At 47.5% G+C, this 71,111-nt stretch overlaps 2 protein-coding genes across 2 annotated transcripts; one reads left to right on the plus strand and one right to left on the minus strand.

Annotated features, from left to right (window-relative positions):
• The first annotated feature begins 3,491 nt into the window (after positions 1 to 3,491).
• On the plus strand, positions 3,492 to 17,495 carry Oxtr (oxytocin receptor). The gene is made up of 4 exons (XM_057776759.1): positions 3,492 to 3,613; positions 4,156 to 4,316; positions 4,412 to 5,459; positions 16,854 to 17,495. Exons 3-4 carry the CDS (start codon positions 4,541 to 4,543, stop codon positions 17,099 to 17,101), a joined length of 1,167 nt encoding a protein of 388 aa, XP_057632742.1. The 5' UTR covers positions 3,492 to 3,613; positions 4,156 to 4,316; positions 4,412 to 4,540; the 3' UTR covers positions 17,102 to 17,495.
• A 3,374-nt stretch (positions 17,496 to 20,869) lies between these two features.
• Positions 20,870 to 35,251, minus strand: Cav3 (caveolin 3). The gene is made up of 2 exons (XM_057780160.1): positions 34,958 to 35,251; positions 20,870 to 22,012 (listed from the first exon to the last, which is right to left on the minus strand). Exons 1-2 carry the CDS (start codon positions 35,069 to 35,071, stop codon positions 21,671 to 21,673), a joined length of 456 nt encoding a protein of 151 aa, XP_057636143.1. The 5' UTR covers positions 35,072 to 35,251; the 3' UTR covers positions 20,870 to 21,670.
• Positions 35,252 to 71,111: the final 35,860 nt, after the last annotated feature.

The following is a 71,111-nucleotide window of genomic DNA, read 5'->3' on the forward strand; positions in this document are numbered from 1 at the left end:
AGGAGTGCACAGCAGCCACTGTGGGATTTCCTAGGTGATGTTTTACTTTGGAGGTCAGCTGGGCAGGGCTATGCTTCGTAGTCAGACATTCTTCTGAAAGGTTTTGTGGGAGTGTTTTTTTTGGGGGGGTGGAGGGATAACTGAATTGTTTTGAGTGGAGTGGATTGCTGATTGCCCCATAGTGACAATGAATGGGCCTGGTCTAACCACTGGAAAGTCCTATATTATCTCAAGAATGGCTTCCCCCAGGCAAGAAGAATTGGTGTAGCAAATACCTTCTGACTTGAAATGCAGCATCACCATCTCTGTACCAGGGCTGCAGATGGCCAGCCTCAATAACACACAAGCCATTATTTAGCTAAATACATTTTTTTGCACATATGGAACTTACTGATTTTGTCTTTTTTTTTTTTTTTTTGACAGGGTTTCACTATATTGCTCTGGCTGTCTTGGAACTCATTATGTTGACTAGGCTGACCTTGGACTCACAAAGAGCTACCTGCTTATGCCTCCCAAGTGCTGGAATTAAAGGCGTGGGCCACAAAGCTCTGCTGATTTTACTTCATCTTTTAAAGAAATTTTGTGTGTGTGTGTGTGTGTGTGTACATGCACTTGTGCTTGCATGGGCACATGCATGCAGGTGCCCTTCTAGGCCAAAAGAGGGTGTTGCCTCTCCTGGACCTGTAGTTATATACTGTAACTGACCCAGCATGGATGCAGGGAGCTGAACCTGCAAGAGGAATAAGTGCTCTTAGCCACTGAGCCACCTCTCCAGCCCTGGTTCTGTTTCTTTGGCAGACTTGGGTTGATGCACTTTCTAGTCTCCCCATACTATCCATACACGCCTGTGGCATCTGTCTGGGGCCACCAGAGTCTCAAGGCTACTCTCTGCCGTTCATCTTCTCTGTGGCTGTTCCCCAGCCCCCATTCCTCTTGCACCATTACTTTGGGCTTTTCTCATATAATCACTGTGCACTAACCAGCTTTGGCCCTGGAGCTCCTGGCTCTCACTCTGTCAGACTTTATCCTCGGTGAATCAAAGAGAGTAAGGCAGAACGGAGAAAGAAGCGCACATTCTGTCACTTTCAGTGGCACTCAAGGCCAAATTTACAAATTGTGCACAGAAAGCCTTTCCTCCCAGGCTAGGGGAACACAGTTATATATATAATAACACAGTTATTATATAAATAAACCCATCCTTCAAGAGGCCTTTGAGACCCTTTGGCATCGTGTGTATCTGGTGCTAGAGGTGGACCAGGCTTCAGTCCATCCATACAGGATTACCATTGTGCACCGCCACCCCAGTGGCATTTCAGGGAAGGGCACCTGTCTTCTTTGGTCCCAGGAGAATGATTTCTTTTGTCCAACTGCTTCCTGAGAGCTCTTTAGGACTCCAAGAACTTTGTCCCCTTTCTGCTAGAACTTATCCTCACCACACTGAAAATAGATAAGTGCTTTTCTGTCTGGCTAGGGTTCAAGGATGCGGTTGCATGCCTGTGCTTCAGGGATCTTCAGGCAAGCAGAGCCTCTCTTCTCTGCCTTGTTTCTGCACAATATCTGCACAGTAAACAAGGAGGCTGCGAGCCTCTCACTGATGCTTTTGTTCAGATGAAGGCCAAGTTGGAGAACTTGGCTTAGGTCGTTCTTAGTAAATTCACAATGTGATGGAACCATGTGCAACACAGGACTACACAGGATGGGGCCTGTGGGAAAGAAGAGCCAGTGCTGGGAAAGTGACTGGCTGGCTTGCCCTGAAAGCCTCTCCCCTACAGGGAGAGAGCAGGCTGACCTCTGCAAGCCCAACACTTTCCTTCCCAGGTCTCCCAGTCAGGGGGTTGTCCAACAAATCCTTCCTCATCTAGCCATGGGGTAGAGCAGGCTTATTTGACCTGCTGGGATAGCACTACCCTCCCATTGTGTTTTAGAAAGGATAGGGGCTGAGGAGATGGCTTAGTGAGTAAAACACCCACTGCACAAGTGTGAGGATCTGAGTGCAAATCCCCAGAACCCATGGCATGTTAAAATGTTCCTGTCATCCCAGTTCTGTGTCTCTGGCGGCAGAGACAGCTTAGTTTCTGGAAGCTTGCAGGGCAGCTGGGCTGGCATATGTAGCAGCAAACATCAAACAAATTGAACATTAACACCTGAGGTTGTGGTCTGAGCCTCCCCTCCCGTGTGTGAGCATGAACTTGCACACCCACACCCACACCACATATACATAGATAGAAAACCAAAGTGATGACATTGACCCCTCATTTTACATATGGGAAAACTGGGGTCTCAGGTCAGGTCACTTATCACTTGAGTGTTCTGTAACCTTAGTCTGTCATTTGTGTGTGGCAGGTGCTGGGGCTGATACTGTCCCAAATCCAGTCTCAAAGCAAGAAGAGAACAGCTTTTGCCTCCTCCCATTGCTAAAGCTCAGGGAATCCCCATGCCACCTTGGCACGCTGTCATGTAGAACCTGGAGCAGGCCCTGGAAGACTCTGCCCCCAGGGAATCTTGGCACAGTGCTGTAATTGTGGCTTCAGGAAACACTGCCCTTGGCTCATTTAATTCTCTCCACATAATTAGAAGAGGGAGAAATGAAATGTCAGGAGGAAATACGCATTTAATTCATGTTAAAGAGCCTCGTTCATTTTTTAATCCTGGCCCTTTCTGTTCCTGCCTTGGTCCTTTGTCACCATAAATCAGTTGAAAAAATGATTTCAAAACAGAAAAGGACAGGGGAGTGGAGGAGCAGCCCTTCACATTTCGTCTTCCTCTGGCTCCAGCTAGGATTTTTAATTTTGAAGCCTGGCGAGGAGACAGAGGTAGCCTTTGGCCCACTGAGAAGCAGAATAATCTTAAATGGTGATAGACTTGGGGCGATGGGGCGGGTGTGTAAGATTTCCATCATTAACTACCTAAAAAATGAAGATTTCTCTCAGGGTTGGGGGGTGGGGAGAGCAGGCAATTTCAATTCCTCCTTAATGGAAATATGAGCAAAGTCATTCCAGAGCAAGGGCTTACATGAGCTCTCCTAAAAGAATGTGAAGTAAAAGGAAGAAATAAATAAAGAGAAGAGAAGAGGAGAGAGAGAGAGAGAGAACAGAAATGTGACTTCATTGAAATTTACTCTGAGAAAAAAAGGTCACTCTCCAAGGCTCGTACATCTCTGGGAGCATCAAGAGCTAAACCTAGACAGGAATAAGCTAGGTAGGTTATTCGCAAGCATCTATGAAATAAATCTGAGGGACCAACAGTGGGTAAGCTGACCTGGCTCTCTGGGATCGCCGCGGCCGGGTTGATCTGCCCCCTAGCGGACATATGTGGTGCTGCAGTTCTGGACTGTGGGAAAGCCGGCCACCTTCAGACAGCGCCGCGTGCTGACGCTGTCCGCGCACAGCCTGGCCACTGCTCGTTGCTTGCCTTTGGTCCGCATCCAGCCACCAGCAAAGCCACAGACTAGAGGACTGCAAAGACGCCGGGATCTGCTCGTGGTGGCACCGAGCGTGGCGCCGGCAGCTCTCCCATCCTGGGAGTAGAGCCCGCGCATCTCTGAGGCCATCCGCTGCGGTGCAACTTCCCCAGTGGCGAGGCAACTTTGGGCTAACCTGAAGGCTCTTTCCAGGTGGCTGGGTCCTGCGCACCGCACCTTGGGGACAGGATGGGCTAGTACCAGTGCGACCATCAGTTTCTGAGGGAAGGCTCGGGTGCCTTTCACACTTCTGGTTCCCCAAGGCGCTCAGGGTACTCCAAGGGACTAAAAAGTGACAGTTCGGACGACGACGCAGCAGAGCTTTGAGGCTGCTGGGTTAGGGGTTTCCTGTGAGAGGCGGCTACCCCAGGAGTTCCTCTCATAGCAGCCTTGCGTCCTGGGGTGCTAGGCTCGCAGGCAGGAGTCCCTCCCTCCGGGAGCCGGGGCTAAGTGTCTTGGATGTGAAGAAGATGAAGAAGGGTGTGCTTGAGCTGAGCTTTTGGGGAACCCCAGGAAGATGTACATGGAGTAAAGCTTACCAAGATAGGGGTTACCATGGGTGCCCATTAGGAGGTGGCTGTGTTACTGTCCTGAGGGGAGAGGTGTAGGTTTGGGGGCCTCCTGGGGGTATTGGGGCTAGGAGAGGGGTCCCTACTCTCGGAAAGCTGTTAATCGCGAGTCTCCTATCTCCGCAGGTAGAGCGCCTGACCCTTTCCCGGGACCCACGCTCAAGCGCATCTTCGGAGGCTCAAAGGAGGTCTGCATCTTGCAGAGACTCAAAGGAGATCCGACAAACCGGGATTTCCGCGGTGGTGGCTGAGCAGCCCAGTGGCTGGGCTTGCGTCCTGAGACCCAGGTAACTTCAGATTGCCAGGAAGGGGCCAGGCACGCCCCACACGCGTCCTAAGAGAAGAGCAAAGGTCTTCTCATTGCCCTCTCGGTTTGTTTCAGGGCGGAAGGAGGCAGATCAGTGCCCGGGTGCTCCCGAAGATACCTGGACGGCGCATTGGGCCCCGCCCCACGAGCCACGCTTTAAAGAGCAGCAAGGCCGGGCGCTCCCTCGCGGTCGCTGTCACGGTCATGGAGGGCACGCCCGCATCCAACTGGAGCGTCGAGTTGGACCTCGGGAGTGGAGTGCCGCCGGGGGTGGAGGGGAACCTCACAGCCGGGCCACCGCAGCGCAACGAGGCCCTGGCACGCGTGGAAGTGGCGGTGCTGTGCCTCATTCTGTTCCTGGCGCTGAGCGGCAACGCGTGCGTGCTGCTGGCGCTGCGCACCACACGCCACAAGCACTCGCGCCTCTTCTTTTTCATGAAGCACCTGAGCATCGCCGACTTGGTGGTGGCTGTGTTCCAGGTGCTCCCGCAGCTGCTGTGGGACATCACTTTCCGCTTCTACGGGCCCGACCTGCTCTGTCGTCTGGTCAAGTACTTGCAGGTGGTGGGCATGTTCGCTTCCACCTACCTGCTGCTGCTTATGTCGCTGGACCGCTGCCTGGCCATCTGCCAGCCGCTGCGCTCTCTGCGACGCCGAACCGACCGCCTGGCGGTGCTAGCGACATGGCTGGGCTGCCTGGTGGCCAGCGTGCCGCAGGTGCACATTTTCTCCCTGCGCGAAGTGGCGGACGGTGTTTTTGACTGCTGGGCTGTCTTCATCCAGCCTTGGGGACCCAAGGCCTACGTCACGTGGATCACGCTTGCCGTCTACATTGTGCCCGTCATAGTGTTGGCTGCCTGCTATGGCCTCATTAGCTTCAAGATCTGGCAGAACCTGCGACTCAAGACGGCAGCGGCGGCGGCCGAGGGGACTGAAGGATCTGCAGCCGGTGGAGCTGGGCGCGCGGCGCTGGCTCGGGTCAGTAGCGTCAAGCTCATCTCCAAGGCCAAGATCCGCACAGTGAAGATGACCTTCATCATTGTACTGGCCTTCATCGTGTGCTGGACGCCTTTCTTCTTCGTGCAGATGTGGAGCGTCTGGGATGTCAATGCACCCAAGGAAGGTAGTGCGGGTGGAGAGAGGAGGGTGGCAGGGGTAGGCCCTAGTTTTGCTCTCTGTATTTTCAAAGTTCTGGGGTCCTCCTGGGGTATGACCTGGTTTGACACCACCATCCCCTGGTCCATAAACTTTGAGGAGATAATTTCTCTGAGTCTCTCCAGGACTTAAAGGTTCTGCAGCATGGAAATACCCATGAAAGTACGAACTCTTGCCAGAATGCAGGCAAAATCCCCAGCACAGGCCTTGGACAACTTTCAGGGTGAAAATCCTTATTATGGAGGTGGAAACTGAGGCAGGGGATTGTCTTTCCCACAGAGAGACAGAATGGAGGTGGGTTTCCAACCCTGAGCACAGGCTGAGGTTCCTAATTTGAGTTCACTTTAAACGGAACTACTTTAAGTTTGGATATGGTCAACCCCAGGAAGGGACCGTTGGTCCTGTGAAAGCTGAAGATCGATCCAATGAAAGCTGAATGAGTCTCCCGAGACAAGCTCTAGAGCTTATCACCAGGCTGAGGCCATGGAGAGGCAAATACCTCAGAGGCTTGGGCAGGAACAGAGTTGGAAGTGCCCAGGACTGACTTGATTTTGGGAGAGAGGAAGGAAGCCAAGAGGACAATGCTCAGCCTTGACAGGCAGGCAGTGTGGTTGCCACACAGGAGGGAAGAGCCTTCCACCCCAGAGACCACTGGGGTTATAGGATAGTGCTCTGAATTTGTTAGCCACCTGGAGGAGGATCTGGGAAACAGCAGTCCCGGCTGTGGGCCTGTGGTTTGTGCTGGGCACCAGGTGCAACACCCAGACAGCTCCCCCCCCCCAACATCTCACAAGCCCCCGTGACTTATTTGGAAAGAGCAGAAGCCGTCATCATGTGTGGCCCTGCCTTACTCTCTTTTGAAGATTAGCACAGCCCACTTCTGTGCGGGTCTGGTCTTCACAGACCTGGCAGAAAGGACTTAGCTGCGCTAACCCTGGATAGTGCAAAATGATATTATGGATATAAACACCGCTGCTCCCAACACCAAATCCCTCTGCTCGGGAAGCTAGGCTCTCAGGGCAGGTGACCTGGAAAGCACAGACCCCTGTGTTCACAGGGCCCTCTGCTTTGCTCAGTAGTGGCCAGGACACTTGTCACTCAGCATTTACTGAGGGCCTGTGGTAGACGGGGTGAAGATGCTATGTGGACTCTGTCCATTGTGTGGCCTCTGTTCACATATTCCAAAAGCTCAGAAAAGGGAAGGCATGTCTACTGGGTCATACAGAAAGTTGGGGGGCAGGGCAGGAGCTCGGGAGGAGTTTCCTGAACCAGGGTTCTAAGGAAGTACCACAGCCAGGGAGCTGAGGGATGTGTGAGACTGAAGTGGTAGTTCCCAAATCAGGCCCCGGCCTAGCTGCTTCCTCAGCAGAACTGGAGGATTTTTAGCCTGTGTGGTACAGAGGGAACTCCAATGCCAATGGCTGCAGATGCTACATGGCACCCCTAAGGGCAAGCCTGGGGGATACCTGTTTTATTGGTAATTTTTCTTGTCTCTGGAACAAAAGCAGTTGAGACAATAAGGGTTGATTTTGGCTCACAATATGAGGAGGCTGGTCACATTGCATCCTCTGCGGAAGGCAGATGGAGAGGAATGCTGCTGCCCAGCTTGGAGTCTCCTCATCTGGTCCAGGTTCCACCCTATGGATGGTACCTCCCATGTTCAGGGTGGGTTGGCCCTCCCCATGTAAACCTGGAAACGTTACCCTCACAGACATGTCCACAGGTGTATCTCCTAAGTGACTAAATCTTGTCAAGTTGAAATTGAGAGTTGACATCCGGCTCTGTCTTAACTGGCTCTGAGATGCTGGGTCAGGGGTCCTTTTGTCCCTTGACCCACCGTGTCTACCTCTGAGGATGAGGCCATGTCAGTGCCTGTGGTGACCTTGGAGGGCCTGACTTTTCAGTAACCTAGCCCTAGGAAAAGCCGTGGGGAAGGTGGGCACAGGGACACCAGACAGCTTTTTCCCTTCTTGGCCCTGGAACACCTTCCAGCTTGATCTGCAGGTTATACATTGTGATCTGGTGGACAGTTCTCAGCTGTCTTGGCTTCTGGAGTAGGGTGATTGTGCACACTTCTGTGCTTTGGGTTTGTGTCGAGCTGTTTCCCTGGGTTCTGCTGCAAGTGACTTTAGTCCTCCAGGTCTCAAAGGTTTGATTAATGATATAAAAAAGATTTGCGGCACAGCCTTTCCAGTTTGACAGATGTCTGAGTGGGCTGGGGGCAGTGAGGAGGTAAAGGCAGTGTGGAGTTTCTGGATGCTTAGCCTGCAGCTTGGGAGGCCTTAGATTTGGGGAGCTAAGCCTACAGCCTGGACCACAGCATACTCTCTGCAGAGCCTGGGTTGGGGCTGGATCTGAAACCTGTTTGCTTTGACCCCACCCCCTGTTCTGGCAAGTTAGAAGCCAAGAGTACCCAAAGGCTCCTCCTGGTGCTGTTAAGGGGATTGTCCCCTAGGCTTCTTTAGGCCCTGCTGGCAGAAGTCCTTATGCACAGGAAGGAGCGAGTCCCTATCAGAGACCTGTTGCCACCCGTAGGACTGGGGCTTCTCCCAGCATCAGGACCATTTCTGTCTAAGCAACGGGGATGACAGCCATGATGGAACAAGACTCCCTTTCTGGGTATCAGTTTGGGTTAAGTGAGTTGTTAGACAAATGCTCACCTGTGTGTCCCCTGTGTGTACGGAACTCTCTAATTCTCACCAAACTCAGCATGTATGTGTGTCCAGCCTGAACACGAAGAGACTGATGCTCAGAGAGGCAACTCTTCAAGATCTGTGCTGAGTCAATAGTCGGGCCAGGATCTGACCCCATGTCATCTCCCACTGGACATGAACAGACTGAGTTGCTCCCCTGCACCCCACTGCACCCACTGAGGACAACCTCAGCATAAGGATTTCCTGGGCCCTTGACAAAATACTGGCTTGTGGGCCCCATGGAAGACCCACAGAGACAGAGGAGACACTGCCTTACTGGTTCCACCATGAGCATGACACGGTGCTCTCAGTACTTCAGGTCCCCCACCCCACCCCATTGCTTGGACTCCTAAAGCCTTGCACGGCCTCTGCGGCCTTAGCCCCAGCCCTCATTATCTGTATACCCCTTTTTCTTCTTGGCTAGAAGCGTGACTTTTCACCTCACCACTCTTGGTAGTTTGGGACAGATCATCTTGTGTGTATGTGATTATGTGTACAAATGTATACACTTGAGTATCTGCGTGTGTGTGTTGGTACATGTTTGTGTGTATGCACATGTGTTCATGTGGGTATGGGTGCATAAATGAAGGTGTGTTTGTGTGTGTGTTCATGTTGATATGTGTGTGTTTATTTGTGTGTTTATGTGGGTGTGGGCTTGTGGGTGAATGTCTGTACACGTGTATTCATGTGTTTGTATGTGTAAGTGTTGTGTGTTCATATGGGTGTTGTGTGATTTTGTTTGTCTTTGTGTATGTATGTGTGTTCATGTTGGTGTGGTGCATGCCTGTGTATGCCTTGTGTGTTTGCTTCTGTAGGTGTTGATTTGGGCATATATCTGTGTTTGTATGTTCATGTGTATGTGCATGCATTGTGTGTTTGCTTGTGTGGGTGTTGGTTCACTTGCGTGTGTGTATGCATGTGTATGTGTGTGTACATGCTATGTTCACGTGAGAGTGGTTATGCACATGTGTGTTCAGGTTCTCATACGCTTGTAAACATGTGTGTTTGGAAGTCAGAAGTCAACCTTATGCAGTGGCTCTGGTGCCTTCTCTTTGTTTTTTGAGACATTGTCTCTCACTGCCCTGAAACCCACTGATTCAACAAGGCTGCCTGGCCAGTGAGATCCCCCGTCTTTATCTCCATCTCCTCAGCAGTAGGGTTGCATGCATGTACCACAGTGCTGGCTTTTCAACATGGGTGCTAGAGATCTAACTCAGGTCCTCAGCTTCTAAGGCAAGCACTCTAACAGCTGAGCCATCTCTTCAGCCTAATATAGTGTCTACTTCTGAAAAATAAGAAGCAAATTTTAACAAGTACCGGGGCCTTAGGGAGCAGGTGAGAGGTGGGACTAGTTTTGAGAACAGGGGTAGCATGGTGGGCTGTGGCAGTGGGTGGCAGCTGGCTGGCCTGGGAAGCTGAGAAGCAGGGTAAAGGTGAAGGAGCGAGTGTCTTGCTTACCCATAGTGAGAAGGCTGGTGGGAGCGGGGAGGACCTAGCCCTGGTCTTGGAAGTATCGCAGCTGAACACTTGGTGAGGGACAGAGGAAGAGAGCAGAGCAGGTGTCTTCAGTGTCCTCTTCCTGGGCTGCTCCTGGGTCCTAGCCACTAGGATCAGCGACTTTCCTTTCAAGCCACGCATAGCCAGGAGGTGGCGCTTCTGGGACAGGCTTCTGTCCTCTTGGCCACACCTCACACCTGAACAATCCCTCTGGCGTGTTCTCTCTCTCCACTCACCTCACTATCCGAATGTGAACTTAATTTTCTCAGAGGGAACTGCATCTGGGTCACCCTGCGAGCAGGCCATGTCCTGTCATCTAACAGGGAGACTGTCTTTTTGCCTTTCCGATGTGCTAGAGGAGGCGGCCGGTTTATCAAGACTTCCTGTCTGCTAATTTCATGCTTCAATTCAGGTCAGTCTCTTATCGACCTCTTCCTATTTTCCAGTCTCTGCTTGCAACCAGGGACACAGACACAGACGGGACAGAGTCTCCAGCCAAGAAGTATAAAAAATACTGAGAACACGGTGGGATGATTCCACACTAGACGTATTCATTTGCCATGTAACGTGAATGTCTGTACGGGCGGTAGCTGATTCTGTTGCCCTGGGGGAGAACTCTGCAGGGTTTCTGAGAGGAAGCAGTGTTTGAGGTTTCTGAGGCCTGAATAGGAGCTTATTGTACGAAGAGGCAGGTTCACATTTCATAGTTGAAAGCATAGACAGTTGCTTTATTATTTCTCTGCATTCTTTCTCCATATGAGTTGGGGAAAGAATTTTAGCTGCACAAGATTCCCCGAGGCTCTGGTTAAAAGGCTGGTGTGACTGGGCATACCGGGGGCGGAGCCTCAGAGCCTGCATCTCTGGTATATAGACAGGTGATGCTAGGCAGTGCCCATGAAGCAGGCCGCCAGCTACGCTTTGAGTAGCAGAACTGTAAGACATAGTCTGTGCCCTAAGCCCGCCACGTGCCTCCCACATGCTTCCGTGATGAACTGTTCCTTGAGAATGGGTGATGTAGAATAGGCAGGAAGGCTGGCTTTTCTTCTTCAGCCCAGCACATCAGTTTCACATGTTGGCCAGATGTGACCAGAGCCTGAACAAAAGCCATTTTAACCTTGGTAACCTAGATGCTCTTCACAGCCCTGAAATGCATGGAGAGTTCTAGAAGGATCATAATGGTAAAAGCTCTGTCTTTGCAAAGATGCGTCCTGTGGCATATCCCGGGACTTCATCTTTATGTAACCATTTATGTATATATTTAGAAGGAACATTTTGAAAGGGCTTTTACAGCCTCCTGCCACACCCCACAAGTCTGTGTAGTAATAGGGGCTTCCCCCAGGTTCTCCATATTCTGGGGGAGGCCTTGCCCAGGAGTCTGGCTTCCTGGGTGGGAATTTTAGGAAGTGACTGGTGGATGTGAGTCAGAGGAGAGGAGCCATAAGCCTTCGTTTGCACTGTATGGGAATGCCTGGGTTGTCTCAGGAACAATACAGCCTGTAGGGGCTGTGGCCAGCTGCCTGCCAGCTGTCCCAGGCTAATTTGGGCCCTCAGCGCAGGGCATAGTGAGTGCCCGGAAGTCCAAAAGGGGAGGTTATAGGGGTGTGAGTAAAACTGGCCTGGTGGAGGTGGAACACCTGCTGTTGTGCCTCCACAGCCTTCTGCCTCCTGCCCTCCATGAATCACAACCCTGAGGCAAACGCGCAGGCAATTCTCCAGTCGGGCGCACGGTGCCCAGGACCAGACTCTGGCTAGGGATGTGTGGTTGCTTTGGCCCATGCCTCTACCTCGTTGGGAGCCCACACTTGCAGGTGTCCCCAGATCCTAGCCCATCCAGCCCCTCCCCAAATGCTGCCTCTCTCCTTTAGTTCAGAGCTGGTCATTTCACCCAGTCTGTGAATCCCTGTGCCCAGGAACCGGATGAGCTTACATGGGTTCCCAGTGCCAGCTTGGCTCTGGTAAGGATAAATGAACTGGATTCAGAGGATAAAGAGATGTTTGGCCACTTTCTCCCCAGGGTGGCTCCTGGGTAAGTGGATGGCCCAGTACTTCCTCTCATTGTCCCTTTCTGGCAGGGACCAGCCATACCAGGTTGATTGCCTGGGCACCTGCCAGGGCCGCTGCGCAAGGGGAGAGTGTGATTTTTATTTCAGGAGAGAGGAAGGCAGGATCTTATAGCTAGCTTTCCCAGCTCATCCTGTTTGCAGAAACCTACCCAGCTGGGCTAAAGACGTTGCTGGCAATGTAAGTTTCTCCAAATGGATTCTCTTGAGTCTCTCTCATGAGTACATCCAATCTGAGGGCTCTGTTTTTCTTTCTTTTCTTTTAATTTTTGAGACGTGTTAGAGGAAAGGAACTAAGGGCAGCCTCTTTAACTGACCTCTGATCAGAACCCTGACCATGGACTTAAGTACATGACAACAGCTGACCCCATCTTTTATTCTTTATCCATCAGCTGCAGCAACAAAAAGTCTTTTCACGCTAGCTTAAGACCCTCTCCATTCTCTCTCTTTCCTGTGCAACCTCAGAGGGCTGACAGGGCTTGGAGAGGACTGGGGGAGGGAGGGGTTAGACCTGGGGTTTTGGGAGGGTCCTGTATTCCAGACACCACTCTCCTCTAGGTAGCTTCTCCAGGCTCAGGTCTCCTTCTGTGAACTGTGCGTGTCTCTTCCCAGGTGACTTCTGTGTATACCTCCATCCTGACCTCTGGACCTCTCTTATCTCTGTTCTCACTTCACGATAGCTCTGTCTTCTGGGAAATGTGACAGGAGACCAGGCTTACAAGGAGCTTGCAATCTGGGATATCTCTGCAACAAAGATAGACGAAGGCTGGGTTCCTGACGTTAGAGCATCTTCACTAAAGCATTCACGAAATGTGGCAACTCCTTTTTCGGGGGGCGGCAGGAGCCCCACCCCTCAATGTGAGCCCTAAGCAGTCTGCACTCTGGCAGCTGAAGAGTGAGCTGAGTCCTGAATAGCTGAGACTTCAGCCTTCCCTTTTTGAAGAGGTGGGACCACAGCATCCTCTTCCTGAGTGGGTGGGACTGCAGCATCCTCTTCTTGTGGGGTGGGACCACAGTATCTTATAGCCTACTGCACTTGCCTAAAGGCAGAGATAGGTCAGTCAGTCTCCCTAAAGTGAAGATGTGTCAACCTTTTGGCTTCTTTGGGAAACACTGGACAGAGAAAAAATTGTCTTGGGTTACATGTTTAGATTTCAGTGACGTCCAATTCACAGCCTGTAGGTTTTTTTTTTTAAGATTTATTTATTTATTTATTGTGTATACAGTATTGTGTCTGCCTGCAGGCCAGAAGAAGGCACCAGATCTCATTACAGATGGTTGTGAGCCACCATGTGGATGCTGGGAACTGAACTCAGGACCTTTGGAAGAGCAGGCAATGCTCTTAACCGCTGAGCCATCTCTCCAGTCCCCAGCCCGCAGGTTTTGAAAACATACATTTATTTGACACTGAAACACGGTGTTGTCATTGGCAGAGTTCATACTTGGGTAGTGCACAGTCAAGCTTCAAAAATACTAGTGGGGTGCTTTAAGTATGTTTACGACTGCATTGGTCTGCATTCATAGCTTTTCTGGACTGCATATAATCTGCTGGCTGTAGGCCAGATGTCCCCGCAAGCTTTACACAACTAGTCTGTGTGTTGGGAAAGAAGATAAACATGAGGCAGGATCTCAGTGTGGGAGAGAGCCAAGGGGTGATGTGAGCCTGGTCCTCCAGGCTGCAAGGCTGGTAGGAAAGCGGAAGGCAGAGAGGACAGTTGCACACATGCCCAGGGCACTGAAAAAGGCACTGAGAGCCCAGGGTGCTTGTGTCCACTGTGAGTTATTTGATCAGTGGTAAAGTTGAGACCCCACCATCTCAAAGTGCTTACACCTACCAGAAGTTGACAAGCTTGTAGAGTCGTGTAGTTTCATCCTGCGGGCCTTTTAAGCCAGCACAAGTGTCTATGTGCCTGCTGGCCTTCTTGGCCCAAGAGCCACACTCTGGAACCAGTGAGTGACAGACACAGCCAGATGGCTGGGAAGCATTGAGAAGTTCGGTCATGGGGTCCTGCATCTTGGCCCCACCCAGGGTGCTTCACATTTTTAGACACACAAGCCCAGGGAACACAAGCATGCCTGTTTCCCACTCAGAAGGCTAACTCTGTTGGGGATTGCAAAAGTAACGTGTGTATGAAGTGCACCCCATCATTGCAGGAGGGATGGCGACGATGTGGAGGCTGCGCCTGCTGTTAAGGAACTTGAATTCTGAACCACACTTCTCTGTCAGACAAGCCAGTCTCACTACATTCTTGAGAGGAGAGCTTTGGCTTCCTATCTCATGAGGAAACTGAGGTACAAAGATGTTGAGTAACTTCCCCAAGAACACACAGCTCCAGAGGGAGCGAGGTCCTTGCCCAGATTTGTAGGACTCAGAAACAAAGGCACAATTTGATTCTGTTAACTGTAGTGTGGGGAGGGGCTTCTTTCTGTGGCCCACACGCCCTAAGTGCACTTGCTCTGGGGTCTGCATCCTCCTCCAGCACCTGAGTATCTACCTTTTAACACCTACCCCTCCTATTGGCTCTCCAAGGACGGCCCGAATCTTTTTTTCATATGGGATCAGATGACAAATACTTCAGGCTTTGGGATTCAAGGTCTTGTTTACGATTCTTCAGCTCTGCCCCTGAAAGCAGCCATGGAAAGCTGGTGAATAGATGGCCATGGATACATTCTAATAAAACTTTATTGATAACAGTGCAAGCAGACTTTAACCAATGATCCATAGTTTGCTGACTGTGGGTCCCCGCTTGTGGACACATCTGTCATTGGTGAGAAGGACAACGATCCCACTAGAGGTACTGAAGTTGTTTCCCAGGCACTCACCTCTAAGGACTCTGTATTTGTCCTAGAACAGAGGTATTCTCTGTGGTCCACACTGCCTGGGGGCATTTGCTCAGCCAGCCTTGACTCTGGGGCTGGATCTGCTAACAGGAGCCTGTTCAGACCCCAAGAATGAGAACCTGTTTTCAAAAGGAACCAACCAGTACTGCTCCTTTTGGGTGGGAAGGTATGGTGTGTGTGCCCTCGAGGGGGTCACCTACCTTCTCTAACACCCATTCCCTTCATCTGTAAACCAGCTTGCAGACTGCTCTGGGAACTGTACCTTCCTGGGGAGTCTTGGGCAGAGGTGCTGACACGGCCCACCTGCGTGGTCTTGCCCCTCTGGAAAAGCACCACGCCCTGGGCTGACAATGTGTCCATGCTTCCATCATTCTAAATGCAAAACCACGATGTCAGTCGCTTCAGGTGACCCACCAAGATTATGCGGGGAGAGGATCCATATCCAAAACACCTAGAACCAGAAGTCTTTCTCTGGATTTTGGTACATGTCCACCTATGCAATGGTCTGTCCTGGGGGTAGGACCTGAGTCTAACCATGAAATTCATACACACTACTTGTACACTGTACATATGCAGCCCACAGGGAATCAGGTATGGCACTTTCCAGCTGGGGAATCGTGTCAACACACAAATACTTTCTAACTTGAGAGCCCTTGAAAGGCCGGGTTTCCTCATCAGGTCTGCTCAGCTATACTCTGATCATACCCAGCAGGGTTCAGACTGGTGCCTTGGGGTCTGGCTATGAGATTCCCTCTCTCATCTCACCTCCATCTTCTCTGGGGCTGATGGTTTGTTTTTATTGTGTTTATTGATTTTTGCCTCTTTTATGATTTGGCCATAGTCTATTTTTAGGCTTGTGGGTGATTTTAACCTTAAGGCATCTCACCACTGTTTCTTGTCATTCTCTTTACCCAAACAGAAGCAAATAGAAAATCCTCTTTCATAAAGATAAGCAGTCTGATCATATTGGCTTTTCTCCCTCTGTTATTCTCTTTGTTACTGTTTGCATTTTAGGGATTAGATGTTCCGATTTGAATTTCTGAAAACATTTCTTTGGCAAGATTCATTTATTTTTAAATTTATTTATTCTTATTTATTTATTGTTTATTTGTTTATTGTAGTTTGCTTCTGTGCCAGTTGGCACACTAATGGACTGGGTCAGTTGCTCTTACATTTGACTGCTATTCAGAACCCCTGAGGGCCAGTTCTGCCATAGCTGAGTGTCTCCCAAGGGCCTGAGGACTTGTATTTCATCCACATTTTCAGGAGCTGCCATGCCCTGGGGTTGCCCTTCTAAGAACCACCCAGGCTTCCCAGCCACTACTCTTCCATGGCTGCTGGGACGACACTGGCAAGCCTCTGTTCTTCACACCCAGGTCCTGCCTCCCAGGGGGGGATCTCTTTTCCATGTTGAGCTCTTGACTTCTGGGGTGAGTTTTGGGAGTGTTTCCAAAAGGTAGAAAACCAGGGGGTTTGCCCAGCCCTCCCTGGGATCTTCCCTCACAAGTGACAGCCAGGCAGACAGTTTTGTCTTTCTGGGTGTCCAAAGAAGTCACCGAGTCATCTTTTGTCACACTCTTCATTATTCAGACTTAAGGGCAGTGAAAGAAACCTAGATTTTGCTTTTATTCTCTCTGCTCGAAAGTACCTAGGAGTTAGTTTGTCCCTTCATCCTGCTGTCGACAGAGTCCAGCGGGTGCCTGGCATGTGTTGACAGCCACCACGTCTTACTGGGCACACTCTTGTGAACTTGGTACTTTTTGAATCTTGCTGGCTTCCAGGCAGGTTGGAAGTTGTCATTGGCCCATGTAAAGATGGAGGAACTGAAGCCTCGGGGAGAGATGGGGATAAGATACAGTGATAGGTACCCGCTGAGCTATCCCTTTTACGTCGCTTGCCCACCCCTGCCTGTGTTCTTTGGTCTCAGAGTCACAGGCACTCGAGCATTTGTTGGGTGAAGGACGAAGGAGCAACCGGCTCTGAGGCATAGAGCTCCCGCTGAAGGAAGGGGGCCTTCAGTGCCTGGGGAGCTGGAGTTCAGAGAAAGGGCGAGGGAACTTTAGGGCCGTACTGAGCTCCAGTTAAATTGGGAAATGGGCCCTGAACAAGGCTGTGGAAGGACATACTGTACCTGTTTGGTACTTGGTCTTGTGATCCAGCCTGTGGTACCCGAGAGTGCTATTGCAGGGACAACCGTGGCTGAATCAGGAAGGTCTGAGATGATCCTAGCGTGACCCCTTGTTCTCCTTTCCTCCCGACCCCGCCCTGCAGCTTCTGCCTTCATCATTGCCATGCTCTTGGCCAGCCTCAACAGCTGCTGCAACCCCTGGATCTACATGCTGTTCACGGGCCACCTCTTTCACGAACTTGTGCAGCGCTTTCTCTGCTGCTCTGCCCTCTACCTGAAGGGCACCAGGCCCGGAGAGACGAGTGTCAGCAAGAAAAGCAACTCGTCCACCTTTGTCCTGAGTCGCCGCAGCTCCAGCCAGAGGAGCTGCTCTCAGCCATCTTCAGCGTGAGCCACCTGCCTGGCCCACCGCGCCTGCGGCGGGGGGTTATGCGGACTCCAGTCTGCCCCCTGGTGACCGTGCGTGGATTTGTATAAGGTGCCTATTGGTGTGTATCCCTCTACTCCTTGGGGTGGCTAGAGAGTGGGGGCATATTCTGACTTGGGGTGGGGAAATGTCTCTATGGGAGATGTCAGTCACTCAACCATCAGAGGGTCTTCTGGGTTCCCACATGTGCTTCTACTACCCCAACCAGAGTGCTCTCGGGTGGTGGGTGGGCTCTCCTGAACCTGGCTTTCATTCCATTATCTTTCTTACTTGTTTATCTTGGGATTTTTTTTTTTGTTTTGTTTTTGTTTTTGTTTTTCGAGATAGGGTTTCTCTGTGGCTTTGGAGCCTGTCCTGGAATTAGCTCTTGTAGACCAGGCTGGTCTCGAACTCACAGAAATTCACCTGCCTCTGCCTCACAAGTGCTGGGACTAAAGGCGTGCGCCACCACTGCCCGGCTGTTGGGATCTTGTAAAAGGCAGTGAGCCATGGATTGGTGACCAGTTATGTGAGAAAACCCAGTGGGCTGGGACAAGGCATGGGAAATGAAGCTTCAGATACAGAGTGGTGCTGATTTCCTTGTGACCCGAGTTGTGTGGACAGATCTTAGCATCCTCGGGGGCCAGAGTGTCCCAGGAAAACAATGGGGACAGGAGACTGAATCGTGAGGCCACCCGGCTCAGGAAGGCAACGAGAACACGGACTGAAGTGATGAAGAAGCTGATGCTTGGTGAACATTTGGGAAGGAAAAAGGAGAGAGTCATCCAGGACAGACAGGACTGGGGAGAACTGTTTGTACACGACACTGACCCACGCATGTGAGATCCTGAGGAACATTCATGCATGTGTGCGTGCACACATGTGCAAGTAGCCCCCCCCCCCCACTCTGGAGCTGACAGTTGAATAGCAAGGTTGCAGAGTCCCAGATCAGTGTACAAAAGCCATTCGTATTTCCTTACACTTCTGGTGAACTTAAGAGATCCTACCCATAAATGTGCCAGAATGAAGAAGGGAGGGCCAGCGTTAGCCGAGGAAATGTATGACTTCTGCCCTGAAAGCTGCAAACACCATGGAAGGAAATGAAAGGAGACTAAATAAACAGGGACACCTTGTGCTTATGGATCAGAGATGTAATATTGTTGGACAGATTTGATGTAATCCTCATCAAAATCTCAGCTGGCTTCAGCAGAAATTGATAACCTGATCCTAAAGTTCCCGAGGAAATGGGAATTGGGGTAGTTGAAATGCATTGGATTGTGTGGTGGGTGCACGATTTTGAGAACATATTAAAAGTCACTGAACCAGGGGCTGAGGAGATGACTCACTTAGAGAAGTACCTGCTGAGCAAGTCTGAGATGCCCCTCATCCAAGCAGGAGCCAGGCTCAGTGTGTTTGTAACCTCGGCCCTGGAGGGTGAAGACAGGCGCATCCCAGAGACTTGCTGGCCAGCCGGCCTAGGAGATTGATCATGTTCGGGTTCTCAAAATAAAAAAATTAAGGTAGAGAGTGGAGGAAGACATCTGAAGTTGACCTTTGGTCTCTACTTGTGGATATACAACAAACACACACTCACAGGCAAGCAGACAGACAGACAGACAGACAGACACACAAAACCACCGAACTAAATACATTTAAAAATGTGAAAAATAAGAGGTCCAAGAGCCGAGTTCTGGAAAAGTCAAAATGATGATGCATTTCTTGGTCTCTCTTCCTCGAGTGCTGGTTCTCCTGTGTCTCACAACCTCCAAGTGTCTGCGGGAGAGGCTGCTTTCTTCTGGCCAGTGAGAGTGGCGATCACCCCCATCTGGCTCTAACAAAGGCCCGAGGGGTGCTCTGCAGCACCGTGCCCTGTCTTCTTTAGAACAGGCAATTCCTCTGGAGTCTCAAAGGTATTGTTTACCCAGTAAGTATGATTTCAAATGTCCCCTCAGCCTTGAGGGCAGGACCCGACTGTCTCAGAAATACCTTCCGTCATTAATACAGGACACAACTGACTAGTGGCGTTCTGGCTGTGGCTGGTCGCTACGCACTCTGAAGTACCTTTGAAATACCCAGAACTGATTCTGGACTTCCTGAGAAATATCAAGGGTACTTTCCCAAAGCCTCGAATCTGTAGATCCACTTCACCACCTCCCCCCGTTTCTGAACACATTTTCGTCTGCCGCACTGCAATATTTGTCCAAACCCACACATATACCCATAGGCACACACGCACAGGTAAGTATGAGACAGCACAGTCTGGTGTTCAGAGAAGAGGGAGCCATGGGCTAAAGTGCCCATGTTCAGCATCCACAGTTTAAGGCACGCTTGTTGGCACCAGCTGGAGACAGGAGGCGATGCCATCTTTGGACTCAGGGGCATTGCACAGTGGCCCACCTCATGTATGTCACCACCAGCTAGTTCTTTGAGAAGCTGGCAGGATTCTGCTTTGGGGCATCTGTGCCTATGTTCTAGGCCACTCAGGTGGCCTGGGTGTGTACACATGGCAGCAGGGTGGGGGTCTGTTTGCATCTGTATCTTGAAGATGTCATTCGTCCCTGCTGTTCACTGAGTATTTGCCATTCTTAGAGCCAAGCAGGTGTCACCAGGGATCAAGGGGAAGTAATTCAGATATTCTGACCAGGGGCACCATGTTTGGACATCGAAACCTCCGGGGGGTACTGTGTCATTCTGTGTGAAAGCTCTAGCTGGTACCTTAGGTCTTGTTATGGTCCTGATACCTGTGTCTGTGACATAAATGACAACTGACTTCATCAGCAACATTGGATTGGCACTTGCTGTCCAATCTCACAGGAGAATATTTTCACCATTTCTTGTTACTTCCCCAACCAAAGCCTAGGATCTCCAGGGGTCTAAAACACTTCCCCAACCCTGTGTCCTACATCTTCCTTCCTCAGACTCCACACTTGACATCCCCAGTGTCCTTTCCTATTTTCCACCCTGTTTACAATCTGTGTTCAGGTCTGGAGGTTGTATTAAATTGGAGCATGCTGAATTTTCTGGAGTGTTTTATTGTTCTGACCACGAGGAGCCAGTGTGCAAACTGTGAGGGTTATTTAGGCCCTGCAAAAAAAAAAATCTACATTTAAAAAGCTGTGGTCTTCTTTTGGTATAAATCAGAATCATCTATTCAGGAAGCACAAGAGGATGTGTGTGCAGCCTGCCTGGATGACGATCCTGGCTTCAGTGTTTTGTATTCAATTGCAACGAGATGCCACTTAGAACACAGTGTGAATTCCTTGGTATTGTTCTTCCATGTGGACTTGGTGTGGTGCCTCCGTGTCCCTGCATCTGGTGAGTGATGTGGCCCATCTGCTTTACCAGTTGCTTCATAAAAGGTGCACTTAATAAATATTTTTCTGTGCATTTCACTGCCTTTTCCTCCCTCCCAAGAACAGTGGCCTCTCATTAGTTTCCTGGCAGGCTCCAGGGTCACCTGTCTGCTAGTGACCACTGTATGGGCTGTGGCAGGGACCAGAAGGGGGGCCCAGTATTATTCTATGGAGTCCTAGGTGTGCTCACTTGTTTGTGGAAAGATTTGAGGATCTTGGACCCAACCCCTCATGAGATTTGTTAAACCCACTGTGTGTTGTGGTCTAACTGGAGGTTTGGGATTCTTTAGTGTCACCTCGAAGGGACCAAGTTCCCAATGGGGAACGTGCGGAAAGCCATCCGAAAACTGGATTGCTAAGATTTGGTGTGTGTTTACGCTGTAAGGGGAGTGCACGCTGTCACATTTTCATAGCTAGTTCAGATATGTACACCCTGGGCCTCGGACACTCATGGCGTCTGTTAGGGCTGACAGTGCACACATGTCATATGGCAAAGACACGTATGCTCTGGGCTCAGTGTCTTCTGAGCCAGAAGGGAGATTCTGTGAGGTTTGAGACCCATCTGGGGTTGCTCACTTGCTCTGAGTAGTCATAGCAGCCTCAGGGACATCGGAAGCCATGTAAAAACAGTCTCTTCATATGGGAGACCCTAGGCCCAGCAAAAAAGCAGAAGGCTAAAGGAAACACAACTTGGTGCTAGCGTTCAAGTTGCCCAGAGCTCCAACTGAATTTTCTAGATTTCAGAGCCAGAAAAGGACACACCACCAAGTCACGGACAGGAGAAGCATGGTATTCCCCGGTGCAGCAGAAACCCTTTATTGCAGCACCCTCCTCATGCCTGCAGTCACTGCTTGCCCTCTTTTGCATGAGGAGCCGTATCAAACCTCTAGGGGACTAGCTCTGGTTTGTGGTATTACAGTACATGTGAACGCAAAGCCTTGCGGTAGCTGCCTCTTAAACCATCTGCCCTCAGGCAGGCTCACAGGGGATCATGGCGGGCTGAGCAGAGCGAAGGTGTCTATGCTTCCACACGGGGTTGTCTATTCCTTCTGGCTCCCCTGCCCCATGTGTTCCCATCTTGATGTGAAATTGAAAGGACCCTCAAAAGAATGAGCTCTCCGGCAGCCCACGTGGAGTGGAGCCTCGGGGCTCACCCGGCCTAATTTCTCCTGCCCAGCCGCCCCCGTAGCCCAGCCTGGCTTTAGCCTTCCCTCCGCAGCACCACCTTGATGTTGCTGCAGACCTGGCCCAGCGCAGCAAAGAGCGGGTTGCAGAAGGTGCGGATACACAGTGAGTAGATGTGGCTGATGCACTGGATCTCGATCAGGTAGCTCTTAATGCAGGGCACCACGGCCCAGATGTGGCAGAAGGAGATACAGGCGAACAGGAAGCCCCAGATCAGGGCCAGTGGCACACCCAGCAGGGTAGACAGCAGGCGGTAGCACCAGTACTTGGAGACGGTGAAAGTGGTGTAGCTCACCTTCCATACACCATCGAAACTGTAGGTGCCCTCGGGCTCTGCGATCACATCTTCAAAATCTACCTGTGGGAGCCAGAAGGGGACAACTCAACTCACAGAATATGTGGGCATTTCTAGCGTTTGCATACCTGTATCAGAAACTGCGAGCGGAGCCAGCTAGATGGTTGATCAGCTAAAAGAACACCTGTTGCTCTGGCAGACTTGGGTTTCATTTCCACACAGTGGTTCACAATCACCCATAACTCTGGTTCCAGGGAATCTGACACCCTCTTCTGAATTTCATGGGCCCCAGGCAAGCACATAGTGTATGGACATTAAGCAATTCGTACACATAAGTAAAATAAAGGTAAACAACAGATTAAAAAGATGAAAGAAACTCTGGGGGTGTCTTGGTAGGGTCTGGGGCTATATCTCTAGTGACTGTCCAATATTAATGACAATGTTGGTCTCCAGCCCTGCTGACTGGCCACATACTCTAGTTACAAGGTACTCTGAAGCCTGCCCAGCCTCCTCATTCTATGCTTGGGAAAAAGGATGTTGTTTAATATAAGCTTGTTTAATATGGCAGTGCTTGAGTTGCAGTGTCTGCTGTAGTTTGGGTCTGCAATGTTTCCCAAAGGCCTGGTCCCCAAGATGGTACTGTTGGGAGAGGGTAGAACGTAGAGGGAGGAAGTTAGGGCATTTGAGATGTGCTCTGGAGGGGAAACTGGGAGCCCTGGTCTCCTTCACTCTTCTTACTCCCTGGCCATCAGGAACAGTTTGGCTCCACCATGTACTCCTGCCATGATGTACTTGCCTTACCACAGGAATGAAAGCAACCAATTGACCGTGGATTATACTTCCACATCTGTGGGTATAATAAACCTTTCTATACATTCTATACATCTATTATTTCAGATGTTTGTTATAGAGATGGAAAGATGACACCACCAGTTTTTTTGTTAACGTGACACAAATTAAAGTCATTTGAGAAGAAGCAACCTCTATTGAAGCAAATGTTCCCACCAGATTGGCCTGTGGGCAAGCCTAGGGTGCATTTTCTTAATTAGTGGTTGCTGTGGGAGGAGGGACCAGCCTGTTGTGAGTAGTGCCATCCCTGGACAGGTGATACTGGGGTATATAAGAAAGCAGGCTGAGCAAGCCTTGGAAAACAAACCAGGAAATCATTTGTCTTAGTTAGGGTTTCAGTTGCTGTGAAGAGACACCATGACCACAGCAACTCATATAAAGGCAAAAAAATTAATTGGGTGACTTATAGTTTCAGAGATTTAGTTCATCATCATCACGGTGGAACATGGTGGCTTGCAGGCAGACATGGTGCTGGAGAAGGAGCTGTGTGGGGAAAAGGAGCAAGATCTTGATCCCACAGGCAACAGGAAGTGAACTGAGACACTGGCTATGACTTGAGCATAGCAGGCCTCAAAGCCCACCTCCATAGTGACACACTTCCTCTAAGAAGGTCATCCTGTTCCAACAAAGCTTCACCTCCTAATAATGCAATTCCCTATGAGCTTATGGGGGCCAGTTATATTCAAACTACTAGTGTTCCTCCATGCTTTCTGCTTTAGTCCCTGACTCCAGGTTCCTATGCTTGATTTCCTGTCCCGACTTCCCTCACTGATGAAGTATGACCTGAGAATTGTACACTGAAATAAACCCTGTCTCTTACAAGTTGCTTTGACCATGGTGTTTTATTACAGCAACATAAATCCTCGCTATGACACATACATCTTATTATTTAATGATCTTAATGAAGTTTGATATCCAGGAATTAGTTGAGGCTCAGTTGGTAGAGCATTGGCCTAGCATATACAAAGCCCTGGGTTTAATCCTTAGTGCCACATAAACCATGCCATTCTAGAACTTGAGAGGTGGGGGCAAGCAGATCGGGAGTTCAAGGGCATCCTCAACTATTTTGAGTGTTAAAGGGCCATTTGGGTTATATGAATCCCTGTTTCAAAACAAAAAACAAAAACACAAAAAGAAGTTGAATGGTCATTTATCCTGCAGAGATTTGTGGATCTCTTGTGGACATGCCATAAACTCTGGTCCTCGTGGAACTAATGTGGGCAGTAAGTACTTGTTAAGCTGGAGGTGGGGCTGGGTACTTCTAAAGGGCATTTAACTCAGACTATGGAGCTTCCTGGTGGTAGCTTGTGTCTGAAGGCTACCAGGTGGGCAGAGGAGTTGTGGGCTGGAAAAGAGCATTGGGGCTAAAAGAACAGAAGCTGCTAGAAGTCAGTGGGTTATACAGTGCAGCCTTTGGGAGATCCAGATGCTTCCTGAAGGCCAATGCAACAAGGAACAGGGTGGTGCTGGAAAGGGTGCATGGGGAGACTTCACTACCGTGGACCTTTTGATGGCGGTGGGCAGTGCTCAGCTGAATCTCAGTTCTGAGCAGCTTGTTTAGTTATTGCAACTGGGCAGTAGGCATGCTGGCAGTGAGAATGGATGTGGGGGTCATGAGAACTTGATACCCGTTTTGCAGCAGTAGCTGTGAGTTGGAAGGAGGCACAGGTACATGAGAACTTGATACCCGTTTTGCAGCAGTAGCTGTGAGTTGGAAGGAGGCACAGGTAAGGGAACCACTGGCCCGTGGCTAGACACAGCCAGCTTAGAATGGCATCTTCACCTCTGGTTTCTGTGGAGCAAAAATGGAGACTTTCTATGTCTTCAGGGATCTCCCAATGTTTGGAATCCTAGAAGTTAGGCTGAAGGGCCCTTCCAACCTAACCTGGGCACACACACCCCCATCCCCACCTCTCAGAGAGGGACTCTGTCTATGGAAAGGTTTTGACCTTAGAGACATTTCCAACCTCCATGGTGCCAACACCCTTCCTGAGGCGATCTCCAGGGGTAGTTGTAGAGAGACCCGCGTGACCTCAGAGACTCTGCCAGCAAAGAGGCATTTGGGCAGAGGTTTGCTTCTCTGCCTTTGGCCCATTTGTTTCCTTTCTACTGGCCTCCTTGCCCAACCTATCCTGAGCCAGGCTTAGTCCAGGCATCCTGACTAATCCAATGTCTTCCCACTACTACAGCGGGGGTCAGACCCCAAGGTGTATGCTGGCTATGTCTCATCCGTCAGGGAGGGCAACCCCTCCCAGTGAGATCTGGCCCTTGGTAGGCAGAGAAACCTATTCCGAGACAGAGCCACAGCTCTTTATCTTTACTGCCCACCCAGAGCTGAGGCCCATCAATCACGGTAGCCCCGCCTGCCCCTTTAATTCAGCAGCTTCCTCCATTTGACACACTTTTCCTGTTTGTGTCTGGCTCTAAAGTGGCTGCCGTGCCTGGGCCCTGTCTAGCTGCTTATTGGCTGGATGGCACAATCAAGTTATTGGGTTTTTCTGGGTTGCATTTTCCTTGCTCTGTTTTGTAGGCGTTGTCAGAGGATTAAATGAATTGAGACATGTGAAGACGCAGAACAACGGCTGGCACTGAGTGGCAGAATGGGGAATGGCCGGCTGCTGCTAGGGTTCCGATCTGAAATGTCTTCTAATGGAACATGTGTTAAAGCCTCGGTCCCAGAGTGGCACCACTGAGAGACCAAAGAACCTTTGAGTTAGCACATTGTGGAAGGTTGTAAGGTGGTGTGACTTTAAAGCGAACTTTGTCCCTTCCTCTTCATCATTCACTTCCCCACCCTGAGGTGAATGGTTTGGTCAAATGGACATTCTCATTATAGACTCAGAGCAATGAGGCCTCTGTCCTAGACTGAGACCTCCAAAACTATGAGTCAAAACCAAGCTGCACTCTTTGTAAGTTAGACATCTTGGGTACTTGATACACAGAGATGAACTGAACAGCTGTTATTAGAGGTGGAGACTGTAGTGGAGGACATTCCTCAATAAAGAGCTAGCCATGCCTGTAATCCCAACCCCAGGGGGGCTGAGGCAAGAGAATTGCTATAAGTTTGATGAAAGCCTGGACTACACAGTGGGCTACAGGTCAGTCTGCCTATAGTGTGAGAGCCTGTCTCAAACAAACACCAACCAAAAACAAAAACTGGGAATCTAGGGTCCAAAGGTGAGCTTGCACATCAGTGCAGCTGCTGAATGGGTGGGTCTGACATGTCTGCTATTTATCTCTCCATCTATCTCTTCATCTATCTCTATCTGTCTATCTATCTATCTATCTATCTATCTATCTATCTATCTATCTATCTATCATCTATTATCTATCATATACCTACCCATCTAACTATCTACCATCCATTCTCCCATCCATCTTCTACCCACCCACTCATCTATACACTTCTCTATCTCTATCCATTCATTCATTCTCCTGCCTATTTGTCTGTTTGTCTATCTGTCCTCCTTTCTTCTTATCTATCCATTGCCCATTTGTTCATCTACAGAAACAAATACTTACTGAGCATTCGTGCTCAGTACTCAATACCTGCTGCATGGTAGATGCTCCCTAATAACAAGTACTTGTTCAAATGCTCTTAAGTTCCTATAAAACATGTCTCAGCAGTTCTGCTGACATTCCAGACCACGAATAGATGAATTCTCCAGTTGACCTCATCACACTGCGTGTACCTCTCATTGACAGCAGATAATGGACGAAATTCTTTTTCTCTTTTTCTGCTTATAGTGCTTGTCCTTTCCATGAAGATCTTTCTGTTGTGTTTTTTAATTATCATTTCTTCCCAGAAAACATTGGCACTCACACTTGAGTTATTTCCTGGGATCGTCCTCAGAGCTGAATGTGTGGCAACTGGCCTCTTTTCTTTGAAACAGCAATGTGCTGTTGGAAGGCTGCGCTGGAGGGAGGCAGCTGCTCCCCTAAATTGAATCTGAGACCGGAGAGCACTCTGGTCACAAATGCTGGTTTGGAGAGCCATTCATAAAAGCCATTCATAAGAGTCACTCAGCAGCTCTAGGTGGCCATGCCAGCGCATCAAGCACACTGCGACTTCATTTCCTATTTCTTTTCTAGCAGAGGAAGGAAGAAGGCTTTTTCTTGAAAGGTTGGGACTGAGGAAGCCTCAGAGCCATCTATGTAGCTGGATGATGGGAAGGGAAGACTGGTGCTGTTTTAGATTGTGTCTTCTCCTCTGACATAGTTATTTTTGGAGCACCCAGAAAGCCAGTTGGTTAACTGGCACAGGCCTGCACAGCCCCCGCGGTCTCTGAGAGGATTGGAAAGGTGTAGGACCATTGGATTGCCTAAGGATGACCCAGGGAAGGACAGCACCTACCCCTGTCAAAATTCTGCCTCCACCAAGAATTCCACATGACGCAGTCCTTGGTCATCCAGGGTCAGGACAATTCAGATAAGATATCTTGGAGTGGGGGAGGTGGTGCTGAGATTCCAGCTTCCACTTGGCTGTTGAGTTACTGTGTGATTCAAGGTGTTAGGCTTTTCCTCTCTGGGAGTCTAGTTATTTGCTATGTTGAACTCTACAAGGGAGGACAGACACAATCCTCAGCATAATGTCAGCTTGGGAGTCAGAAGACAGGAGCAAGTAGCGTGGCGTATCTGGGTCCTGGTTTCTTTGCCTGCTGTCTTGCTACATAAGGGGTGGTCATTCTGTTCCAGAAGGTCAGTGCAGAAGCTGAGTTGGTGATAGACGTAGTCATAGAGATTCAATACAGTTGTTTTATGACTACTGAATAATAACGTTAATGAGGATTTATACTACAGACCCACTTTTCATTTCTCTGATCATTAATTTTTACTATGTCTTACAAAAGTATTGCTGTACAGCAGGCTGGAATGGTCACAGTAGGACTGACCCTTCCCCACACAGTCTGAAAAGCAGTGACATAGAAAATTACAAGGTGAACTGAGATGACAGCTGCAAAAACAGTTCTAAAAGATGGACGAGATTTGTTTCTTTTGTTAGAAGTGACATTACCGATTTCTGTCTGATCTGGGCTGACCATGACAGTTCCCACAATGCATTTGGGTTCTATGAGATCATCTCTGCCCATGTATCTTATACTAGCCATTTTATAGCGTGTTTGAGGGCCAAGCAGGAGACCCAAGTCAGACAGACAGCAAAACTTGTGCCTGAATCTCTGCTGCATGCATCTTGTTCAGGTCATCACATGGGCTGAGTGCCTTGTCCAGCACTGTTCCAGGGACAAGCCTGACTGTGGAGGTAATGGAATGAAGAAAAGACAAACATAGACGGAAAGCACAGGTCAGGCAGATTGGGCTCTCGGATGGAGAAACCATAGCACCGTGGAAGCTCAGCATATTTATTATAGGGTTGATCAGAGAGGCAGGATTATTGCAGACAGCTGAACAAAGAGGCAGGATTTGTGGTATGGAGTTAGATGAAGGAGGCTGGTTTAACCTGTCTCTGTTGGAGCAGTCTCTATGGGAGAAGTCTTTAGGTTGTAAGTATCCAGGGGAAGAAAGCTATGTGGACACTTTCTGCACACGTTATCAACATCCACACACAGACCAGAAGGGACGGTTTTGCCATTTACCTCTGACCCTCACCCCCTGTGGATAAAACTTTGCCGTTGCTCCATGGGTCTGAGGCCTTGGGACCTTTGACATCACTGTTCCCATGTCAACAATACACATTCACTCAGGACTACAGTCACTCCTGACTTTCTCCATTCTCTGCATCTGGATACCCCAGTAGGAGCTGAAGCTCAGAACACAGTGCAGGAGGTGGCCAGTATCACCAGTGTCTTGGGCTGAGAGCATCTTACAGGACTACCCAGAGAACCCTTGCTGGAACACAAAGACTTGTGTTTGTGTAAATATCAGGGAAGGGACCAAAATAGGGCTGCAGGAAGTGAGAAAGGAACCTGTCTTCCCAGTGCATTTGGCATCTGGCCTCTTGCTGGCTCCTTCTTGGCATCTCTCTAACCCTCTCAGCTAGTGCCTTTGGTGAAGATGGTGCTGGCGGAATGGGAAGCAGTGGAAACACCTTGGCTGGAGCCCTAGACTGTGTAAGAGTTTTTGGCTGCAGGCTAGCAGGTCTCCTCAAATAACCCTCAATGAGTCACAGTTCTTTGTATCTGTGTGTGTGGGTGGTCTTGTCCCATCTCTAGTCTGAGCTTGCCATGAGACTCATTTTAACCACCAGAATGTGACAGAGAGAGCTTTGGGTCAGTTCCAGACTGAAGATCAAGAAGCCCTGGCACCTTCATCTTTGGGGACTCTTGAGTCACCAATTTTTGAGGTTTACTTTTATACCTTGCTCTAGAGGCCAGTGGTGCTAAGTGCATGTTACAACCTGCTCTTCTAGAAACAGTCCTAAAACTCTGAGACAGAGGCTCAGCCGTCCCAGCATCCACACAGAGTCCTATCCTGTGTCCTAGGATAGCAAAGGACCTTCTCGAAAGGTCCGGCTCAGAAGAGCCCCCAAGTGATGTCAGCCTTCGGCTACCATCTGACTGAAGCTGTAGGAGATGTCCCCAGAGAGAGAGAGTAGAACTGCCTAGCCAGCTCCACAAATCCACAGAACTTGTGGGGAGATGGATTGCATGGCAATTGATTACTGATAATTACTGATAAAAGTTTGTCCTTGGGGAAAGCACCCTAGGTCCCAGGTTCATTCTCTAGAACTGGGATGGGGGTAGGCTTGTTTGCTTATGTTTAAAAATAAATGCACAAGACATTTTCTACCTTGGTTGAGTAAAGAGTTCTGATGGCAAAACATGGGGAACTAAGTTTTAGCAAGCTAATCCCTTAAAAGGAGACCACATTTTGAAAGATCTAGACCAGCTGTTCTCAATCTGTGGGTCATGACCTTTTGAGGGGTTGAATGATCCTTTCACAGGGTTTGCCTAAGACAATCGGAAAACACAGATATTTACAATGCTATTCGTAACAATAGTAAAAGTACAGTTATGAAGTAGCAACACAATAATTGTATGGTTGGGGTCAGCACAACATAAGGAACTACATTAAAGGGTCGCAGCACTAGGAAGGTTGAGAACCACTGGACCAGCATAGTCTCTGTATCACCAAGTGAGAATACCTCCATATTAGTTCCACGAAGCCTTGTATGTGTTCATAAGCATGCATGTATACGTGTGTTTGTGTGCATGTGCATGCACAGAGGCCAGAGGCCAACACTGAATCTTCCTCAGTTGCTTTTCCACTTCATTTCCCTGAGACAGTCTCTCACCTGGAACTCACACATTCAGCTAGCCTGGCTAGCCTGCGAGGCTCAAGGATATCTCATCTTCCCCAGCCCCAGTGCTGGAGCTACAGGCACACACCAGCCCTGCCTGGCTTTTGATGTGGGCTGTGGGAAACTAAACTCAGGTACTCCTGCCTATGCAGTGAGCGCTCTTCTGACTGAGTCAACTTCCCAGGGCCCTTTCAGCCATTCTTAGAGGTGACTTACAGGGAGCATGGCACAGGAAGGAACGGCCGGGAGGACTGTGTGAACCACGATCTAGCCTCAATAAGCCCTTTCTGCTTTCTCATCCACAAATTCACTCTCAGGTGCTCCAGGCTTTCCTCATTGGATGGTTCAGTATTCTCCAGTAGCCAGAGGAGTAGAGAGGTTCTATTTGTGGTACCAACTCTGGCTAGCTGGTGGGGCTTCGCTTCCTGGAAAAGTACTGTGATCCATTAGTAATGTCTGCCATGCACACAGGAAGGAAGGGGTGGTGAGGACACCTCTCTCACGCCCACCGGCTCCATCAGTAGTCTTCCCAGAACTGTGAAAAGCCTCCTTATCTATGCTCACTCCATTTCCTCTTCTTAGAATGCCTGTTCCTCAATTTAATTTTTTCTCAATTTAAAACGTCCACCTTGGGTATCGTTTTGCCATGAGAGGATGGCTCCTGATTTTCCCAGGCATAAGTCACTTTTCTCCCCTAACCTTCCAGGACACCTCATCCGACACCAGCTCATGGCATATGTCACCTTTCCCTGTACTTACTCTAGTCTCTCTCATGGCAAGGCTTCGATTCTCGGGTCAGTTTGATTACACAGCAGTGTGTCCCAGCTCCACCAAAGCCGGAAGTGGGCCTTTGAGGGGAGTGGCAGACTGCCGGCCTCTCTCAGCGCTTCTTGGCCTTAGCTGACAAGCAAAAGGTGCCACTGGAGGGGGCAGGGTATTTTGTGGCAGGTGTGAATTGGAAGTGGGTGGAGAATTCATGTAAGGGAACAGTTTTGACACATCTATTCAAGTCTTTGGGGCTGACTTGAGGCACCCAAGGAGGGAGAGCTAACGTTGCTTCAACAGGACCTAGCACCCACGTGTATGCCAACAAGGAAGGAATTTGGAATTAGTCATGAGCCTTCTCAGAGTGACTCCAGTGACCGGGGTGGGCTGGGGTTTCTAGGCATGCATGACGGGGGTTGTTAGAATCTCTACAACCTGAGTCTTCAGGACGTGCCATCACGTGGGGCACATGGTCTAGTGAGCTTAGTGGCCCCCAAGCCTGGTATGTGCTATGCAAACAGCTCCCACCATATCCTCTAGGTCGGAATGGTGCTTGGTATGCAGCAGGTTCTCAGGATAATGTGGGGGTCCACACTAGGGGCAGAGACGGGTGGGGAAGGGAATGAAGTGTTCTCTTCCCAGTTCCTCAGTCACCATCTCTCGTGACTTCCTCTCAGCCAGGGGCCTGACCCGAGGATGGCAGACTAGTAAGTCTAGGGGGTGTACAGGTCCCATTTTCTCCACGACTCTCATTTCCCAGCCTGCATTCAAGGGCAGTGCCACTTGGTGCCTCCCTGTGCCGGTGCTCCCCAGGTGGCTCTGTCTGTTTCCTCTCTTGGGTTTTACTTTGTGAAATCGGCAGCTGATTGCAGAGGGGACTATGTGTCTCTACCCAAAAGGATTTTTCAAGATACTCAGCAAGCCTAATGTCTTATCTGGTACCAGAAATGGGGACCACAGGTGGTCCTTTCTGGATTCTGATCTGGATTCTGGATTCATCGTAACCCACAAGGACCCTGCTGACATGCGAGAACACCCTAGCAGAGGCCACTTAGTATGCTGCTGTGGCCTTCTGTGCCTTCACCTTGGCCTCTGTCTTATCTCTCTGTCCTCCACTCTCACCTGCCATCCAGCTTTCTGTCTTGTTTGTTTACTAGGTGATGACAGAAACCCAGGCTAGAAGACTGTCCTGTCACCCCTCCCCTCACCGCCAGCCAGTCAGCTCTCTCTCTCTCTCTCTCTCTCTCTCTCTCTCTCTCTCTCTCTCTCGCTCTCTCTCTGCAGGTGGACTGTCCTGAAGTCTCAATGAACCTGTTTCATTTCTGAGTCATTAAAAATGAAGGAAAGGAAATGCCAGACAACTTCCCAATGCAGACAAGGACCAAACAGTGTTAGTTATTTCCTCTGGACAAGACTATCTGTGCATCCTTTATTTCGCCTTTGGGAGCTATTTGTATGGGGATCAGGGATGTCAGAGAGGACCCTCTCTGCTGCAGAAAAGCTGCAGAAAGCAGGATATCTATATTGCTGTCTCTACCTCTTTCTTTGGATCATAGTCTGAGCCTAGGGCTTGATGCTCCCCCCCCCCCTTGGCTCAGTAGAACTTGAGTCCCCTGTACACTTGATATCCATCCCAGCCTCCCCAAGAAACTGCTTCTCCATCCTTCTCATCCTCAACTCCAGGATCTCACCAAGGACGCCAGAGGGCTCAGTTCTCCAGTATTCTGGACTGGAAGCTGCTTGAGGGCTCTGTTCAGCCCCAATTAACTCTACACTTCCTGGGAGTGGGGACCACGCTACACACCTTCAAATTCCTCATCTCCTTCAGCCCACGCATGACCTTTCTGCTGCTCAGAGCTGTCTGAGGTTCATGTACCTGATGGAGGTAAATGGTACTGTTGCAATGTCACAGGAGGTTCAGAAGCTTAGGTGACATGTCCAGTGTTTTCACTTTGGGGGAGGAGTCTGGAGTTGAAGTAGGTGGTTCAGCTGGACCACTCTGTGGAAACCATGACTGCTACGCTTTTCTAGCATTTTGAAGTTAGAAAGTTTTGCTTTGTAAGTATCCCATAGAGTTCTATCTCCACCATTAGTAATGTATGTCAGTATAACACACAACAGCCTGAGCTGTTTGAGTGGTCGGTCCTGGTGAAAGGGCACAGGGGTGTGGCTACCTGCAGGAGTCAGGAAAGTCTTCCTGGAGGAGGTGACATTTGGTAGTGTCCTTCAAGTCTGAGTGGGGTGGAGTGAAGGCAAGCACTTCTGCCCAAGATACAGGGACATGCTCCATGAGGCTGGCATGGGGAGTCACCAGGCACAGCAAACAGGGGGCAGGAGCTTATGTTGGTTATGGACAGGCACATGGGGGTTGGGTTTTTATCACGTAGAAGGAGCTGTCCTGAAGGAGGGCGGCTCTGGCTGTGCCTTTGAATGAACCCTTGGTTGTGTTACCAAAATCAAATGAGCCTAGGTCTCTAAATTCTGGGTCATCATAATTACAATATAAAAAGAGAGATATATCATGCCCCTTTGATCCCAGCAATAGGGAGGCAGAGGCAGATGGATCTCTGAGTACAAAAGTCAGCCTGGTCTACAAAGTGAGTTCCAGGACAACCAACACTATATAGAGAAACCCTGTCTCAAAAAAAAAAAAAAAAAAAAAAAAAAAAAAAAAAAAAAAAAAAAAAGAAAAGAAAAGAAAAACAAACAAAACAAACAAACCGAACACACAAACAAACAAAAAAACCAAAGGGGGGCAGCTTTGCTGTTGGAAAACTTAAGAATGTCTGGCACAATTTGAATATGTGAATCAGTTTTTAACATTACATTTTATGAACCAAATATGGAGCACGCATTTTTGAGAAAAAGCTGGAGTCCACACGGAGGTGTATTCTCTGTACAAGACATACAGAAAGCTCTAGAAACAAATATGTATCATTTTATGTACTTTAGATGTTGAGATGCTACAATTTTGAGCGTAGGGCTTAATAAAAATGTAAAAATTAATTTAAAAATTAGTAAATTAATTAGCGTGTATGTGTTCATGTGTGTATATGCATGCACTGTAGTGCGTATGTAGAAGTCAGAGGGCTTGTGGGAGTTCATTCTCCCCTCCTACTACATATGTTCTGGGGACTGAACTCAGGTCATCGGGTTTGGCAGAGGCCATCTTTTATCTACTGAGCCATCTTGTCAGTCTCCTAAAAATCAATTTCAACTCTAGAGTTTTCTTTTTTGAGAGTGACCACTAGAAAAAGTTTGAGTTTCAGAGCAGGTGGGTCGTCATTTCTGTGCTGTCTGTTTAGTTTTTCTGTCAATCATGCACGATGCTAAGTCTAATCTTATAAATCTACACATGTAAAACTACACCACAGGGACTGTTGTGCTGAAACAACACCACCCCTACAGTCGTGTACAGGGCACAGAGGCTGATACAGAGTGGCTGCAGTACCGTTGATGGCTTTACAGTTCACAGGTCGGCAGTGCAAGGGTCACAGTGCACCTGTAATTCTACAGGCAGCTCTGGCTGTGATTCTCAATACTTAGACCTCTCTGGGGACTCTGAGGCTGGTGGCTGGGACTTCTGAGGGGAATCCCTCTGGCTTTTAAGTGGAGGCTGAGTTGTGGGGACCCAAGGCTTGAGTGTTCCCTTCAGGGTGCCTGCCGAGAGGCCTTTGCCTGGTGGTGGTCACCAGGCCTGCAGTGAGGCAGGGAACTGGACTGATGGCCTGAAGGGCCCAGTGTACCAGAGGAACAGACTAGACGCTGCTGTGTGGCAACTAGTGTGTCTTGAAGGGGCCACCCGGGAAGCTGCCCTCAGGTTAACCCCAAGCCCACTATGGAGACAGCCTAAGTGCCGCTGGCACAGTAGAGCAACCGACTTGGCCCTGGTTCTGAATCTTCCCAGCGATTCCTCCTGGGCCTAGGGCCAGAGCCCAGGGCAAGCAATTGGAACTACTAGTAAGATGGTATTTTTTGAGTCTTCCCCTCAGCTCCATCATGCACGTGGCTAAAGTTTTCTACTTGCTTTCTAAGGTCTGTTTGCTGAGGTTCAAAGAAGACAGTATCCAGGGCTTTGGGGAGGCTGACCTCAAGTCTGTGAGGACCATGGTGCCCTGCTTGGGTACAGAGCCTACCTTCACAATGTCCTCATTGATATTCTTGGGGTCGCGGTTCACCAGGTCTATCTCCTTGCAGTGAATGTCCTTGATGATCCGGGCCTCCAGATCCGAGTGCTCTTCAGTCATCATCGTGGGGCTGTGGCACCTTCAGGAGGAGACCCGAGCCTTGTAGCTGGTGCCGTTGACAGTCCTGGGACAGAAGGACCAAGCTTGGGGTCTCCAAACTGGTGCCCCTGCTGGCTAAATAGGCCCCACCCAGCATGCCGGCTGACAGCTGTCCTGAATAACTTCAGCAGGCCTCTGGTTAAAGCTGCCGGTGGCACGCCTCCAAGCTAAAATTAAGACTGGATGGCAGAGCACTCCTTAAAGGGGGCTGTGCTGGCCACTGGCCTCATGCGAGAGGAGACCTGGTATTCCCTGCCAGCCTCCAGGGCCTGGCCTTCCCGGTACTCTGTGGAGGCGGGCTGAGCAACTCCCATGGAGTCCCTGGAATTTGCCAGAGTACTCAGGCTCCTCCCAGGATCAGCTGCTCAAGAAGGGAGGTGGGCTCTGTCCCAGCCCTGTCTCTTGCTAGCTGCTAAGTGACCTTGGCACACGTCCCTTCTCTCGGCCGCCAGGACCCTAACCGTGAATAGGGATACCATAAGAAACAGATAATGACTATCAAGACCCCTCCTATCCTAGAGGGGAGAAGATGGGTTTTGTGGGGGATTCTCCTGGGGGGAATTGGAGATGTCTCCTGGAGTCTCCTTAGATTAGTGGCTGAGTGTGGTGGTTCTCTCCTTCTGCCATGTGGGTCCTTGGGATTGAACTAAAGTCATCAGGCTTGGTGGCAAGCACCTTTACCTGCTGAGCCATCTCACCAGACCCAATATATATATTTACCTGGGGGACTGAGCTTAGGTCCTCATGCTTGCACAGCAAGCCCTTTAGAGACAAAGCCATCCCCACTCCCAGTTCATCTTGATTATCAGTTTCACTGGATCGAGACACTTAGGGAATTAGGAGAGCACAACCCTGGAACTGACTGTGAGGGCGTTTCTACAGATGAACGCACTGAGGGATTCGGAGTTGAAGCAGATGATCTGAAGGTGTTAGAACATTGGAAGGCAGGGTCTCGTGGGAGGAGGGGTCACTGGGAGCTGCACGCCTTTGAAGGGCATACCCTGTCCAGCCTCCTCCTGTACTCACCTGCTTCCTGTCTCCTGTGACGTGTGAGTTGCATTGCTGTGCCATGATGGGATAGTCATGGCTCAGAAGATGCTTCCTCCTGTGTTTCTCTAACCCTGACAGCCTCAACAGTCTTGAGTTTTTGTGCCTGGAAGGAAAAATTCACCCCAGGGCACAGGTAGGGCTGGCAAACAGTCAAGGTTTATTTTTAGCACCCCAAGAGCTAAACCAGATAAGTACATCCTGCCCAGTGGCGGCAGACCTGCCCTTGCTATCAGGACTTGGAAGTCTTGTCCTGCCATTCCTCCTCCCCTGGCTTAACCCTGGAGCAGCCCGGGTGGCCCCAGAATTGATGGAGGGTTTTTAGTCACCTTACCCTCACTCTAACCTGTGACAGGGAAATCAGGACTGTAGAAAGGTGTGAAGGCCTGAGAGTTGACAAGTTTACTAGGGAAAGGACGTCAGTGTCTTCCACGGGCTCCCCAGGGGAGGCGCTGATCCCGCTGGAACCTGCCTGAGGTCGGCTTGGCTGGCTTTCTCAGGAACTGGCTTTCCTACTTTTTAGTTAGCTTGGCCGTTGTGGACCCAGTCACAAACCTCTCCCTCATCTCCCCAGTGTTCCTGCCTCCCCATTACAGCAGGCACTTCCCTCTAGCGTTTGCTCTGAGCGCAACGACTAAGATTGGGGCAATGAGCTAACGTTCATCTTTCTTATCTGAAGCTGGCTTTGTTCACAGCGACCCAGAAGAGACTAACACCTTGGCGCTGTTCTTCTGTGCCTTGGAGCAGGCCTGTGGTTTTCCTCTGAAAGGTGAGTCAATGGACTCCAGGGTGGGGTGGGCTTGGGGGTGAGGAAGAGGAGAATGCTGGGAGGGGTGTTGTTCCATTTTCTATGTGCCAGGGCTGCCACCTTCACATGGCCTTGGTTCCAGCCTTCAGGAAGTCATCCCCCAGTGGGGTGGCCCTTCTGGACACTTTCTCGGGTCATCTTCCAATTATCTGTCTCCAGCATAAGGAAGATGACGATCCTGAACCCTGGAGGCCAAGGGCTGTGTGTCTGTTTACCCAGTGATCTACACATTCATTCAGGATTCAAGTACTGGGGATTAAGTGGTAGATCAAGCTTTGCCCCTGCCCCAAGGATCTGGGCTAGGACACAATGATTGGAAGCTGATGGACCCCTCTACAGCGTGGCACCTGATCTAAGTTAAATATGGCATATAGACAGGCCCTCAGGAGATGGCGTTTTCCCTGACACCCTCTGGGAAGTCTTCCTGGCAGGTGGCTGTAGTTAGGCACTGGAGGATGAGTAGCTAAAAGCCCTTTAAACAGACCAACCGTGGCTTCAGAGGGGTGTGAAGTGGCACACTGAGAAGCATGGGTGACTAGATAGTGGTATCTGGAGCCAGGGATGGGGAGGTGATGGGGACAGGGCAGGCTGCAGCCTCAGTGTGAAGCTCCCAAGTGTTGTGCAGAAGGACACACAGTTTTATCTAGAGGCAGATTATGACTTGAATACGAAGCAACCCCTGCAAAGGCCAGCGTGTAGAGGTCTGGCCCCCGCTGGTGGTTCTGTTGAGAGACGTTGGATCACAAGGGTTCTAAGTCCATCAGTGAGTTCATCCCTCAATGAATTTCTAAGCTACTATGAGGTGGGGCTTGGTGGAAGGAAGTAAGCTACTAGGCCATGCTTTTGAATATACCTAACCTCCCACTCTTCTGCTTCCTGGCAGCCGTGAAGTGAGCAGTGTTGCTCCACAGAGCTCTTCCACCCTGATGCTCCCTTTGCCATTTTGTCAAAGCCTTGAAAAGGGACTAACACAAAGTGCTGGAAAACCGCTAAGGGCATTGTGGTGGCAGAGGTTTATTATCTGGCTTGTTTGTGAAGGTCACTGGTGCTCACACATAGGGTAGATGGGAACTGGGGGAAGTCTGAGGTAAGAAGGCTGATCAAAAGCTGGAACAGGGACTGGGGATATAGCTCAATTGTTAGAAATCCTGGACTCCATCCCCATCAATGCATAAAACTGGGCATGGTGGCTCAGCTGGCAATTTCAACACTTAGGAGTAGACAGGTGGAGTATCAGGAGTTCAAGGTCATCTTTGCTACAGAGGAAAAAAAATCGAGGTCAGCCTGGGTTACGTGAGACTTGTTTCCCAAATAAATAAATAAATAAATGAATAAATAAATAAATAAAGAAAATAGTAAAGCTGGAGGCAGCGCGGCTCTATCTACTGCAGTAATAAAGATGCAGAAATCATGTAACTTCAACAATATAGGGATCTCTCTCTTTTGCTGCAATAGGCAGTTTAAGACTGCTTTGACCACTTCATGGACCAAATATCTGAATTGTCATTTTGTTCTGCTCATCTCAAAGTTACCTCATAGGCATAGGAGGAGGCTCTTCCTCCAGCCATCACATCCGTGTCTAGATGAGAAATGGCAAGGAGGAGGGGCAGGTTGTCAATGGAGTCAGTCCCATTCGAAGCTTTACTAGAAGCCCCACTCAGCAGCTTTAATTTATGTTTTATGTTTGTCATTGGTGATCCCTCTTAGTCACACAGGATGGGATTGTAGATTTGTAGCTTAACACATTGTCACTTCCCTAAAGACAAATGTTAGGTAGCTAGAAAAACTGTCATGTCTCTTAGCAGTCACTGGGGTCTTTTTCATGCCCCTGCATAGGTCCCTAGGATCTCCAGTCCTGGGAAGGTATGGTTTATTCTATAAAGATATTGAGAGAAAGAGAATGCTATGGCTTAGCTACATGTAGATTATGACAGCAATCTGAGCCTAGCTTGTATCATTGGTAAAGACAACAGGATTACCAGCTGTGGACTGACACCTCCAAAACTGTGAGCCAAAACAAGCCTTTCCTCTTTTCAAGTCAATGACCTTGGGCTGCTGTAGTAGAGGAAAGTTGACCGACACAGACATAACAAGATGATGATAGAGTGGATGGAGCTTGCCTTTCCTGGAAATGGTTGTATCTGTTCTATTTCAATAGGCCGGCTGTCTCAAGGCCTATCAGGCTGGAATTATTTGCAGGGGAAAAAGGCCTTTTTTTTTGGATTTTCAAGACAGGGTTTCTCCGTAGCTTTTGGTTCCTGTCCTGGAACTAGCTCTTGTAGACCAGGCTGGACTCAAACTCCCAGAGATCCGCCTGCCTCTGCCTCCCGAGTGCTGGGATTAAAGGCGTGTGCCGCCACCACCGCCCGGCAAGGCTTTTGTTTTTCATAGAATCTTTAGATCTGGGGCAAAGGGCTTCTGATGTTTCCCTTATCTGGCTTTGAGGTCTGTATTTCTTTTTTTTTTTTTTGTTTTTTTATTAATTTATTTAATTATTAAAGATTTCTGCCTCTTCCCCGCCACCACCTCCCATTCCCTCCCCCTCCCCCAATCAAGTCTTCCTCCCTCCTCAGCCCAAAGAGCAAGCAGGTTTCTCTGCCCTGTGGGAGGTCCAAGGACCACCCACCTCCATCCAGGTCTATTAAGGTGAGCATCCAAACTACCTGGGCTCCGACAAAGCCATTACATGCAATAGGATCAAGAACCCATTGCCATTGTTCTTCAGTTCTCAATAGTCCTCATTGTCCGTTATGTTCAGCGAGACCGGTTTTGTCCCATGCTTTTCCAGACCCCGACCAGCTGGCCTTGGTGAGTTCCCGATAGAACATCCCCTATGCCTCAGTGTGTGGGTGCACCCCTCGCGGTCCTGAGTTCCTTGCTCGTGCTCACTCTCCATCAGTCCAAACACACTGAACCTGATAGAAGAAAAAGTGGGAAGTACTCTACAACACATGGGCACAGGAGAACACTTCCTACGTATAACCCCAGCAGCACAAACACTAAGGACATCATTGAATAAATGGGACCTCCTGAGACTGAGAAGCTTCTGTAAAGCAAAGGACACTGTCACTAAGACAGAAAGGCAACCCACTGACTGGGAGAAGATCTTCACCAACCCCGCAACTGACAAAGGTCTGATATCCAAAATATATAAAGAACTCAAGAAATTAGACCGTAAAAGGTTAATCAATCCAATTATAAAATGGGGCACTGAGGTCTGTATTTCAAAGAGAAACCATAGTATGCTAGGGTTGAAGAGACCCAGCTTTCCCATTCTATAGATAAAGAAACTGAGGTCCCTAAAGTCTTCGCTGATGGAGGGAGGGAAGAACTTGGGATTTGAAGACAGAATTGCCATGATCTTGTGAGCAGGTCACTGTCCCCAAACTCACTGATGTCATGACTTCATAGATGTCCTACTTTCGTACCATGGGAGAGACTGAAAAAGCTTAAATTATTTTCCATATGAAACAACAAAGTCCCTAGGGTCATCAACAGGAGTCTACAACAGACACAGGTGGAAGCAATTGAGTCAGAATAAGCTTAGAGTCTTGCTCAGGTTCCATACTTGACTGTGACCTTGAGTAACAATGCCATAGTGAAGATGGGGATTGAAACATGTCTAACATGTCTTGGGAGAGACAGGACTGTTTGGGACTGGGAAAGAGATGACTGAAAGAGGGACCAAAGAGCCTTTGTCAAGTTACTGAAAGGTTACAAGTGTGTCCTACCCATGGTCACATGTGACTGAGGAAAAATATAAATGTGGACACAATCTAGACCTAATTAAGCATTGTGAGGTTGGTTTGTGGAGTTTTCTTTCATCACTTGATTGCACAGTTTCTACATATGAGCTTTCTAGAGGACAATGTCATGTACAGTGTCCAAAGGTTGACTAGAAGAAGCAACGTATTCAGGGGTAGACTTTAAACTGAGACAGTCCAGTGCCTGACTACCAATAGGCTGTTGGGTGATGACAGCTGGAAGGCCTGTTGTCAATGTACTAGGAAGGACTATATCCAGACATGTAGCAAGCTGCTCAGGAGAGGGGCAGTCAGCTTTGTCCAGAGGCAAGAAGGCAGTGAACTGAGGGGGAGCCAAGGGCAAGAAAAGAAGAGGGAACGTGAGCCATCAGGCCAGTTAGCACATACTTCAGGAAGACCAATTACAAAATTTGCTAAATCTATAGGGTAACAAAAAAGAAGAGCCCTTGGGAAGGAAGAATCAAAAATGTGAGGATAGTGGAATAACCTTGAGGCCTGTACAGCTTGTGATTGGTGGTATCTGAGCTTCAGAAGGAAAGTAGACCTCTCAGGTGGGAAGTGGACTGGATCAAAGGGCCCCTCTAGACCACTAGTGACTTACATCAGCCAGGAAGACTTCATGTTCCAAAGGTGTCAGGGTCCGGTGCTAACCCGGACCCTCAATTATTTCTCTATCAGACCCCAACATAAACTATCTCTCTCTGGACCAGTGTGGAGGAGATAGAAATAAAGACACTACTTACATGGTTTCATCAGGAGGGAGATTCTCAGAGATCCCTCATGACATCCTGAGTTCACATCCTGAAGAATTTCTCTGTTTTAATTCTCTAAACAGCCTTTATACCAAAACTTAACTTAGGGGAAATACACTAGCATTCTGTCTCCTAGGTAACCAGGTGAATGACTTTTTGTCATGTCCACAATTACCTGTGTGCTGTGTATGCTAGCTGTCATGTAGGCTTCAATCAGCATTTCTGTCAGGCATCCTCTAAATTACAAAGAAGGGAGCACAAACATCCTGAGCCTTTGTTAGGGCAGTGACAGCCTGTCTGGTAGGATATGTGACCCATCTCAGGTGTGGCCTATGGCTTGATGGCTTGGCTGCTATGTCATATAGAAATATGGGCCTCCACAAAGGTTCCATAACCTTCCCAAACTTGGTCACCAGCTAGGGGACCAAGTGTTCCAACACCCGAGTCTGTAGAGGACACACCTCACCCCAATGATGACAAGGTGTCTTATAGCATGGGGTCCTGTGTTTGTCCACATAGAAGCTGGCTCTCACAAGACTCTGCTGGCCCATGGTACTAAAATAAGCTTCACAGGCTTCCTTGCCTCCCACACAGGGGACAGTCACTCTCGGTTTATTCCCTTTTCTTGTTGCTGTGACGAAATACCTCACAAGAAACATGAAAGTGCACTTCATCATGGCAGGGAAGGCAAGGCAGCTGGAGAGGGAGGCAGCTGGCTATGTTGTGCCCACAGTCAGGATTCAGAGAGAGATGGATGCTGGCGCTCAGCTCACTTTCTCCTTTTTATCAAAAACAAGATCCTGGCTTATGGGATGGAGCCACTCACATCCATCTGGGAAGGATGGATCTTCCCAGTACAAGTAATCAGTAATCTAGTCTAGAAGCTTCTTCTCAGGCACACCCAGACTGCTGTGTCCTAGGGGACTCTAGCTCCTGTCAGGTTGGCAATGCACACTCTTCTGCATCTGATGTCTCTACGAGATCTCTTCTCTCTTCTTTCCTTTCCGTTCATCCCCTCGTGCAGACACTGTAGCAGGAGACACTGACCTTTGCCTTGTTCTGACAGAATCTACCCTTCCACCAGAACCTTTCTTCAGCTTCAAGCACCAACCGTGAAACACCGTGTTCAGAAGGAGTTGGCTGCTGGGAAGGCCTGTGCTGGTGAACTTGCTGTTCTCTTCCAAATGGAGACTAGCCTCTATCTCTAAGCAGCTAGAAGAGCACTGTCATCCAGCATGTCAACAATGCACGGGGAGATGAAACTGAGAAGGGGTTCTGCAGATTTCACGGAGAACATAGTGACTGACCCAGGACCCATTAATGTCCTAAGACTGTGCACTTGGTTACCCCCTGCTCTAGCCTGTTGGAGTCTCATGCTATTGTCATGAGGGGTGAGGATGGGGCGGGCCTGGGGCTGCTTTTTCTTCTGTCTATGTTCACTCAGATCCCCAAAGGATCTTAGGTTCTGAAAAAAAAAAAAAAAAGAAGTAGCATCCATTTCACTCAGTCAGACCTGTGGGCAGGACCTATGCAGGGAGTCCCATGGCTCTGAGTATCTCCATTCATATCTCCATTCATTCAGTCCTTGTCTGAGTCAGCCAGGAACCCCACTGTGTGGAGGGAAACAATCCCAGGGCCACGTTATCCTTCAGCTTACTTTGACTTCATGCTGGTATTTGTTCTCAGCTCTGTGAGTGAGAACAAAATGAATAACACATTATTTCAACAAGTAATGGGGCCGAGGAGATAACTCTGTAGTGTGCTTGTCTATCATAACCCTTGGTTCCATTACCAGCGCTACATAAACCTGGCATGGTGGTGCTTGACTGCAATTCCAGCACCCAGGAGGTAAGGGCAGGAGGACCAGGAGTTCAAGGTCATCCTCTTTGAGATCCTGTCTCAAAAAAAAAAAAAGAACAAAAGAAAAAAGAATCAACAAAGATTTTATGAGTGTGGTATAGGGCAGGCACTGAGTATAACATGGTGAAGATGGAGACCCCAACTTGGTAGGCAGCTTAAGAGAGAGACAGAGAAGGGGGAGGGAGAGAGGAAGGAATGGAGGGAAGGAGATAAACAGAGCACCTGGTATATTGCATGCATAGAGAGGTGCAGGCCTCAGAAGCCTGCCTCAGGATTTAGGCAGACATAGCTTCTGTTTAAGAAAACTCATTGTCCTTTTTACCCCTTAGTTATGGGAAGGATTGGGCTAATGTTCTCATGCCTAAGCTCTCTCCCACTGAGCTACATCCCCAGTCCTCTTTTCACACATTTCATGACAATGTCTCACTAAGCTGTCCAGGCTAGCTCTGAACTCTCTCTGTAGGCGAGGCAGACCTTGAACTTGCAATGTCCATGCTTCAGCCTCCTGAGTAGGTGGATCACAGGTGGTTATCTCACAGTCCTGTAGGGAATAAGAGGGTCTTGGGGAATCCTTAGGTCTCTAAAGAAAGTCCCGAAGTGCCAGTATACTGTGAGAAGCTGCCTTCCCTCAGCTTTGGACATTAATTTCTTCAGCACCAGTCAACTGTGGAGAACAGAAGATAGGGAAGGAGCAGATCATGTGTTTCCCAGAGTTACTTTGTCCCCTGGGCTTTGTGAGGAAGATGTGCTAGGAGCAATGGCATACTAGGGCTGGAGCCAGAAACCCCAGTACCTTTGAAGGAGATCTTATGGGAAAGGAGGATTTTTATATTAGGACAGTCAACAGGGTGGGTTCAAGTCCAAAATAACCAGCATTTAAAAATATAATATTTTATTAATTATTTGAGAATATCATACATGTTTACAATGTGTAATCATATTCACTACATACACTTCTTGTTATTCTTCCCAGATCCCTCCTCCAACTTTTTGCATCTTCCCAACACACATAATCTTTTCTAAATTTTAAATCTACTGAGTCCGGTTTGTGCTGACCATAAACTTGTGGGTGTGGGCCATCCACTGGAGTGGGATTGACCTACAAGGGGCCATACTCTTAGTAAAAGCTGGTTCTTCCTTCCCCAGGAGTCATCAACTCTCCAGAATCTCAAAGAAGTAGGTTTTAGTGCCAGCGAAGGGATGGACCTACCATGGAGAGTGACAGCAAGCAGGCAAAGAATGCAAGCCTTCTTCTTCCATGTTCTTTAGATAGACCACCAGCAGAAGGTGTGGCCCAAATTAGAGGTGGATCTTCCCACCTCAAAAGGTCTGGATTAAAAGTGTATCTTCCCACCTCAAAATACTTGCAGTAAAAGTATGTCTTCCTACTTCAAATTATTTAATTAGGAAAAAAATTCCTCACAGGTATATCTATCCAGTTGCTTGGGTTTTAGTTAATTCCAGATGTGGTAATGTTGGCAACCAAGAATAGCCTTCATAGTCATTTCCAACAGAATGCCTGGGTGAGAACTTCTTAAGCATTAGTAACTTTGAAAACTCTTTCCACCATCGTGACTGTAGCTTTAGAACCGTGGCTGGTAGTACAGGGGTGAAGGTTGAGGCTACAGGTCAGGTGTTCCCTGGGGAACTGGGTGGATGGGGAGGAGTAGGGGTATAGATATGGGAGCGATAGTTCAGCTGCCATATAATGGAACCCCTCTCAAGATCCCCTCATTATCTTCATAAAGCCACCCTGGTAGCTGGCAAGAGGCGAGATGGAAGTCTGGGGAGCAAGTGGCCAGCATTAAGATTAGATGTGGGGTCAGCCACTGCCCAGGATTCAAAGGGAATAAAATATTCAACTACCATGGAGAGCTTGGTAAACACTAGCTAAAATTGAGCCTTGCCTCAAAGGAGAACAGTGTGCTAGGATGTCTAGGAAAGGGCTGTCAGAAGTTTAATAATGTGTTAAAAAATGGGACTTTGATCATCTCCAGAAAAATCCCAGAGATCTCGAATGGGCTCTTTAAAATGTCTGTGGGGAGGAGTGATTCATCAGGCTGTGTTTACCTTGTGAATGTGGTGCTTCTGCCAGGTAATTACAAATTCTTATTGCAGAGGGGCTTTTGTAGCTCACGATGGGTCGATATTTTGCTCTGATGTATGAGTTCTTTGTTTTACCCAGACATACAAGAGTATCTCTGTAATATTTCATTTCAACACAAAGGGCTGGCACAAGCTTGTGAAGAAAAATTTAACTTTTGCCCATGTACAGATTTTTCTTTGCTATTGTATATTTATGGACTTTAGTGAGCAAGCATTTGTTTGTGTGTGTGTGTCCATGTACATGCATGTGTGTGTGTGTGTCTGCAGGTACCCATGTGTGCACAGGCAGATCCCAGAGGTTGACATTGGATGTCTTCCTCTATAATTCTCTACTTTTTTTGGAGATAGAATCCTTACTGAAGCTATGGCTTGCTGTTTTGGCTGGACTGGCTAGCCAGTGATCTCTGAGATTCTCTTGTCTCTGCCTTCCACAGCAGTAAGGTTACAGGCATGTGCCAGCTTTTATGTGGGTGTTAGGGATGTCAGGTCCTTTTTGCTTGTACAGCAGGCACTTTACCCATCGATCCCTCTTCCTAGGCTCTCATTTACAATTCTACACCTTCACATTTGTGTAGATGTGTGTAGAGGACAGGGGGTGATACTGGATATCCTTCCCACCTGACTTTTGAGGGAGCAGAGTCTCTCATTGTCTTAGTCAGTATCCTATTGCTGTAAAGAGACACCAGGACCACAGGAGTTCTTACAAAGAAAAGGATTTAACTGAGGCTTGCTGACATTTCAGAGGTTTAACCATTGTCATCATGGCAGTAAGCATTGCCGCATGCAGGCAGACATGGTGCTGGAGAAGTGACTGAGAGTTCTACATTGGATTAACAGACAATAGGAAGAGAGAGAGAGAGAGAGAGAGAGAGAGAGAGAGAGAGAGAGAGAGAGACCAGGCTTAACTTGAGCATTTGAAACCCCAAAGGTCACCCCCCGGTGACACACCACCTAATCCTTATCATGTGTCACTAGTCCATGAGCAAGTATTCAAATGTAAGAGCTTCAACTATGTTCGTAGCAGTATTGTTTGTCTTAGCCAGAAGCTAGAAACAACCTAAATGCCCTTCGACTAAAGAATGGATAAGGAAAATGTGGTACACAATGGAGTATTACACAGCAGAAAAAAAGACATCTTGAATTTTGCAGGCAAATGGATGGGGTTAGAAATTTTGAGTGAGGTAATCCAGATACAGAAAGACAATTATCACATGTACTCACTCACAAGTGATTTTCAAACATAAAGCAAAGAAAAACAGCCCTCAAATCACAATGCCAGAGAACCCAGACAACAATGAGGAACCTAAGAGAGACATACACAGATCTAATCTACATGGGAAGTAGAAAAAGACAAGTTCTCCTGAGTAAATTGGGAGCATGGAGACCTTGGGAGAGGGTTGAAGGGGAGGGGAGAGGAAGGGAGGAGACAGAGAAAAATGTAGAGTTCAATTAATAATGATAATGATAATAATGATAATAATAATAATAATAATAATAATAATAATAATAATAATAATAATATAAGAGCTTATTGGGGCCATTCCTATTAAAACCACCACACTGAACCTGAAACGCACTGATTCTGCTAGGCTAGCTGACCAGCAAGTGCCAGGGATCCTCGATCCTCTTCATTTTGGGATTAGTGGTATACATGGCCACATCCAATTTTTATGTGGATGCTGGGAATCAAATAGGTCCTCATTCTTATAGAAGAAGCACTTTACTGACTCCCCAGGCCCCTAGCATTCATTTTGTATTAAGGGAAATGGGCTGGTATATTGGAAGGTCTCTCTATTTTATCTGTTTTGTGTTCAAGGCAGAGGTGTCCTATTGGTTGCTTCCCTGCAGCCCAGAAGGGTAGGGAGGGAGGTGGCAGTGATAAGGGAAAAGGACCGAGTATTAGGCAGGTGCAGATACTTAACTACTGTTCCATTGCTGTGAAGAGACACCAAGGCAACTTTTATAGAAGAAAGCATTTAATTGGGGCTTGCTTACAGTTTTAAGGTAGTAGTCCATAATCATTATGGTGGGGAGCAGGCATGGTGCTGGAATAGTAGCCAAGAGCTTTGCATCCTGATGCTCAGTCTGAAAGGAGAGACAGAGAGATGGGGGAGACACACACACACACACACACACACACACACACACACACACACACACACAGAGAGAGAGAGAGAGAGAGAGAGAGAGAGAGAGAGAGAGAGAGAGAAACGGAGAGACAGAGAGAGACAGACAGACACTGGGCCTGGCATGGGCTTTTGAAACCTCAAAGCCCACTCCCAGTGATCTATAAAAAGGCCACACCCCCTATTTCTTCCCAAACAGTTTCATTAGCTAGGGACAAAACAGTAAAATCTATGAGTCTATGGGGGCCATCCTTATGTAAATCACCACAGGAAGACAGGAGATTTAGAGATGTGAAGGTTTTTTTTTTCCAGCTTGACACTGGTTCCTACTTCTTTTCCTTCTTGAGTTTTTGCCCTGACTTCCCTCAGGAAGTGGTTGGAGTATATAAACCAAATACACTATTTACTTCTAAGTTGCTTTGGGTCATGGTGCTTACCTCAGCAATAGAAAGCAAACTAACATGAGAGATAGGCAGGGAGACCTGGAGGTGAGATGAGTGAGATGGGAAGTGGATCAGGCAGGCAGACAAGTGGAGTGGGTGGCTTTGAATAGCACAGCATAGGAACAAGAGGGTCTCTTCTTTCAGAAAGCCATGCTAACTGGGGAATAAGTGAGTTTACAAGATCATTAAGGTTTCTCACTACATGTACTGAGGAATTAGCTGTACTGGCCTTTTAGACCAAAAGGAACTCTTGCCAGAAACCCACTGATGGGAACCAGTGAGAAGTACTGAGCAGTTAGAATGGAGCTTCCTGTAGAACAGGGCCTGGCCCTCAGGTACCATAACATGACGGGTCTTTCTCTGTCCCGCCAGCCAGCTCCCAAATTAATGACATGGAGACTTATACTAATTATGAAACTCGGCCTTTATCTTAGGCTTATCTCAACTAGCTCTTATAATTTATATTGACCCATTTATATTAATCTATGTTCTACCCCGTGGTTTTACCCCTCTTCTATCTTGTAACCCCATTTTCTTTTCTGTGTCTCCTGGCATCTCCTGCTCCTATATTCCACCTCCTTTGGTTTAGGTGGATTTTAGAAAATCTCACCTAAACCTCCTGCTGAGTTGTTGCCTGTTTAGCTCTTTATTAATCCAACCACAGACATATATCTTTGCACAGTGTACAGATATCCCACAACACTACAGGGACCCATGGAGAGAATGGGTCTCAGTGCACAGAGGCAGCCAAAAAGTCTGTGAGATAAGGCGGCTGAGGGAAAAACAAATCATGCGAATAGTGCAGCATCCATGTGAGCTGTCGAGTTGGGGGTGATAGTCTCTGGGCTTGTTTCCCATGATGCTTCAGCAGGGAACTTTTAGATAGTTACTTCTGTGCCCAGACAGTGAGACATGTCAGAGCAAATTGAGAGTAGGAACGGCTCCCAGCTGGACTTTGAATGCTCTTAAAGGCCATTGACGGCTACCAAGCTTAGGCTAAACTCAAGACATTCTGGAGACTTTTTTTTTTTTTTGAAAAGATAAAGTGTAAATAGCGTTGTATAAACTCATATTCACCCTGGCTCCACTGAACACTTAGTGTGACTTTAGGCAAAGCCACCTTCCTTCCTTGCACTTTAGCCTTCTCTTCTGCACATAGGGTAGTCAATTCCTAGCTCATAGGGTGGAGTGAGTAAAACCAAGACTTAATGAGTGTAAAGCACACAATGCCTGGTCCATGGCAACCACTAGATATATTAATATTAATAACAACAACAACAACAACAACAACAACAACAACAAGAGAGGGAGTAGTAAGATGTATTACTGATGTTTGCCCAGTGAATGAGTTCTGAAGATTGGATAGCAAGTGGTATAGTGGACACTCTGTAGCTACTTTCTTTGGAACTCACAAGATGGGTGCTCCTGAGGCTCAAGGAGGTGAAATATACCATCACATGAAGAACTGTATAAAAGAGGCGCGGCATTAGGAAGGTTGCGAAACACTGCTCTAGAAGCTGCCTTGGTGGTAGTGTTTTCTCAAAACTACAGAACTGTAATCAACACACCTTGCCTGCATATTGTAATATGAACAGCGGGGCTGCGTCCCCTGCACCCGGCCGCCTGCATGGCTTATGCCCCAAAATAATTACACGGAAACTGTATTCTTTTAAACACTGCCTGGCCCATTAGTTCCAGCCTCTTATTGGCTAGCTCTTATATATTGATCTAACCCATTTCTAATATTTTGTGTAGTACCACGAGCTGGCTTACCAGGAAAGATCTTAACCTGCATCTGTCTGGAGTAGGAGAATCATGGCGACTGCCTGACTTGGCTTCTTTCTCCCAGCATTCTGTTCTGTTTACTCCACCCACCTAAGGGTTGGCCTATCAAATGGGCCAAGGCAGTTTCTTTATTAATTAACCAATGAAAGCAACAGATTAATACAAGACCCACCTCCATCACCTGCAGTCACTCTGGAAGGAAGTGATGTGGAAGAGCTGGTTTGACTGAAGTCAAGGCCCGAGTTCTTTCCACCTCTCTGGTCCTTCAGCCCAGATTACTCTGTGGATTCACGCAGGGTGGAAGTGGGTCCCTGTAAAATGCAGGGTGACAGGGTCACACATTGTTATGATCTTCAGGAAGGCACCTGAGAGCTTCAGCAGGACAGGGGACTGATATCTAGGACTCAGGGGGTTGAATGTTCAAATTTTCTTTCTCTCTCCCCAAGGGGTAGTGAGGTTCGGAGAGCATGTGACTCCCTTGCCAGACATTTGGCTCAGTCTCAGTCCCTTTCTGTTAAGATGAGAGAAGCTCATGGCCCGGGTAACTTACAGAGAGCAGACTGTGATTTGGCTCATGAGTGTGGAGGCTGGCAAGGGTGGGAGCTGTAGGTGAGACCTGTGTCTGGTGAGGGTGGATCTCAGGAAGTGTGGTGACATGGAGGGAAACTGACAGAGTAAGGGATTGTGGGAAGGAGACAGAAAGGAGCTGCACAGAGCCGCATGACACCGTGTTTATTACAGCACTATCTATAACAGCTAGCTACAGGGCTGATGGAGGCATCCAGCAGAGGAAGGGAGGACAGAAAGGCACTTCATACGCGCAATGGGACTCTTCTTTGCCATAACAAGGAATGAAGTTATGTTGTTTGTAGGAAAAACAAATGCAGCTAGAGATAATCATATTAAATAGATTAAGTCAGCCTCGGAAAACAAATGCTGTGTATTTTCTCTCATTCATGAATCCTAGACTTCATAGAAACATGAAAGCGTATATGTACTGATGACTGAGGAATGGGGCGAGTGATGGTAGGGGAGGAATCAGGAGGAGAAGGCTGTAGGAGACAGGAGAATATGCTAAAAATACATTATGTATGTGCATGACAGCAACTTTACATCTAACCCTTGTTTAACTATGATTAAACCCTTATGTACTAATCTTAATAATAACAATTTTGGGAAAGCCTGTTCTGATGATGATATCAGTTTGCTGATGAGGGCAGAGCCTCATGACCCCATCATGTCTGTCCAGGCTCCACCTCCTAGCGCAGTTGCATGGGGTGAAGCTTCTGCCCTGTGAACTTTGGGAGAAGCTTCCAAACCTTGGAAAGTCCTAGGCCAGGAAGCGTTCCTTCACTTGCAGATGACAGAAACTGGACTCAATTACACTGGCCAGAGAAACAAGTCAGTGGGTTTGAGGACTTGGCGAGGCTCAGGAACCTGAAGAGCACCGGGTGGGCTGGGGTGCAGTCCCCTTGGATCAAGGAGCAACATCATGGCATTCCCTCTTAGACAGACTCCCCATTTCTCTCCATGACACGAGGGATCATCATACGCTTACCAATCCCAGAGGGAAGAGAATACTCATCCCCCAGTCCAGAGTCTTCCAGCAAGGTATAAAGGCAACCGTGACCAGCCTGGTTCACACCCTGGACCCTTCACAGTGACTGGGAGAAGGGGAAGAAACAGAGGTCAGTCTCCTGTAAGCCTTAAACCAGTGCCCCATTGGTCATTACAAGAGATGGGAGGGGGGACAACCGAAAACCCAGTTCACTCAGTCTGGGGTTCTGGCAAGATGAGTTAGTGACTGGGGTCTCGGAGTGACAGACATGTTCAAGACCATGTAGTTCTTATTGGCAAGTGAGCCACCCTGTTTGGAAGAAGAATTCCAGCTAGGGATGGGGTAGGGGAGAAGCAGGCTTCAGTTCAAGGGAAGGCTTTTTAGGACAAGCCAGAAACGACTGGTGTGGACCCAGGGAGACTTGATGAATTAACTTGGAAGGCATTTGCCAAGCACACAGCAGAAAGGATTTTTGCTGCAATCTTTCTTCCTTGGGCTGAGAAAGAAAGATGAATGAACACTCATCCTCGAAGCTCAGCTTCTGGAGAAGCACACTATAATTTTCAAGGCAGTACCGGTAGCTGAATTTGGGCGAGGAGCCAGAAACCTTCACCACAGGTGGGATCCTGTTTAGTCACAAAGCTAGGTGAGAGACGTGGGTCCCAATTTGCCTTATCTCATGTTCAGGAAGTGAGGCTCGGAGAGGTCAAGGGTCAAAGGTCATAGGGTTGACAGGAAATTTGGTATTTGCAAACTTACTTCTGAGGTTTAATAAAGTCACCTATTGGTGGAGGGTGGGCTGAGGGGGCAGAGAAGCTTGGGGGATCTGGCACTTCACTTCTGTTTCTTCTCTGCCTCTCTGTCCCTTCAGCCAACCAGAACGACTCTCTTCTGAGTCTTATTAGGCATTACACTTATTTTTTAGAACATTAAAAAAAAAGTTTCAACCTTAACTTGAACCAAGGCAGTTAAGAACATCTATGGGGCTGGGTGGTGGTGATGCACGCCTTTAAACCCAGCACTAGGGAGGCAGAGGCAGGTGGATCTGTCTGTGAGTTTGAGGCCAACCTGATCTACAGAGCGAGTTCCAGAACAGCTAGGACTATTACACAGAGAAACACTATTTTGAAAAACCAATCAACCACCCACCCACCCACCCACCCACCCACCCAACCAACCAACAAACCCTCAAACCATCCATGGGAGGTGAGACCTGAACGCTCACAGGTGTAGATGCGAGGCCCAATAGGCCCAGTCAGCCGACATATAATTTGGTACATGGATGGTTGACTCCCTGCTCCTGCCTTTTTCCTGCTGAAGGCATTCCCTTGTCCCTGGAGCCTGGTTTGGGGAAATATCACTCCATGTGAGAAGCCTGTGATCATTGGATGATGGGAATTGGTATGTAAATACCCCTGGCTCTCAGGCTAGAGATAACTCTGCAGCATGTGGTATTCAATTCTACCACCCTGAGGTCTCCATGAGCTTTATACTCTAGACATCAGCAGCCAATGACTGGCTAACCCATGGTTGGCAATGCCGTTTTACTGCATTCATCCCCTTCGTGATGCTAATTTTCCTTGTACCTTCCATATAAGCAACATATTCAACAGAGTCTCAGAATCTTCTCAAACTCAAACCCCTTCTATATCTTAGGACCACTGATTCACCTGTATATGTTCTTTGTGACAGCAGGCATGCCAAAACTTCCTGGTCTGGCTTGGAGACTTGGGTCACTTATCCTGAGTATTCTTGCTCCCAGGGCCTGCCAGTTCCCTCTGGCAGTATAGTGGAGGAGGCATAGCTGTGTATCTAAATGATGGCTGTCACCCAGAAGCACCAAGGGACATTGGTGGTATCTAGGTCCTGGGGGTGCTCTTGGCATCTGGATTGGTCAAGATGTCTTACTGCAGAACACTCTGGATGCACGAGAGAGCCTCTGCCACAAAGAAAGACATGGCCATGAAGTCAGTAGTTGAATGTGAGACTTCTAGCCCAATGAAGAAAGTCAGTCACCCTTGCATGTCTACAAAGACACACTGCCCACAGAAGAAACATTTCTGGAGACTCATCCAATGACACACTACAGGACAGCTCACATAGCAACCATTTCTTGTTGAGGACATTCCAGCATCTTTAAGATGGCCTGCAATATGAAGGACTCTGAGAGAGACACCATCAGTACCTGAGGTTTCAGGTGCCTGACTGTTCAGACTGGAGAAGGAAACTCATGAACTTGCAAGGTATAGGAAGGAAACAGTTTTCTCGCCGGCAATGGAGGGAGTAAAGCAGAGATGGAGTAGCACAAGATGGACTGATCTAGTTCCAGCTCCGTGCACCAAGTACCACCACCACTTGTGTGTGTATGTGTGTGTTTAATGGATCTAGAGTTATGTGGCCATGAAAGCAGCCCTCGATAGAAGGTCCCTAGTACCGTGTCTGTACTCTGGTCAAGAAAGTAGAGACAAGGAACTGAGTTGCCAGTCTGGAGAACTGGGATTTTAATGCTGTTTGATAGTAAACTGGTGTTGGTCTTGGTAGTGGGGACTCAGGTCACTAATGGCAGTGCTTTCCCGTTCTCCCTTGGGCTCAGAGATTCTGAAAGCCAGAATCTTCATCATAAGGGTCCAGTCTAAGGTGAATGTGTATGTAATGATAGTGAGCATGGGAGACAGGACACAGGGAAGATGGGGACCCAAGTAATCTGTGCTCAAGGATGCTTAATGGAAGCATAATTTAACAGATTCCAAAGGAGTGGAGAACTGGGGAAGTTTCTTGGTCCCCAGGAATTTATTTCTAGGCCTCCTGAGGCCTCCATCACATGCAACATTATTCAGAGTCTTGTTTGAGATGGTTTCATACCCTGTATTCTACTAAAAGGTCAAACGACAGGAAGAGTGTGTGAAGACATTCTTCACTGTCAGAAGCAGTCCACACCACAACCCTTAGGGAGTAGCTTTAGGATTGGGGTCTCAAGCCCCAGGTTAGAATTGGGGTCCTGTTGCTTCTGGACTGTGTGAAATGCAGAAACTTTCATTGCTTGTTTGGGAGGTGCTGACACTGCATCCAAGCCACTAGTGCAGTGGTTTGAGGCTGTGACTCTAGACTTGACACAGGACTTGAAATCAACTTCAGTCATTGAGCAAGGGCTGTTGTGTTAGACTTTCTGTCACTGTGACGAACACTCAAGGAGAACCACTTAAGGGACGGAAAGTTTATTCTAGCTCACAGTTTCAGAGATGTCAGTTCATCATGCCTGGGAGGGTGTAGTGGAGCAGGGGGGCTCCCATCACAGAGGGCAGGAAGCAGAGAGGGAGGAAGGGACCTGGGACCAAGTAAAACCTTATTGTACTACCCTGGGGATGTACTTCTTCCAGCTAGAACCACCCTTAAAGTTTCCTGTTCCTCCTAGAATAACATCACCAGTTGGAGACCAAGAAAGCATTTGATACACAAGTCCACGAGAGACATTTCATGTCCAAAATCTAACAGTTATGCAAGCATTCCTTTATTCAAAAGAAGACCAAACTGGATATTTAACTGTCAAACCCATTGTGTATTGTCATTTATTTGAAAAAAAAAAGGCTGAGATCTTCAGAAGGAACATGCTATAAGGGTGGATGCTATAGAGATGATCTGTTGTAGGGAGGCCGCTAGTTAGCTCCCAGCTGTTTAGCCCCAAAATAATCACACATAAACTGTATTATTTAAATAATGCACTGCTTAGTGCATTAGCTCTAGCTTCTTATTAGCTAACTCTTACGTTTTAATTTAAGTCATCTCCATTAATCTGCACATCACTGTGAGGCTGTGGCCTACCAGCAAAGTTTCAGCACATCTGTCTCCAGTGGAAGCTCCATGGCTTCTCTCGGACTCTGTCCTTCTTTCTCCCAGCATTCAGTTTAGTTTTCCCCGCATACCTAAGTTCTGCCCTATCAACAGGCCAAGGTAGTTTCTTTATTCACCAATGGTATTCACAGCATACAGAGGGGAATCCCACATCAATGGTCTTCTTAGATGGATCCAGGAGGAACATTTGGGCAACTGAGGAGAGCCTTCAGAGTAAGGACCTAGTTGTCCCTCTCTGACTGGGTTTCTGTTGAGCCATAACCTCTCTAAAGCCAACTAATGATGAAAGAGGTCAAGTCCTTGATATGCCTAGGACAACCCGAGACTTTGCCATACCAGGGCCAGTCTGTGGCTGGCCTTTGTTCTGTGTATCCATATGCTAAAGCTTTCTCAGTGTATTGGGACTGAAGCGGTAATTAAGGTTCAATGAAGCATGAGAGTGGGGCCTGACCGACTAAGATCGGTGTTCTCCTAAGAAGAGGCACGTAATATTCCTATTAACCCTCTTGTTACTGAACTTGGGTCACAATCTGTACCCCAAGAAGCCAGCTTCAACTATTCTCTACAATGCAGTTAGAATAGACAAATTGAGAATAAAAAGTAGTTAAAAGAGATTTATTCAATGTGGCCACACTGGGAAGAGGGACAAACAGATCCAGGGACTCTCACAAGACCATCTATGGGTGTCCTGGAGTGAGTCTGAAGTTTAGGTAGCAGGCTGGGGCTATACACATCTAAGCAGTCCTGGCCAAGGTGTGGTCCCACCCTATCCCTGACACTTCCTTGTCTGGACTTCACTGTTCTCCTGAAAAGGTAACAGAACCGTGTGCAATCTCCTTCTGGGAGACAAGTTCCCCTTCGGCTGACACAAGAACTCTGCCCTCTCCTTCTCCCAGCAGGAGACTCCTGGGGAAAAGGCAGATTCTTGAGGTCCACTGTCTCAATAGTCTGGTAGTCAGACGAGAGACCCATGAATATCTTCATTCCCAAAGTGGGGTGGTGGCACACGCTCTCAACCCCAGCAGCTGGGAAACAGAAGCAGGTGGCTCTGAGTTTGAGGCCAGCCTGGTCTACATAGTAGGTTTCAAACCATCCTGAACTACATAGTGAGACTTAGCTCCAGAAAAAAATTAATAATCATTTCTGTCAGCCTAGTTACACTTTCTCCCAGCATTGTTAGCCCCGATGTGGAAGGCTGGGCAGTGGGGGCCTACAAGGTGACATGCAGTCTTCCCCCAGCAGGACTTCTGTGGTCCTTCTCCAGTCTTTTGTACGAATCCCAGGAACCTGTTAACCGGAACAGGAATTAGGTGCTGGATCTGCTGCGAAACAGCTTGAAGATAGAAGTTTCAGGAACATTACCCTCCCATGTTACCTGCCAAGTCCCACCTGATCACAGTCTGTTGGAGCCCAGCGGTAAAAGGAGCGGAGGGAGGGGTGACAAGGAGACATGGCTTGGCTCTCTCTGGAGTGAGAGTTTATCTGAAGGAGTGTCCCCCTGCACGTTATTTTATAGATAGCCTTAAATTGGGGAGAAAGAGAGATATAGATAGATAGATAGATAGATAGATGATAGATAGATAGATAGATGATAGATAGATAGATAGATAGATAGATAGATAGATAGATAGATAGATGATAGATAGAGAAAGGAAGAGAGGCGGATAGACAGTAAGAATGATTCCACAGCCTCAGATTACTTGACGAGAAACTGAGGCTGAAAACCACTGCCCTACAGCTCCGCATCCCCACAAGCACAGTTTATCCTTGTCTCTGCACTGTGAAATTTCCGCCGCTCTAAACCTTTCCTTTTGCATTAGTCATATTAAAATATTTTCTAGAGCTGCTCATGGGGTGCAGGCCTGAACTCCTAGTACTTCTGCAGGCCTGGAGCTATGCCACGTTTTTTATTTAATTGCATTCACGTACCACTTCCTTGCTTTCATTGCTCGGTAGCTGGTAATGACACACATTTGTTTTCTATGATATTTTACTATTTTCATTCTCCCCCACCCCCTAGGGAACTCTTCTCCAGTCTCTTGTACATTGCCTGAAGGTTTACATTGTCTAAGGTCTTTATGTAGAGATGAACTCTGACAGGTGTTCGTGTTTGCTGATTTATGGTTGCATTTCTCCTCTCCTCTCCCTTGAGCCAGCACAGTTTTAAAATCGGGAGCTGCACTCGCATCACCCTGTGTACCGCTAACTTCTGAAACTTGATAAGTTCACAGTGTTACTAGCGGCTGAGCACTTGGGGTACTGAAGGTTTAATTTGCAAAGAAATGAATTGGCTTTAGTTTCAATCGGCTGTCTCGGCAGGAATGAGATTTTGTGCACTTCCTGTCTCGAGCCCTCTGCCAAGTGTGCAGTCTGGCATTCTTTCACCTCTTTTTTCCTGACTTCCCCCTTTCCTTCCCATTCCTCTGACCAAAATAGCTGAAGAGGAGCCCTAAGGGCAATGAGGAAGCTGGCACTGCCATCAGTCATTGCAACAGAAATGGCCCTTGGGACTGGGTTCCCTTCATCTGTTGAGGCACCCTACTCTTGGTTCCCCTGAGGACCAGCTAAGGCCAGCTGTTTACAGCTTCTATTTGGACCAAGGAACAGACCAAGTTCCTCAAATAGCTTGCAAAACATTTGTCTACTGGTTTCTTTTTTATTTAAATGACATTTCCCCCATTTTTTATACATAGGAACCAATTTCCCCTACCTCTTCTCCTTTTATCCCCTCCCCTTCCCTTCTACCCACCTCCCCATTCACTCTTCCTCCATCTCCATTCAGAAAGGGGCAGGCCTCCCATGGGCTTGCCAAAATTATCAAATTGAGGCAGGACTGAGCTCCTCCCCTTACCTTGAGGAGGGGCCAGGTAATTCAACATGGGGAATTTGATAACCAACAAGTTACCAAAAGCCAGCTAACTCAGTTGTAAAAAATGATGACCTCATGAAATTTGCAAGCAAATGGATGGAACTATAAAAAATCATTCTGAGTGAGGTAACCCAGACCTAGGAAGGCAAACATGGCATGTACTCCCTCATAGGTGGCTATTAGGAGTAAAGTATAGGAAAATTAACCTGAAGTCCACAGCCCCAGAGATGCTGGATAACAAGGGCCCAAAGAGGGAGCTATGGATTTCCCTGAGAAGTGGAAGTAGAAAAGATCTCCTGGGTAAACTGGAGACAGTGATTTGGGAGATGGAGGATGGGGAACTACAGGGAGTGGGTTGGGCTGCCTGGGTGCTGGAGGCAAGCTGGAGTGTCGACTGAGCTTTTCTGTCCTGCCTGGTTCCCACAGTCGTTAAGTCCCAAAGAAAGCACATAGAGGTCCACATCAATTATAAACAATTATAAACTGATTGGTCCATTAGCTCAGGCTTCTTATTAACTCTTACAACTTACATTAGCCCATTACTCTTATTTGTGTTAGCTACATGGCTCAGTACCTTTTTCAGTGGCATATTCACATTTTGCTTCCTCTGTGTCTAGACAGGAGTGCAGAGGTAGCTTCCCTCTTCCCAGAATTCTCCTGTTCTCATTGACCTGCCTCTACTTCCTGTCTGGTTGTCCCACCTATACTTTCTGCCTGGCTACTGGCAGGATGAGTGTTTATTTAAAACATAATTGACAGAATATAGACAATTGTCCCACACCACTGGAGGCAGGATGGTGGGTGAGAGTAACAAAAGAGACATCTTGATATGGGGTGGTTCATTTTGGAATTAAGAAAAAACCTGGTGCCAGTGAAACCCCAAGAAATCTACAAGGATGACTTAAACTAAGATTCTGAGCAATGATGGAGAGGGTGCCTGAACTGGCAATCTACTGTATGCAGATTGGTGATCTCCCTAGTTGCCATCAGAGATACTCTATCCAGTAACTGATGGAAGCAGAGGCAGAGATCCACAGACAAACACTGCGCTGAGCTCTGAGAGTCTTGTGGAAGAAAGAAAGGAGGGGACGTAACAGCCGCGGTGGGAGGGGGGGGCATTTCTCACTGATTTCTACCTCTTGTCTTTTTGTCAGTTTCCCTCTCCTCTCACACGGAAACTCTGCCTGGGCACCTCTTTCCTTCTACACAGTTGTACTAGAGCAGAAAGAGCCCCAGATTTTGAGTGTATAGACACTGGCACAAACTCTGCCACTCTCTCCAGCTATGTGAGCTCAGAGGGCCCTTAGGGAGGACTGAAGAGATGGCTTAGTGGGAAAGGCCCTTGCTGCATCAGCATGAAGACCTGAGTTCAGGCCCACGAACCATATAAGAAGCTGGACATCATGGTGAATGCTTGTAATTCTAGTATTAGGGAGGTAGAGAGTGATGGGACCCTGGAGCTTGCTGGCACACAGTCTGGGATACTTGGTAAACCTCAGGTTCCAGTGAGAGACCCTATTTCAAAGAAACAAAGCAAACACCTGAGGTTGACTTCTTGTCTCCACATGTACCTACCCACACATGCATATGCCCCTCACCATCTATACCCCCCAAATACACACACACACACACACACACACACACACACACAAAGAGTTGGGATTCTATTTAGCAGTTGTGGTGTGTGTAGCTGGAGGGACATGTGTTATCCCCAAGGAGCTACAGAGAAGCCTGTGTCCTCTCTCCATCTGTGTTTTATAGTGGGTGATACTGATGAGTGAGACTAAAGAGGTCCATCAGAGTGGTAGAGCTCTGCACACTGGTTGGGTGTTGGCCACCCCTGCAAGTGACATGGTTACGTTTACATCAGAATTCCCAGAGCAACTTGCAGAGCAGATCCATGGCGGTCATTGGTTGCTGGCCACTCTTCAGCTCTCATTACTTCAGTCTGCACGCTAACGGCTTTATGAGAAGAAAGCAAGGTGCCCTTGTGGGTTTACCTGGTCATGGAGGCATGAGAGTAGCTCACAGGAGGATGGGACAGGCAACTGAAGCCAGCAGGGCAGGTGCTTTCCCTTCTTCCCTCTCTGTGTCTTCCTTCTCCATTTCTTAGGTCTCTAACAGTTTCCTTGCCGTCAACAGACCTTCTCATTGGCGGGAAAGTGGTTTATCTCCTAGCTTCCTTCATTTTCTTATGGCACCAAGGCAGGTTTTAAATGGGTAATCCCAAGGGAGGATCAAAGTGTGAGTCAGGGCAATGGAGACCTGTGATTGGCCAAATTGGGGTCACATGCTTCTTCTTTAGCAGATGGACCATGAGGGGGCTGGAAAAAGATTAGGAAGGTTATTATTTTTTTTTCTGAGTCCTGAAAATTCCCACAGTTCATCCCTTGTTGCTCATGTCAGTATCTTGAGGAAGCCAGGATTAGAGATTCCAGGAAGAATTGTAAGGTGTGATTTATTTCTTGGGAAGTAATTTTATTTGTTTCTGAATCACCTCATCTATCCCAATGGGATGGAATAAAGTGTCGGGTTCTCTCCTAAAATTTTATTTTGACCGCTGCAGTGGTGGAGATCATCCATATATGTTCTGTCTTATGCCTCCAGCCCTTGGAAAGAGTGATAGACCACTGGAAAGAATCATGGCCTTGTGGCATTAAAAAAAGATAAAACACACAATTCTGGTACTCCAGAGCTCTATAATCTGGTACCTGCAAGTAAACTTGCGAATTCACTTAGCCTGTGTCCCTGGCTTTTTCTTCTTCCTTTGGAGTCATTGGGATCTTTGACTTCTTTTGGAGACTATGGAGGACATAGCATTCTGTCATGACCACCTGGAATCTGAACTGCCTTCCTTGGTTTAATGCACCATCCCCTACCTCAAGAGCCTAATCTCATACTGATCAGATAGTTATCATGGTGTGCTTAGAACTAAGTGTGTGTATGGGGGGGGTGGCTTCTAGGATCTGAAACCATCAGAATGAGTTGTCATTCTGTGTTAATGTCAGCTACTCACTTCTCAGCCTCCCTTTCAGCTAAGGGTGCTCATATGGCCCATAATCCTCCAATCGAGTGCAGATATACCTTTGAAGCAGATGCTGGTGATTTGAGGAGATGGAAGAGGCAGCAACAGTGTTTGTGGGAAGTTTCTCTGGGCAGTGATACTTGTAAAGAGCCCACCATCCCCTCACATGTAGAAGATTCAGGATGCAGGAATGTCCCCCATCACTGGAGATGAAATCCAGTGTACGATAGGTGAGAATTCTCCCATGAGCTCCCTCCCCAACCTAAACCCTTTCTTTCTTTTCACTCATCACTTGTACATTGCAAACTTCATCTCTATCATTTCATCTCTATTAGGAGATGAAAGGATTTGGAGATTTTGAAGCTCAATGCTTCTTTTCATAACAAAATATTATGCTGCAAGTTGTCTATGGTAGCCCAAAGCCAAATCTCAGCACTTGGAAGGATTAGTCAGGAAATAAGCTAAAATAACAGTCATCACCTGCATGTCTGTGGTTGGATTTCAAGTCTTCATGACATGCCCCTACTAAAAATGCCACCCTGAGCTGTTTGGAATTGCAAGGTTGAAAAAAATGCCACCCTGAGCTGTTTGGAATTGCAAGGTTGATAAGTATCTAATCTAAAATCTTTTGTGAGCTTGTTACACACACCTTCTGAAGTACATTGTTGAGAAGGCTGTATTTCGGTTTTGCCTCTTAGACAGTGATTCCCTGAGCCTCAGCTGTCCCATCTGTGAGATGGAGAAAAGCCACCTTGCTCAATGGGCTGAGGGAAGAACCAAATGCAGTGGGTAATAATATTAATGACCTGTTCTAGTTTCATTTCTCATGCTGTGGTCAAATACCCTAACAAAAATCAACTTGCGGAAGGTTTCTTTTTTTCTCCTTCTATTGCTTTCAAATCCAGATTACAGTCCATTATTGTGGGGATTATATAATAACACTATGACCATGACAGAAACATCATTCTTTGTTGTAATATAATTACATAATACATTAATTCAGGATGATGGCTGAATCTGGAGTCAGACTTCTGGATTCAGATTTTGGTGTGAAACCTATTAGCAACATACTTGAGCACTTAATTCAGTCTTCTTATTTGCAAAATGGGGGTGATAGTCATGGTGCTGCCATCTTTGACCTATTGGGAGGCTCAAGAGGGAATGCACAAGATATGTTTTGATTGATGGATTAATTGATTTTGTGTATGTATGTGTGTGTATGTGTGTGCATGTGTGTGTGCACATATGTGGAGGTCAGAGGGAAATCTATCAGAGTCAGATGCATGTGTGTCCTAGGTGTCAAACCGAGACGGCCAGACATAGCAGCAGACACATTTACCTGATGAGTCATTTTGCCAGTGCTATGAGACATTTTTTTTAGCAGTGAGTGTCACACACAATCATTCAGGAGCCCTTATTGTCATCCTCCTCCATCATATTCTTTTTAAGTCCTGCTTGAGTGTGGATTTCAACATCATCTTTGTGTTTGTCCTTGGCACCATGGGAGACACAGAACAAAAGCTCAGGCTTCTCTCCAACTCTTCCTTCCATTCTAGCTACCAAGTTAAAGGCAAGCAGACTGGACAGGCTTTTCGTGTCTACAGTCCAACTTCACTTTTGAATTTAGCACAGGGGGAGTAGATGTCATTATATGCATTTCACAGAAGAGACAGCAGAAATGGAATAAGAGTCCAGCTGTTGATAGATAATCAATATTGGTCTGGACCATATACTGATTATCCTAAAGTCTTTCTACCTTCCTGCTTTCAGAAACCCTCCTTCCATCTATTCTCTTTATGGAGGTCACCCAGTCACTCTCCCAGGGATCTGATGGTGAGATTCAATTTTTTATAGCTACCACTCTTAAATTTCTGTTTTTATTGATGGTATAATATTCATTTAGAATTGGCTTGCATTTATGTTCTTCAAACCATATCTATCTGTCCAAGTAGCAGGCTAGAATCCAGGATGGAGAACTTAGAAGACAGCATTTGCTGAACTGAAAAGGAGCCATGTTGGTTGGATGCCTGGGAAGTGAAGGATGACAAGGGAGATTACTGGACTTGGTCCTTCAAGTGTTGGCTCATCCACTATGTCCTGGAATCATCTAGAGATTTTGTCATATCCTTTTGTTCTCCTTATTGGGGCAATGGTTTCTTTTTAAAAATAATTTATTTTTTTAAACAATCTTTTCTCATTTTACATATCAACCCCAGATCCAGCTCCCTCCCCTCCTCCTGTTCGCCCCACCATCCTCTAACCCAGCCCCCATCCACTCCTCAAAGAGGGTAAGGTTTCCCATGGGGACTCAACAAAGTCTGGCAAATTACTTTGAGGCAGGACCAAGACCCTCCCTCCTATATCTAGGCTGAGAAAGGTATCTTTCCAAAAAGAACAGGCTCCAAAAAGCTAGTTAAAACAATAGGGATAAATCCTGGTCCCACTGCCAGTGGCCCTACAGACTGCCCAAATCACATGGCTGTCATCCACATTCAGAGGGTCTAGTTTGGTCCTATGGAGGTTCTCCCACTGTCACTCTGGAGTCAGTGAGCTCTCACTAGCTTAGGCCAGCTGTTTCTGTGGGTTTCCCCATCATGGTCTTGATCCCTTTGCTCATATTATCAGTACTTCCTTCTCTATGACTGGATTCTAGAAACTCGGCCCAGTGCTTAGCTGTGGATTTCTGCATCTGCTTCCATCAGTTGCTGGTTGAAGTTTCTATGATGACAATTAAGGTAGCCACCAATCTGTTTACAGGGGGAGGCCAGTTCAGGTACCCTCTCCACTATTGCTTAGGGTCTTAGCTAGGGTTGTGGATCCTTGTGGATTCCTGGGAGTTTCTCTAGTACCAGGTTTCTTGCTAGTTCGTAATAGCTCCCTCGATCAAGCTATCTATTTTCTTGCTCCCCCTCTCTGTCCTTCCCCCATCTTGACCATCCTGTTCCATCATGTCCTCCTCCCCCTCCCCCACCCCTTCCCTCTCCTTTTCTGATCTCCTTTTCTCCCTACCATGCTCCCAATTTTCTCAGGAGATCTTGTTTATTTCCCCTTCCCAGGGGAATCCTTGTATATCTCTCTTAGTGTTCTCCTTGTTACCTATCTTCTCTAGGGTCATGGACTATAGGCTAGTTATAAGTCTAATATCCACTTACCAGTGAGTACATACTATGTTTGTCTTTCTGGGTCTGGGCTATCTCACTCAGGATGTTTTTTTTTTTTTCTAGTTCCATCCATCTCCTTGAAAAATTCAAGATGTCATTTTTTTTGTTTTAAAAAAAACACTGAAAAATCATTGTGTAAATTTACCACATTTTCTTTATCCATTCTTCAGTTGAGTGGCATCTAGGTTGTTTCTGGATTCTGGCTTTTACAAATAATTATGCTATGAAAACAGTTGAGCAAATGTCCTTGTGATATGAGTGCACTTCCTTTGGGTTTATGCCCAAGAGTGGCACTGCTTGGTCTTGAGGCAGATTGATTCCCAATTTTCTGAGAAACCATCATACTGATTTTCAAAGTGGTTGTACAAGTTTGTACCCCTACCAGCAATGGAAGATTGTTCACCTCACTCTGCATCCTCTCTAGCATAAACTATCATTGGTGATTTTGATCTTAGCCATTCTGACTGCTGTAAGATGGTATCTCAGAGTCATTTTGGTTTTTATTTCCCTGATGATTAAGGATGTTGAACAGTTCTTTAAGAGTTTTCCCGCCATTTGAGATTCTTCTGTTAAGAATTCTCTGTTTAGATCTGTACCCCAGTTTTAATTAGATTAATTGGTATTTTGATGTCTAGTTTCTCGAGTTCTTTATGTATTTTGGGCATCAGTAGCCTACAGAATGGGAAAAGATCTTCTCCAACCCCTCATTAGACAAAGGACTGATCTCCAAAATATAGAAAGAAATCAAGAAATTAAACATCAAAATGTCATCTTCTTTGCAATTGGCCTCATATCTATATGTAGGGTATTGTCATGGAGACAACATTGATTTGGCCTGCCATTGCCTTTGCCCTAGGAAGTTTAAGGCCACCTCCATGCCCTAGTCCCTACGCATTCCCAAGAGCAATTCTTCCTTATGCTTATTTTTAACTTGGAATTTGTACTTTAACTCAAACCAAAGTTTTCTTCATCTTTCTCCTACATTTTAGATGCCAAGTTGGAGACAAGTTGGTTGGGCACACTTTCTAAGTCTGCCTTGAAAGGCCACAATTTCACACTCCAGCTTCCCTCTTTCTCTACTTTGCTTTTGCTGGATATGTGGTTAGTGTTACTTAAACTGGAAGAATCTAGAATCATTTGTGAGAGATTGTCTTGATTGTGTTAGTTGAGGTGGGAAACTCACCGGCCATGGGTGGCATCATTCCCTGGCTGGGATCCTGGACTGTGTAAGTGGAAAAGGGAGCAAGCAGCAGTGTGATTTGTTCATTCCCTGCTTCATGGCTGCCAATGAATGCGCCCAGCCCATTCAGACCCTTTCCCTCCACGGCAGACTCTAACTGAAACTGTTCTCCCTTAAGTTGCTGTGGTCGAGAGTTATTTTGTCATAGCAACAGGAAAGGGAGCTGAGACAGTGCAGAAATGAAGCTTTCATTCCTCCCTGGACCAAATCCCATTCACACGTGGGCCTTTGTGAATAAAGTGACTTTTCCTTGTGAAGATGGAGAAGGAGAAGGATAGCTGGTTCCCTGCTTTGCAATTGTGATTAGGCAGTGGGCATCCCTGTGGGAGCCCTCATCCTCTCCAGGCCCCTCATGATGCAGTGTGAGCTGTCATTTGAGACTCCCAGGTTTCAGGCCATCTCTTTTCTATTTATCTCATCCTTCCATCCTCCTTGGTGTTCTAGGGCAATTCCCATTAACAGCAGCAGTTCGGTTTTTCTTACTTTTACACTCATGGCCTCTATGGACTCTTTGCCCAAATCTCCTAAGACAGTGATTCTCAACCTTCCTAATGCTGTGACCCTTTGATACAGTTACTCATGTTGTAGTGACCCCAACCATAAAATTATTTCATTGCTGTTTCATAACTGTAATTTTGCTACTGTTATAAATCATAATATAAATACCTGATAGCAGGATATCTGACATGCAATCCCCAAAGGTGTCATGAGCCACAGGTGAGAACCACTGTCCTAAGAGGATTTTCCCAAATAAAGATGATTCATTATCAAGAAGAGGAACTTTCTACCTGCTTCTAGATGGACATTGTCAACTGACAAACCCAAGTCTTCAATTCTGGCCTTCCACAGCCTGCTGCGGTTTAGTTAAGTATCCCTCAAGGCCCATATGTGGCTGTTGTGGTCACCATCCTGTAGTACTACGAGGGTGATGACTTAAGAGGTAGGGTTATTAAGAGTTGTTAGGTTATTGGGGTGCAGGTCATGAAGGCAATTGAGGGGCCCTGACCCTTCCCTCTCCTTTTATTTCTCAGCTGCCTTGAAGTAAACAGGTTCTTTCCCCCTATGCTCCCACCATGAAATACTGTGGCACCAAAGGCCCAAGCAAACATGGACCCCTGTGATCATGAACCAAAGGTAACTACTCCCATTTGCTTATATAGTGATTTCCCCTCAACTGAAACACTCCTCCTAGAGGGAAGAGGCCAACTCATGAGACTCGGCAACCTACTGAAGCTTACAGATGAGGCTAGAGTCACAAGGCCCCTCTCCAAGGTCATAAAAACATAAACAATTTCTACAGGAGAGGAGAGTCTTTGGTGGAGCTGCCTTCAAGTTAGACTGGGATCTCCAGAGACACAGTTTTAGTGAGTTATCACCCATGTTGGGCTGGGTTTCTGGTGCCACTGCTAGCTTTTGAGTTACTAATGCTCCTGTGAGTAGTTTGGAACCCACGTTCTTCTAACACCTCCTGCCCCCCATCAAACTCAGTGGTTCACTGAGCTACGATTGGGTACAATTGTGTCCTTTGTAAAGTGACTAGATAATTCTTTTTTAATTTATATTTTTATTTTATATGCATTGGTGGCTTTGCCTTGATATATGTCCTTGTGAGGGTCTCAGATCCCTTGGAACTGGAGTCACAGACAGTTGTGAGCTGCCATGTGGGTATTGGGAATCAAACCCTGACCCTTTGGGAGGGGAACCAGTGTTATTTACCATTGAGTCATCTCTCTAGCCCCAACTAGACTTTTCTTTACGTTTCCCCAGGAAAGCCACAGAATACCTTTGAGCCGGTTCTCCCAGCTGTTCTGTCACTGGGCCACAAGATGGCTAACAGAGGAACTCACTCAGACATAAAGCCTTAAAAGGAGAGAGGTTTGGATTTGAACTTTATCTGCTCCTCCTTTGCCTGCCTGGTGTCTTGTCTGTGGCATTTGGACCCCAGTGAGGTTTCAGTTGACCAACAGATAAGGCAGGATTCATGGCTGACCTCAATTAGGATCCAGCCAAAACCTGCTTCAACAGGACACAGCAGCTTCACACGAACTAAGGTGGGAAAATCAACCAACTCTCAACAGATGTCCCAAGTGTAAAATAATAGATCATATTATAAAAGTTTCTTGGCATAAACGCCTTAACTCCAGACCTCCCTAGTTTACGTGAGGAACTTGTTAGTGCCTGTGTTCTAGCCAAGTTTTTCTTTTGCTCCATTTTAGAACAAAGCTTCTGACACAAACTGTCATCCAGAAGACTTTCCAGATGATTTCATGAGCAAGGTGATTAGATGCAAGGCAGGGCAGAGCCTTACCCTGCTTTTCTGCAGGCTTTCAACCCCCCCTCCCCGCCCCAGACAATCTCTCTTCCCACACAGCAATAACAGTTTCTAAGCTTGCTCGCTTTGAAAACGTTTAATCAAGAAGGTTGCCAGTGAGGTGGGTGGGAGTGTTGTGAGCCTCAGTGTGCGGCTGGCTTGGCTGGGTGTCCCTGGATCATCAAGCCGCAGTGGGTACAGGAGAGGCTGAGGAGCAGGGGTCCCTGGTTGTCTCATGGCCTTGATCATGTTCTGCCGCCGCCGTAGAAGCTCTCTGAACCCAGGTCACAGAGTCACCTGACCTGAATGTCAGGGGCAGACCCCATGTGTTTCTTTTTCCGGAGCTGCCCCAGCCCTTTTGCACCTCAGAACTCGAAGTGCTCATTACTGGGGGGTGGGACTGAGTTCTACAGGTGGTGGCCGAGAACCTAGGTGGTTTTTTTTCTCAGCCTCGGGTGGTTGAGGCCCAGAATTCTTGAGCTTGGTGAAGAGTTGTGGCTCCACTCCTGGCCTTCAGCTCTTTTGACATTTGTTCCATCCTGCCCCTTCCAGATTCTTCCCCAGTTACCACTACCCCAGCGTGCTGTGCCCGCCATTTGACTCTTACAGATGCTTTAGATAGATCCCCCACTCCACATTTCTCCCCTGTCTGTCAACTGCGACTTTGCATCTTATCAGCTGCCGCCCAGCCCTCTGCCCTTTCTCTCTGCCCATTTGTTATTATTCATTATCTGCAGTGATCTAGGAGATCAAATTACTGACCTCGTTAAAATTCTGTCTGGAATGTGAGTCACAGCCATGAGTGAGGACCTGGGCTCCTGCATGGGGTGATGACAGTATATTTATTTGACTTTGTTAAAGCCCCTTTGGCTTTTTCCTGTATTCTGAGTCATACTCTGAAAGGTGAAATTCTCACGTGCAGTGACATCTGACCACAGTGGGCAGGATGTGAAGAGATGGGAGTAGAGGTGGGTCACTATGAGTGCCCCGTGCTGGGTGATCAGGGCCCTGAGGGACAACTGTGGCTTCCTTCTGCATAGCTCTAGGCCTAGGTGATTCTTTCTTGCATCTATGGGAACAAAGGAACACCCCCATCCTAGATACTGCTCTGGGGGTGGATTCGGAGGACCAGCACAAAGGCTTATAGAGAAGCAAATGTTGTGGGGCAAGATCACAGTTCAGTTCATGCATGAAACCAGAAGGGGCCACTGGGTGAGCCCAGCACGGGGGACTCTAAAAGGGTAATCTTCCAATCATCTGAGGCTCACACGTGTGAATAAAAGATCTAATAATCTAAAAAAGGCCATCACAGTTTTACATAACAGTTATAAGAAGTATTTACATAACAGAAATAAGGAAAAATGTCATGGTTAAGTTCATCCCCTGCTCTTCAGAGGACCCAAGTTTGGCTCTCAGAGCCCACTTTGAGTGGCTCAGAGCAGGCTAGAACTCTGACTCCAAGGGATTGATGCCCTCTTCTGCCCTCTGCGGATACTGCATTCATGCATACCACTCCCTATTCATGCACAAAATAAAAATGCATCATTAGAACAATGATGTGGGAGTCTTCTGTTTTGTGTTAATTTCATTGGTTAAATAAAGAGATTGCCTTGGCCCTTTAATAGGACAGAAAATTAGGTAGGCGGAGTAAACAGAAGAGAATGCTGGGAGAAAGAGTTAGGCAGTCGCCATGATTCTTCCACTCCAGACAGACGCAGGTTAAGATCTTCCCTGGTAAGCCAGCTCGTGGTGCTACACAGAATATTAGAAATGGGTTAGATCAATATGTAAGAGCTAGCCAGTAAGAGGCTGGAACTAATGGACCAGGCAGCGTTTAAAAGAATACAGTTTCCGTGTAATTATTTTGGGGCATAAGCTAGCCCGGCAACTGGGAGCCGGGTAGAACACAGCCCACAGATTCCTACTACAGAACAATAAAGTAAAAAGCAATAAGTCAAAGTATACATCTGTTTGAATTAGAATGTTATATAAAATGTGCAATATTCACAAACATGTAATTAAATTTGCAAGTGAAAAATTATTAATATCAGGTGGTATGAAGTTTTTACAAATTGTTTGCACAGAGATGGCGTGGTCAGTGATTCTAGTGTTAATAACTAGAGGTTCAGACTTGGCAGTCAATACAAATGACTTAGCCCAGGCTGACACAATAGGGAGTGTGAGGATGGTAGCAAATGTGGAGACCATGCCTCATACAAAGGGGGTGCCTACCCAGCGACAGTTAGGAAGCACCACTGCTTCATCAAAAAGTGTTAAGGGAAATGATAAATCATAGCAATTATGTAAGATGTCACAATTATAAAATCTTAGTAAAAATAAGTCATATATTGGCCAAATAAAGATGTTGATGGCTTGATTTTTGCTGCCTGCCTTTAAAAAAATAGACTATATGTTGACACTGTGCTGTCTCTTGGACTGTTCTTACAGGAAAAATAGTTTATTATAGTATGTTAATTTTTATTTTTATCATTTCCTTCCCTTCCTTCCTTCCTTCCTTCCTTCCTTCCTTCCTTCCTTCCTTCCTTCCTTCCATCCATGTGTTAAATGCATACTTGAATGTGCAGGTTTTTTTTGAGCATAGGACAGAGGATGACATCAGGTTTCTGCTCTGTCATTGTCTACATTATTCTCTTTAGATAGTGTCTGTCACTAAACCTATACACGTATTGGGGCTGGAGAGATGACTCAGTGATTAAAAGAGGTTTCTGTGTATGCATGAGGACTTGAGACCAGATCCTCAGCTTCTACATACAAAGCTGGATGTGGTTGGGTGCGCCTGTAAACCAAGTGCTGTGAGGAGTGGAGACTGGAGGATTGCTGGGACTTGCTGACCACCAGCCTATCTCTAGGAACACACAGATAATGAAGTACCACTGGAGATAAAAATGGATTTGGTGCTTAAACAATAATTGTCATGGGAATAAAGGGACAAGGGGATGAGTATAGCAGGCTTTCTCTGGGTCGCCAGCTTATAAAGAATGGCACAGAGACTTATTATTAATTATGAAAGCTGGGCCTATAGCTTAGGTTTGTCCCACTAGCTCTTTATTAAGCCAATCAGAAGGTGCCTTGTCAAAGACACATCTTCACAGTGTTCAAAAAGATTATTTCCCAATATTCCCCCCTTTTGTCTAAATAAAGAGAAAGGTTTCAACTCTAACACAGTAAAACTATATATGATAAGAAAAATTATCAAGTATTGTCTAAACAAAAGGGAAGTTTTGATGCTGACATAGTAAAACTGCATACAGTTATCAGAGCAACTATCAGGTAGACATT

The sequence above is a fragment of the Chionomys nivalis genome, chromosome 1 (genome assembly GCF_950005125.1).
Source record: "Chionomys nivalis chromosome 1, mChiNiv1.1, whole genome shotgun sequence".
NCBI lineage: Eukaryota > Metazoa > Chordata > Mammalia > Rodentia > Cricetidae > Chionomys > Chionomys nivalis.

What these genes read in the sequence shown, in the direction of transcription:
- Oxtr (XM_057776759.1), top strand. Translation starts at nt 4,541, where the DNA reads ATGGAGGGCACGCCCGCATCCAACTGGAGCGTCGAGTTGGACCTCGGG. An exon ending in TGTCAATGCACCCAAGGAAG is followed by an intron (nt 5,460 to 16,853) that starts GTAGTGCGGGTG and finishes CCCGCCCTGCAG; the next exon opens with CTTCTGCCTTCATCATTGCC.
- Cav3 (XM_057780160.1), bottom strand. Translation starts at nt 35,071, where the DNA reads ATGATGACTGAAGAGCACTCGGATCTGGAGGCCCGGATCATCAAGGAC. An exon ending in TCAATGAGGACATTGTGAAG is followed by an intron (nt 22,013 to 34,957) that starts GTAGGCTCTGTA and finishes TGGCTCCCACAG; the next exon opens with GTAGATTTTGAAGATGTGAT.